Source organism: Taudactylus pleione, unplaced genomic scaffold, assembly GCF_031769625.1.
Source record: "Taudactylus pleione unplaced genomic scaffold, aTauple2 ptg000113l, whole genome shotgun sequence".
NCBI lineage: Eukaryota > Metazoa > Chordata > Amphibia > Anura > Myobatrachidae > Taudactylus > Taudactylus pleione.
Window position 1 is genome coordinate 13,545,562 of NW_028284515.1, and position 72,089 is coordinate 13,617,650.

Below are 72,089 nucleotides of genomic sequence, written 5' to 3' on the forward strand. Positions count from 1 at the left end.
TCTCCCTCCAGCTCCAGCGGTGACTGAGGCTTCACTCTGTGGGGTTCACGATGCTGCAGTGGGCAAGCAGGCACCAGCCTACACACTCAGACACTCCATCCCCCCTAACCCCAGCGGCCAATTTACTCAGTCAGAGCACATCTCCCACCTCTTAGATGCTGCTGCTACTGCTCTTGCACAGTTCATATGCTGGGGTCGAGACCACATGTAAAAAAAAAAAAAGACAGGTGGCCCCACAGGTGTGTCACCCAACGGGAATCCTCCTGATGATCCCTATGACCAATCCACCCCTGATACCAAACAGAATTATACTCATCCTGGTGCCCGCATAATACCAATGTGTGCCGTAGTCCAGCTATGCGGCACTCAGGTCTTGAATGTAAAAAAAAGTTTAATACTAGCAGTATAAACAAAGCAACGTTTCAGTGCGCAGCAGGCATGTGATAAGAAATTGGGGCCACAGTAGAAATGGGGGTAAAGGTAGTTTTATTATTATTAATAACCAGTTATTGATATAGCGCACACACACTTAGGGTGGGTGCACATTAGAACAATGTGTATTGTAGCCGTCCCTCCGCCCAATCTAACGATATAGTGGTCGACCTTACACACTGCACGATGTGGTGTATGACCGCCTGATATATCGTTCCCCTGCTCCACTCACCTGCATGTCGTTGTCACCTGGATCATTCCATCTGATGTGCAGCACGTCAGATGGAACGACATTGATGTCGCCACGCGTGAGCGTGCAATTATGCGTACACACTGTGCGGTCTGCGCGATATGTTGTTCCAATTCGTCTTTAAATCAACATATAGTGCCGATATCGCTCTAGTGTGTACCCACTCTTAGAAGTTGTGGTTCTCACTTTCACCTCGTGGTGGTGATAGGTGAGACCCACAAGCCTCCACTAAAGCTGGGAACACACTTTACAATTATTGTGCCAATCAGCCAAAGATTGTATTATGTTTTAAAAGTTATTTATATAGCGCACAAATATTCTGCAGTGCTGTACAGAGAATATTTAGTCATTCCCATCAGTCCCTGCCTCAGTGCAGCTTACAATCTATGGGCCTGATTCAGAGCCGTTCGCTATTTGCGGTCGTTCGTTCAAAAACAAGGGGTGGCTATTCAAATGATCCGTTCGCAAATTGTAGTCCGTTCACGCCTCTAAGTCTGAACGAGCGAGCAAAACATACGCTCGTTTATTTGTTAAAAACGCCCCCTGGCCGCTCGCATCCTACGTCATGTCCGCTATTTATTAGATTAATCGAGTACATCGACCAGCGTATGAACTGCTCGCTATTCTTGTGGTTGGTGTTTGCTACCACAAATTTGCGAGCAGTTCTGGTTATAAAATAACCCAGTGACGTGGTCAATGACGCTGCTGTATTAATTATGCACACCCATAATACGCCCGTTTTGACCTTTAAGCACGCCTGCGTTCGGATCTCCACTCCCCATTTTCAAACACCTTCCCCTGTTACCACCCACATACGCCTCATTCTGTCACTCAAAATAGCAGGCACTCGCTATATAGCGTACAAACGATTTTTGGCCGCACTGACTGGTTCGCGCATGCGTACTAAAAACCGTACGCATGCGCAGATGTGCAAACATCGCTCGGAACGAGCGTACTGCCGCTAACGAGCGGCTCTGAATGAGGGCCTATATTCTCCCCAGAAAGAAAACGAGAGGGATTCCACAGTGGATCTTTATTGTGTGTATATGTAATTTAGGGATTGGGTATAGTTAATTATTATCTGTGTTTTTAATTTGGAAATAGTAAAGAAATAAAAGCTTTAGAGTACTTGTTTGACACTGGTTTATTTTCTGGTGATCGCAGATAACAAAATTCATTTTAAATCCATGATGTATGAAAGAAATTTTACATTTACCAAACAGAAATTTACCAAACCTTATAACGTAACATGTCAGAAATTTGCAAAAACAAAACAAAAAATATAGACTACAGTAGGTCTTTACTGCCACCTAGTGGTAAAGTGTAAGATAGTAATTTTAAAATGTTCAAGCCAAAATTCCCTGCACAGTAAATAATAATAATAATAATAATAATAATAATAATAATAATAACAATAATAATAATAATACTGTTATTTATATAGCACTTTCCCCTAAAGGACTCAGTGCCAGATTCAGACCCGGTCGCAAGCGCGGTCGATGATGGCCCAGAGCGCATGCGCACGACGGAGCCGGCTCTGTCGTGTGCATGCGCGAGACCCGGATAGCGATGGGCAATCCGTTGCTCCAGGTCTCGCACCAAGGGGGGCGTGCTGTCGATGTTGAGCGACAGCACGCCCCCTTGACCAACGCGACCATCATCCTGGCCGCTCGCATTAGCTGTGGGTGGCAATCCACAACAATGCGAGCGGCCAGGAGGCCGCTCCATAACAAAAAAAAAAAGATGCCCTGATTCAGAGCGAGCGCTCTGTCAGAGCGTCCGGCTCTGAATCAGGGCCTCAAAGTGCTTGACATCTGCCTTTACAGCACAAAATACAAACAATCTTAACAAGGGACATTAGTGAAATCTTGGGTGAACAGGAAAGTCTTGAATCTATTTTTGAAGGATTCTAGAGCGGAGGCTTCTTGAACTGTGCGGGGAAGTGAGTTCCAGAGAGTCGGAGCCACAAAGCTGAAAGCTCAACCCCCAGACGAATTCCGGGAGATTCTAGGTACTGTTAATAGTCCTTTGTTAATGGACCGCAGTAATCGAGTGAGACAGTAAGGACATACATGCCAACTCTCCCGATTTGGCCGGGAGCCTCCAAAAAATCGGGTGCTGCGCCCGGCCCCCCGGAAAAGTAGGCAAGCCTCCCTGCCCCTTCAGTCCCCCCGGAAGGAGGGAGCTGATTTTCGGCCAGTATGGTTTAAGTGTCAGATGCCACTATCCAGGACAACACCAAGATTCTGCACATGTTCAGTGTTTTGTAGTTCTGAACCAACAAGCATAATTTCTAAGAGAACACAACTTCTTCTAAAATAGGCATCTTAAAACTATACGAGTTCATCAGAGGAATTAACAAATGTACAATACTAGCGGGTTTTTTTTAGTTTTGAATTAATTTTGTAATATTATTGTTTTATTAATTACCATGATGTTACTTCAAAATGCTTTTTCCCTGGATATACTTTGTACATTTTCTTTGAACTATATAAGTAAATAAATAAGTAAACCAACATATTACAGTACAGTACATCAAAAGAATTAGTAAGAGGCTTCTCTAAAGATTGTGCTAGTGATAAAGGGCCTGATTAAGAGATGGAAGAAATGTTGATATTTACGCGGATTGAGCGATTGTTAGCCATTGCACATGCATGTAGGCCGCACCGCGAATGCGCAGCGATTGATTTGCAAATACACTCACACAGAGGATTCACTGGCAAAGTGAGTGACAGGTAGTCAGCTTTTTGGGGAGGTTGGTTGGAACTTTTAAACACTACTTTCTGGGCGTCCATAAATTAGCCATTGTGTTCTTGCTCGCAGTAGGAGAGCCCTCTGCATGTCTGGAGATCCTCCATGCAGGGCCGGATTAAGGTCTGTGGGGGCCCCTGGGCAACAAACATGTGGGGGCCCCTATTAAATATGGATGAAATGGGGGTATGCGCAAAGGGGACCGTAACGCTTGTAAGCGGTACATTAACAAACAGCAATAAGCTCAGCACTGTTTGTTAAAAACTGAAAGGAGAACATAACATAGTGAATGCTAAAGGGGTTATGTCTCATTGTGAAATGGGGCCCATGGGGCCCACAGGAAAAAAAATACATATAGGCACCTGCATGAAATATTACTCACCAGTTGCGCAATTTTATCCACATTACACCGCACATAGGGGGTCATTCAGACCCGCTCGTGAGCGGCAGTACGCTCGCAACCGGGTCGATGTTCCCCCACTGCGCATGCGCACGACGGCCCGGCGAGCGACGGGCTCTCCATCGCTCCGGGTCTCGCACCAAAGGGGGCGTGCTGATGATGTTGATTGACAGTACGCCCCCTTTGGTGGGCGTGCCGGGGGCGTGCCTGCCAGACGGAGGCGTTCCCATGGGAACGCCTACCGTCTCAAGCCAGCCCCACTGACATCACTAGTGATGTCAGTGGGAGTGATTTTGGCTCTGATAGAGCCAAAATCACTCCAGGGCTTGCGGCAGCGAGACTTTACCGCAGGGTCTCCGTCGCAAGCCCGATGGTCGCGATCGTCAAGACCATCGCGACCATCATCATGGACGCTCGCTATAGCTGTGGGTTACCACCCACAGCTATGCGAGCGTCCATGAGGACGCTCCAAAAAAAGGTAGGAGGGCCCTGATTCAGAGTGAGCGCTCTGGTCAGAGCGTTCAGCTCTGAATCAGGCCCATAGTGCCCCGGATTCACATTACACTACATAGTAGTGTCCCTAATTCATGTTATGACACACAGCAGTACCCCTTGTACACAATGCCCACAGTAGTGCCCCTGATATACAATGCCCACAGTAGTAGTGCCCCTAATACACATAATGCCCACAATAGTAGTGCCCCTTATACAGTGCCCACAGCATTAGTGTCCCTTATGCAATGCCCATTGCAGCGGTGCCCCTTATGCAGTGCCCACAGTAGTGGTAGTGCCCCTTATGCAGTTCCCCCAGTAGTGGTAGTGCCCCTTATGCAGTTCCCCCAGTAGTGGTAGTGCTCCTTATGCAGTGCCTCCAATAGTGGTGCCCCTTATGCAGTTCCCCCAGTAGTGGTAGTGCCCCTTATGCAGTGCCCACAGTAGTGGTAGTGCCCCTTATGCAGTGCCCCCAGTAGTGGTGCCCCTAGTAGTGGTAGTGCCCCTTATGCAGTGCCCACAGTAGTGGTAGTGCCCCTTATGCAGTGCCTCCAGTAGTGGTGCCCCTTATGCAGTGTTCCCAGTAGTGGTTCCCCCAGTAGTAGTACCCCCTGTAGTAATGCCCCCTGTAGCGGTGCCACCTGTAGTGAAGCCGCTTATACGAAAAAAAAACACAATTCTTACCTTAAGCCCCGCTCCCGTGTCCACCCGGCTGGCCGCTCCTTGGAACTATGGGAGAGACGTCATGACGTCTCTCCCACAGTGCACTGCCGAAGCCGGAAGCCAGAGCTCAGGTGTGAGATCCAGCGTCCGGCTGACGCTGCGGGGAGGGAGCCGGGCGCCCGCTAGTAACAAAATCTCAGTGGGCGCCCGGTTATTGGAGCCTCTCTGCGGCGGCGGGGTTAAGTGGGCCAGAGGAGGCGGAACTGGTTCCATCTCCCGTTCCGGCTCACTTTAACCCCTGGTGGGTGTGGGGGCCCCTTATGTGTGGAGTACCTGGGATGACTGCTCCTGTCACCCCCCTTTAATCCGCCCCTGCCTCTATGTCTGCGACAGGTTAGACTTACTGAGAAGGCTGATGGCCGCCTGACCAACAAGAGCTACTACACTGCACCTTTCTTCTGAAGGTAATGCTGTGTACACGCCTATACAACCGTCGTACATTATTTTGATCCCTGACCCATTCATGTGAGATCTTAAGAGTGTGTACGCACCTTCCATCATGTTTTCTCGGAAGAAAACTGGTCACATAGAAAGATCAGGTTTTATGTGCAGTTTAATTTTATTAAAATTCGATGGTACAATATCAGGCAAAAGTGTGCGCACTTTCCACCATTCTGTCCGCTGTGCCTGCCCCTACTCCTCCAGCAGCAGCAGCGCAACCTTTGTGTCTTTTCAGCAGATAATTTAGATAGATGAGTTTCCTGGATCACAAGTTACAGAAGATTGTAACGGTGTGTACGCATAAATCAGTATTTCGAACGGGATGGGTACGGGATGCTGGCTCTCGGGATCCCAGAGGTCAAAATCCCAACGTTGGCATCCCAACAGGGTTAGTATACCAACACTTGTAGGTAGGTATCCTAACCCTCCCCCTACCCTAATCTTCCCTCCCCGGTGCCTAAACCTAACCTCCTCCTCCCCGCACCCTAAACCTAACCCTCCTCCCTTAGTACTTAGCCCTAACCCTCCCCTTAGTGCTAACCATAAACCATAACCCTCCCCCCAACCCCGCCACTTAACCTTGGGAAGCCAGGGATCGGGATTCCGACGCCGGTATTCTAAGCGCTGGCTTCCCCTGTGTAGGGATAAGGAACGTATCCACGTATCCCCTATGATCAGGACTTCCGAATATAAGTGTAATCGAAAGTAAAATTTAATTGGAAGTATGATTGTATATGTGTGCACCTAGTTTGTGAGATATAAGTGAGAGATATAAATTCAGTATATATATATATATACACTGTACATACTATATATACGGTCATATATATATACAGTATATATATATATATATATATATACACATTTTACATACATATATATACATACAGTATACATATATCAGGGCCTCAACTAGGGTAGTGCGACCAGTGCCATGGCACAGGGCACCGCAGGCAGGTGGCGCTGTTTGGGCCTGTCAATTTTCCTGTTTATTATCATTTTCACTTGTAGCTTCCTCTTATTTTATCCCCTGCATCTCCAGGCCTCCCCTATCTCTTCCCTGGCCTTTCCCCATGAGGCCATGGCCCTTTTTTAGGTGTATTCTTGTGTCCCTATTTAAAAAATGGGGGGGGGGGTGCCAATGCTCTCTATGGCACAGGGCACCAAAAAGTCTAGTTACGGCTCTGACATATACATAATATATAACACACTATATGCAGGTCACTGTGACATCACACATCTGATTTATTTATTATTTATTAACAGTTTACTATATAGCGCAAAATATCAGTGGTGTAAGTTCATCCCAGATGCCCGGAGGCAAGTTATATATTGGTGCCCCCCCTAAAAAAAAAGGGAAAATATATATGGTGCATATCTATCTATATCTATCTATCTATCTTACTGTATCTATTACATAAGCACAAAAACAGTAATATCAAATAGCCTTAAGCAGGGTGAATATATTGTGGGCAATGGAGGAGGTGTCCCTTCAGTGCTGGTACCCGGCGGAAGGCGTCTCCATTGTCTCCCATAGGCTTCCCCTGCAGCATATTCCGTTGCGCTTTACAATTGGAAACAACATTAATAGAACAAAACTGGGTAATAACAGACAGACATAGAGGTAAGAGGGCCCTGCTCGCAAGATTACAATCTATAGGGAAATAGGTGTTGATACACAAGGATAGGTGCTACATATTGCAAATTGGTCCTGCCAGATTGCAGAGGCTCTTAGTGGGCTGTACGACCCTGTCACACAGGAATGTTGGCCTAGGGTTAGGAGGATGTGAAAGTGAAGAAAGAGAAAATATGTGAGGTTATGTGTGGACTGTAAGGGGGGATGTAATTAGATAAGGAAGCTATGAAGGTTATGTGGGCGATACTGGAATCTGATAAGCTTGTCTGAGAGGTGAGTTTTCAGGGAGCGCTTGAATGTTTGGAGACTAGCGGAAAGTCATGTGCACGGGAGGGCATTCCATAGAGTGGGAGCAGCCTGAAAAAAGTCCTGTAACCATGCATGGGTACAAGTAATGCGTCTGGATGAGAGAGAATGATCGTTTGGCGAGGAAGATCAGCCTCGTAGCTGCATTTAAAATGGATTGCAGTGGTGAGAGTCTGTATTTGGAAAGACCAGTAAGGAGACTATTGCAATAGTCAATGTGGGAAATAATGAGTGCATAGATTAGAGTTTTTGCAGTGTCTTGTGTAAGATATGGTAGAATTTTGGATATGTTTTTTTAGGCGTTGGTTATGAGATCCCGACTTGGTCAGAATACCGACAGCAGCATCCCGACAGTGAGAATCCCGACACCCATATGGAAAGAAGGTAAGACCAACCCTAACCCGTCCCCCTCCCTCCCCGGTGCCTAACCCTAACCTCTCCCTAGTGCCTAAACCTACTCCAACTGATATAGATAGCGAAGAGGAGGCAGAATCAGTAAAGCAAACAGTGAAAGAGCAATTAGATAGGTAAGATGAGAACCAAGAAAAGGGTTGTGTCCTTAAGATCTAGGAATTGTAGTTTTTGTATGAGGAGAGTGGTCAACAGTGTCAAAGGCAGCAGAGAGATCTAGAAGAATAAGGAGTGAGTAATGACCCTTAGACTTAGTAGTGACCTGATCATTCACTACCTAAGTCAGTGCTGTCTCTGTGGAGTGTTGGAAACAAAAGCCTAACCGAAGTGGTTGCAATAAGTTGTGTGAGAGGCGAGTGTAGGTAAGTCACTCCAGTAGCTTGGAGGGGAATGGGAGCTGGGAGATGGGACTGTAATTTGAGAGTTAGGATCAGAATTTAGTCTAGCTGGAGCCACTTAATCGAGGGCTATTTCTAGGGTCTGGTTCGTGTGATACAGTTGTCTCAGGAAAAGTGAACGTAGAAATTGGTAAGAGTAGTTGTTGCAGAGAGTTGGCTAGTTGTTGAAAATTAATAGCATTAATATTTCTGCGGTTTTGAGGAGGCTTGGTTGATTAGATTGACATTGTGGTTGACATAATGGAGGAGAGTTTGCAGGTGATAAGGTTATGATCCGAGAGAAGGAAAGGAGTATTAGTGAATTAAAAAACTGAGCAAAATCTGGTGAATACAAGATCAAGGCAGTGACCATCCTGATGAGTAGAGGAGTCAGTCCATTGGGAGAGGCAGAGAGAGAAGTTTGGAGGCATGAGGAAATTGTGGACTGTCAATAGGGATATTTAAATCACCCATGATGATGGTGGATATGTCAGAGGATAGGAAGTGAAGGAGCCAGGCTGAATAATGTTCCAGAAATTGTTGGAATGGCCCAGGTGGAAGATAGATAGCAACAATGCGCAGAGAGAAAGGGGTGAAAATCCTGATAGAATGTACTTCAAAAGATGTAAATGTGAGTGATGGTTCCTGTGGGATAACTGTGTATGTGGAACTGATCCACACTGATCACTATACACAAGACACACTGATATCACACAACTGGTACACATTGATCCTTATATAGAGTTCAAACCAATGTCACACACCTGGAACACACAGACCTGCCCAAGCTGCCCATCAGGTTTTCTCTCATATGCCCCTCTACCTAACATACATTCTCTTACATCCTCTCTGCCTAAAAACTTTTCTCTCACATGCCACCTACTCACCATATTTTCACTCATTTACCTCCTTCCCACCAGCTTTTCTTATACATGCCACCATTGCGCACTAGCTTTTCCCTCACATGCCCTCTGCCCACCAGCTTTTTTCTCACATGCCCCTGCCTACTAGATTTTCTCACACTTGCCCCCTTCCCATCAGCTTTACCCAAACATGCCCACAAGCTTCTTCACACATGCAACCTCCTGTCCATCAGCTTTCCTCTTACATACCCGCTGTTGCCAATCAGCTTTTTCATGCATACCCCCTTCCCACCAACTTGTCTTACACATGCCTCCCTAACCACAAGCTTTTCTTACACGACACCTATCTGTCCACCAGCTTTTCTCACACATACCATTCTACCTGCCAGTGTTTCGCTCATATACCCCACATGCCCTGATTTTCACCAGTGTGCCCAACATTGCCCATTCTTCCCTTATTCTTCTTCATTGCTTTCAACTACAATAATAGAGAAGAGAAGAAAACAAAGTATTCCTATTGAAGGGCACTCATGGACTGATTCCAATTATTCATATACTATGTAGTGACCCACACTGAATATTAAAACATAACTTTTATTGAATCCTTAAAATAAAGTCAGCAAAATATTTATTTTTATTTTGTTATTAATTATATAAAAGTGGGGTGTAAGTGATTTAAAAACCTGTGTTATCCACAAACGTAATTAATATTTACGTCTATTATAAGTGTATTTGTCCCATTCATTAATTAGTATCTTATAATTGGATGCAATCAAAACATAAGGTCTCGGTCCTTATTTGTCATTATTCATAAATATATCCTATGTATTAATCTGCTGCATCTGTTCTATCTATTCCAATTGTAGGCACAGGTGAAATTAAATAAATTCGGTACCGTAAATAATGGTTGTCATAATTAAGATGTAACATGATCAAAAACAATTGTAATATTCACATCCACCAATGCTATACAGTCAAGATTTCTCTAGCCCCCACACATCCATATGTCGTATATAGTACAATAGCTTCCACCTCCGAGGTTAATCCACTCCGCATCTTAATTATAATATTCCAGAATTAGAGTGGATTAAATTGTACAGTGTTTGAGAAGGTTATTCTAAATAACTAGGGGCCTGATTCAGAGGCGCTCGCTATTTGCAAGCGCTCGCTCTGAATCAGGGCGGGCTGTTTTTTTTTTTACCCTTAATAGAGCAGGAAGTTCACTACTGACATCACGTGTGATGTCAGTAGGGCCGCCCACAAACGGCAGGCATTGTGCAGCCCCCCGCCAACCCGCCTACAAAATGGGGCGAGCAGTCGCCCCGTTTTGATGCGAGCCCCATGCGAGTGTTTTCTCTCGCTCCGGGGCTCACGCACGCGCAGTGCGCCCGCCGTGCGAGCACACTGCCCGACCATCGACCCGCTTGCAAGCACTATGCACTCGCGAGCAGGTCTGAATCAGGCCCTAGGTCCCACAGTTAAGATACGGTATCTTGATATCTCTATACTTGACTAGATTGGCAATATACACAGCTGCCCGCGTCTGTGTATCCATCTCTGAATAGTATGCCACTGGGCCTGAATCAAAGAGGGACGGAATTGCACAGCCGCACGCAATCGGTCACGATTGTTGACGATGTTCCTTAGGCCAGGTCACGGGAGCAAAAGCTTCCCGCAGCCTGGCCGGGTCCTGGCAGCTTGTGAGTCCAGGAAGTCTCCATGCACCTACGCAGACCCTGGCCTCATCCCTCCCGGAAAACGGGGGCGGCGCGCCTCCGTATCTTGGAACGCCCACAATCCGCCTCCCAAATGCCGCAGCCGGGAGACACTGCGAGCGAACTCGCAGAAGACGGGCTGCACATGGGCAGTACACCTCCAACGCATGCGCAGTCCTCCCGATTTGGAGATGTGCGCTAACCATCGAGTTAGCGTACATCTCTGCATAAGGCCTACTGCGAGGTACGGGAAGTATTGTTTGGGATATGAATCTATTCTTCTATTAACATATTTATGTTCACGTTTCATTATTTTACTCTTTAAGAAAGTAGTTAATTTGAGTCATTCGGGCTACATGGTTGCTATTATATATAAGCAGCAGAGATATAACTAGACTTTTTGGCGCCCTGTGCCAGAAAGAGCAGTGGCGCCCCCCTCATTTTACAAAGGGACATAATGCACCAAAAATAGGGGAATGGACTCATGGGGAAGGGCCAGGAAGAGATAGGGGAGGCCAGGAGATGCTGGGGATGAAATAAGAGGAAGCTACAAAATGAGAATGATAATAAACAGAAATTTGACAGGCACAAACAGCGCCCCCTGACCTATGGTGCCCTGTCCGATGGCACCGGCCGCACTACCCTAGTGACGGCCCTGATAAGCAGTCTACATTCCATCAATTTCCTCTGGACAGCGGCTCCACCTACTGCGCAGTGACTATTGCCACAATTTAATGCAAAAGTTTTTATGTGCACATTTCAGTAGTTCTCCACCGGATACTATGCCTGATTCAGCAGCGTACCCAGTTACAACGATGTACGCAGATCAGCCAATTGTTCAGTACTGCGCATGCAACACACTGTGATTATGCACGCTCATCGGAATTCATTGGAGAATGAGTCACAGGCTGTGAGCGTTTGGGGGTGGTGACGGGGGAGTTTTCAGAAAACACGCAGGCGTGGCAGTGCATTTGAACGCCGTTGCAGGGGTGTGAATAAATTAGCTACTGCGATGCCATGCTTGCGATGAGGTTAGCAATTTCTGAGTAAGGTCAGACTTTGTGCAAGTGTGTGTGAGGCTGCGATTGTACTCGATGTTACCGATGGTTTAGCTATTTTGCTAAGTATTATGAATGTGAATAATGGCATGTGGGTGCCCTTATGTTGTGCTGAGATTGCATTGCGATCGCAGACATTAGTATTTGATCACAGTGAAACTGCGTGCGTTATCGCAGCAGCAACCGCAGTTGCGATCCGTACTGAGGGCCTGATTCAGACCCGCTCGTTGCCAGAGGCAGCTCGCAGGTCTGATGGGCGTGTTCTTTATTTTTTATTTTTCCCCAGGCCGCTCGCAAAGCTGTGGGTGACCACCCACAGCTTGTGCAAGCGGCCTGGAGTCTGTCGCGATTATCGCGACCATCGGGCTTGCGACGAGACCCTGTAGTAGGGTCTCGACTCCCGCAAGCCTGAGTGGTCTGAAGTCCACTACTAACATCACTAGTGATGTCAGTAGGGCCGCCCACAAACGCCAGGCGTTCCTAAGGGAACGCCTGCATTTGTGCAGCCACCCCCCCCCTCCCCGCCTACAAAATGGGGCGAGCTGTCACGCACCATCGACAGCCGCCCCGTCTTGTAGTGAGACCCGTAGCAACGGAGCTACCGTCGCTGGACGGGTCTCGTGCATGCGCACGCCGGAGGTGGCGCATGCGCAGTGGGGGACCATCGACCCGCTTGCGATCGGGTCTGAATTAGGCCCTATGTTTGAGCTTCTTCAATTTTTTTTTTTTAAATCAATAGCTGGAAGTTTCCATCTATCGAATTTTGCTATTCCCGTCCCTACTGAAGACAGTGAGTGCAGTGAATTCCAGCAGGTGGCGCTGAGGTGTCTCTCTGGCACATTATAGTCACAGACAGAGCAGCAGCCATGTTTTGTACAGCTAGTTAGTGTCGTTTCCTAGTAAGGCGTTTTCTGCAGTCAGGAAACAGGATCCACCATAAAGATGGCGGCGTCAGCTGCAAGCATGGTATGGAAATGTCTGCGGGACTTTGCTGAGGAGGTTAGAGGTGAGAACAGATTAAATCATAGACTGTCTCATGCAAACCAGTGATCTTACAAATGTTGCAGTTTTATTGCTATAAGTAAAAGAGATATGACATTTACCTTTAAGTACATTGCTTTATCTTTCTGATAGTGCCTTTCACTCATGTCTTTATATCATGTGGCAGATTTTTATTATTATTAATGTTGATGTTCTGGAATGAGATACTGCAGCTTTACAATGCTTTCTGTATTAGAAACAACAGTACAGCGTTGGGTTTTACCACATGGTAATAGAAATAACTTTGATTTATTACATAAAACCTGACTGAAAACACAGAAACTTGAAGATAGAATTGCTTTAATCAAAGTTACTGTACAATAAAGTAAACTGAAGGAGGAAAACACCCTCAATACACACTTGCCAACTTTCTAGCTGCCCTTCGGAAGGGGGGAGGGGGCATAGCGCGGCATAGATGGTGGCATTAGTGAGTGTGTAAGGAAGCAAAATCATCCGAATCGCTTGCCTTAATATCCAAGACTAGTGCCCGAAGTCTACTGCTGCTGTTAGTGCGCTGGCGGCCGCCGGGGAGAGAGAGGAGGGGGCCCCAGATGGGGAATGCACACGGGCCCACTTCTCTCTTAGGGCCGTATTCAATTCAGAGATCCGCGAAAAAGTATAGCCGATTGCGACTCTTTGCCAGTCAGAAACTTATCTCTGTATTCAATTGCAAACTCTTTTCGCGTATGCGAAAACTCAATGCAATGTAATAGGCAAAAAAGATTCGCCTCTGAATAGGTGGAGAAGAAAAGTGCAAAATCGCTATTTTGGGGTGCAAAGGTGGGGAAACCACTCGGCACCCTTGGGACAGCACCCCAAAGGATAACTGCGTCAAAAAAACCTAAAAAAAAAAGCGAGGAACGCCCCAAAAAAGCACTTTGACACAGGGAGCGAAAAAGTGCAAAGTGGGGGTACAAGCATAAAAAGTAGCGAAATAGACTTTTGGGGGGTCTGCAAGTATGGGGGAGGTGTGTTTTTGTTTGCAGGTGCTTGCTGCAGGTGCGTTTTTTAAGTTTCATATAACTTCGCTTTTTTTTTCGCAACTTTCAAATATGCTAGCACCCATTTTCAGGTACCCCAATTTTGACAGGACTACTTATTTTCTACTAAAAATACTGCTTTATGCAATTCTTCACCACTTGTGCAAAGACACTAGTTAGAGGCAATTGTGCAAACTTAAGTACCCCCAAACAGTTGTATTAGGGCTAATCGGGCACTACTACATTGATCCCCAATGTTTCTGCATCTTTTTGGAGGGTTCAGGCTGATTTCCCCGATTCAGACACCACTTTTCGCCTGTTCTGACTTTGCATGTCTCCGTTTTCGCGCCTTTTGGAATTGAATAGGGCGAATCGCGGGTACGCACATGATAAGTTTCCGCGGCTATAATACGCGATGTAGGCAAAAACTCCGGCAGGCAAAACTTTATCGTTTACGCAAAACTAATTGAATACAGGCCTTAATACGCCCCTACGTGCAGCACAGCAGATGGGATGGACAACGCATGTGAATGCGTGATTGAGCGCACACATTTGACAATATGTCGTTCCACTTCGCCTTAAATCGGGAAATTGTTCAATATCAATAATAATCTCTGTGTATCCCAAGGCAAGTGATTGGCATGTTTGTGCGTTATGGGAACACCTCCTTATTGAAAGCTTCCCGTTCCTTACAAACTGTTTCACTAACTGCCTAACACAAGCTGCTGCTGCTGACATCTACAGGTATTTGCTGAACTGACTTCAGTTATGCTCTTACTGTGTATGCATCGCGGCAATTAATTGAATGTGGCTAATTTATATAACTTATTTCAAACATTGCAGAGACTTGTGCAAATCTAATATTATCCCCTGTCCATTTTTTTTAAAATATATTGAAGCACATATGCAATATTAATGTAATTGTTTTATTGAATACTAGTAAATAATTACTTATACAGTATCACTATCACGCCTCCTTGTTTTACTTAATAAGAATCAGACACATTGTTGACTGCAGTGGTTTCTTTTTGTTGTGATAGATGCTTCTGTGTCACGATTTATTACTTTCATTGGTTTTTTTTTTCAATAATTCAGTCCTCATGAGTGACATTCATCTAATTTGAATAAATTTGTATGTATACAATCCACCCACATTTGTTTATATTCAGTTCTGCTTCTTTTCCATTTGTTATATTGCTTATAGGAGGCCACTAGCCTCCTCCTATCAGCCAACTGCCATGTTGGGCAACGTACAAGGGTTGGGTACAGGATTCCGGCGCTCGGGATCCCAGTGGTCAAAAAACCCGGAGGCCGGCATCCTGACAGGGTTAGGATCCTGACACCTGTCAGTAGGTATCCTAACCCTCCCCCTATCCCTTGCCCTAACCCTCCCTCCTTGGTGCCTAAACCTCCCCCCCTGTTAGTGCCTAGCCCTAACATTAACCCTCCCCCTAACCCTGCTACTTACCTTTAAGATGCCTGCAGTCGGGATGCCGATGCTGGGATTCTGACTGGTGTCGGTATTCCGGCCCCCGGATTCTAAGCACCAGCTCCCGAATGTCGGGATATTGAACGTATCCCTTCTAGACCAGTGGTTTTCAAAGTCTGTGATCAGGACCGCACACAGTTCACGTTTTCCAGGTCATCCAGCAGGAGCACAGGTGTAATCATTACTCACTGACACATTTTAAAAGATCCACAGGTGAAGCTAATTATTTCGCTTCTGGTTCTGTGAGTAGACATGGAAAACATGATCTGTTTCGGGTTCCTGAGGACTGAGGGGGAGATGTATAGAAGTGAAGTGTGTCAGTGGAGAAGTTGCCCATGGCAACCAATCAGCTTTGAGGTTGCATTTATTTACATTCTATAAAATGATAGGTACAGTAGGAGCTGTTTGGTTGCCATGGGCAAGGCCAGATTAAGGTTTGTGGGGGGCCCTATTAATATAAGAAGAGGGGTGGGCCTCCAGTGCAGAGTGGGCCAGGGTCGAGGTGGACGCGGTGGCTGGCATCCTCCTTTTGGCGGGGGTGGCTACGAGCACTGTGACGTGGCCAATAAGTCGCGCTGCGCTGACGCCAGTGCAGTGCTACTTTCAGCATGGAAATTGTGCCAGATGGACCGCCGATAAATACAGCGTGGGGAGAAAACTTTTTTTTTATATGTGTTACAGTTCTGAGACCTTTTATTTACTCTGTTTATAAGTGTATTACATGATAGAAAATAAATATATCCTAAATAAATATATCCTAGTAGTATCCTACTATATAATACTACAGCAGTTGGACTGTTTTCTACTGAACTCCCTGATTGAAGCTCTAGAATTTATTCAAAGCTTAACCCAAGACAATAGATCAAGCCGTTTTCTGATGTGTATGGCATCTCTAACTGCAAGTTCTTATCACACCTGACTTGTTATCCAAATCAGGCTTAATCCTATACAAAGGATTTAACCCTCTTTTGAATCCTGGTTCCTTTTTAAGTGCAAGTTCACATTACATGAGAATTGTCATTTAAGAACTTGATTACCCCTGAAGAAGTCCTGTGTGACGAAACGCATAGGGGTATATATTCAATGTGATTACCACTATTCAAAATGTGTTCTGGAAAAGCATGAAGAAAGATATACGGCGTCTTCCTATTAGTGGCATCACAACAATATTATATTTTATAGAATATGAATTTTATGGTCTGTGAATTTTATAAAATCATTATTTGATTTCATTTTGGCACTGGTCACTTGTTGGGTGAACATCTTCACAAACTGTGGAGTTTATATATAGATATAGATCGGTACTAAGATCAGTGTATTATATACGATTGTTGTACAAATGATGGTGTTTTAGCGCCCTCGAAGGTAGCCTATTCCCTTTAAATAACTATATGTGTAAAATATATATATATATACATATATATATACATATATATATATATATATATATATATATATATATAATGACCAAGGTGTAGTACACGGCGCTGAGTCTATTCAGTAAGTATAATGAAGGTAGTGTTCATCAAATGACGCACTCCCCAAATATAAAGGGTGGCAGCCCCTTCTCCCGTGTGCTATTGTTCAGACAGCATAAGGTTCTGGAAAACAAAGGTGGAGAGAGAGCGCCTCCTAGTGCAGTACAATTACGTATCTGTAACCTTCACCAGTTGTAATCACTCTCTGTGTGTTTGGGGGTGTACCTTTAAAAGTGGATTACACCACTTCTATATCGGCATGAACTACCAAAGAAATTCTCCAATTTTCAGTTTCTGAAGATCACTCAATATCCCACTTCATTGAAACATGGTACACATGCATAAGAGGAAAAAGAGAAAACCATAGTCTAATACTACACAAATAGATTTATTATAAACTCAAAGCAAATCAAATGCCCGTACATGAAAGATAAAATATCATGGCTTATCTGTAGAGATATGTCACTGGTAGAGGATTCACCTGTCATACCATAAACCATCTAAACGCGATTCGTCCGTTCAATTTGTTATGGACTTTATCAGGAGGATAACTGAAGTTACTGCTCATGGTCTTTATATAACCAAACATTTTAACCTTATTGGTGGGCATGTGTACCGCCAAAAAGGTTCCCTGGTTTGCGTTCCACCACCCAGGAAGTATTCCGGAAGTGCGTTCCAACTCCTGGAAGTAAGTACTCCGTTTTTACCTCTGAACTCCTGCTGGTTTCAGGAGCTCTAGCTCGCGTGTCCCCCGTGGTAGGAATGAGCCGGCGCACTGGATAGGCCTAATCGATCACAATGCCGCCAGCTCCAGACGCCGCATCACCCTCCAACGGCGTTCACGCTAATATATATATTTGTTTTTCTATAGCTCCACCACCCCCCGTATCTCCACTCACAGTTCCTGAACCTATTTATATAACACACACAAATAAGCATGTAATAAGGGGCCAGACACTTTTATGGTTATACTGTACCTGCCTGAACGACTCCTTACCATCTGACTGTGATGTTCAGCTCAGCCACAGGCGCCCTGTTTGTGCCTGCACATAACCAGCACTGCAGCAACAGCGGCCTCGGACGCACACAGTCTAGAGAGATGTCTTCATCGGCCGCTGTATATGGAACAGCTGCAACGCTGAGGAGAACCGGAGCGCAGACAGCGATATGCTGTCCTTCCCTTATGTGTGGGGGCCCGGGGCAACCGCCCCCCTATAATCCGGCCCTGGCCATGGGTAACTTCTCCACTGGCACACTTATCCACTCTTTTCACTGCTTCATACATCAACCCCCCCATGTTTGGGAACCTATGTTCTAGAACTTTAGTACCATGATGCCTGAAGGGTTATTATCTTGGTTTTTGGTAATATGGGTCATGGTATTAACATTTAGGTGGGGCAACAAATTCCTGATTATTGTACGGAAATAATTTACAAATTTCCTTGATGTGTTCAAACAAATTTGCAGTTCTTCTTAATCTAATGAAACATGCTTCAATTACTTTTATTGCTTTTTATTCTGATTTGTTGTCCTCTTCTTTCCCTAGAACTCCAGGGGACACATGAAGTCCCTTATCTAGAAAAGCCTCCATCTCCTCTCCAGTTTCATCGGGATTGGCTATGTCCAAACAGACCCTGCGTTATGCGCAATGCCTTTAACCACTGGCCAGCACTACACAAGTGGACATTAGACTATCTTCGGTACGGGAGCTGTAGCTCTATTGTGTTTCAGGTATATGTGACGGTCTTTCATTGTTTTGTGTAGTAATCATTTTTGCTATATAGGGAAGATATGCAGGTAACCTATTTAGTTAGCTTTGAGTTTATTTAAATCCCACCTCCCCCCACCCATTGCCACAGAACTCCATAAGCATAAAAACATCAACATTAAATAATTTTTGTCAAAATTATTTAATGTTGATGTTTTTTATGCTGACTGACATTTTGGGTCTCTGGTCTGGAACCTTTGTGACCATCTCACAAATCAGTATCTACATTTATTACCAATGTATTCTACAGTTTTGACCTGCTGTGTTCCCTATTGAAACTTTCGGCACACTAGTTGCCATTGGCCCAAAATCTGTCCGTGGAGCCAAAATTTGCTAATTATAGGTCGTGTTGTAATATGTTATGAAAAAAATGTCTATTATTGAGCAGTAAATTTCGGTTCTCTTCTGACCACGGGTTCTAGTGTTCACGCTAGGCCATTTTATCAGGGCATTACGTGGAGCACTCTGCTACTGACACAGTGAGGGAGCCGGCACTGCACACAGAGTGGTCCCCGGGCATTAGTCCGAACCTCTGGGATCCCCCCGGAGTGATTACAATGGGGGTTCGGGACACACCCCTCCCAAATCTAAATCTCTCTGGGCATTTTAAATCTGTCCCACCTGCAGTGCAACATTTTACCAAGGTGCACAGTTACTAGTTCTATTTTGGCTTTACTCCCACCTATGTATTAGTCTCCGGGTGCATTCTCCTATATATGTGTGCACACACATCTAGCCACCTTGCGCGTTAAATGACCCTTCTAGTTTCACTGTGGCGTGACTCTGTAGCGCCGAGCATCTTTTCGTGCGACTTTTGCCCTTAAAATGCATCTTATTTGCAATGCAATGTGAATAGGATGGGATCCACAAGCAGCTTATGCTGATTAAAATGATATGGGGCATGTTTATATTCTGTGTGAAACTGCAGCTGTATCTGCATGTGACATGCTACGTTACAGTGTCACAGCCGCTGATGCTGTAACCTAGCATTTTGCATGCAGATATAACTGCAGATATATTTTCCTCTTTTTTGATCCTGTATCTTATCTAGGTGTGTGACGTTGGCATTCGGGAGGGTGCAGCTGGAACATGGATCTGTTTTTGGTTAAGAGTTTTCATTTGTTTACTCTACAAATTTTGGACTATACCAGTGGTTCCCAAACGCTGTCACTAGGGCGCCGCGGCCGGAGAGAAGCTGCTGTCATTTTTTATTTTATTTTTTTCCAATCATCTAATGCAGGCCTGGCCATAACATCGATCGCGATATACCAGTAGTTTGCGGAGCTCCTGCTGGTAGATTGCGATCAACTTTAATACAGAAACTGGAACGTTGGCCTTTGAAGCGAACTGCATCACGGGGGCGCGGATGACGTCACCTGTGTACCCGTTCCCCGCGCAGCGCATCACTGGGAACTTGTGAGGATCCTGCGCGCCTGTTGGATCCAGCTTGATCCAGTCAGCGCAGCGGGAGTGACAGCAGGAGGAGCAGTCCTCAGTGTGAACTTCAGTCAGGTAAGTTCTGCACAGGGGTTTGGGGGCACTGCCTAAGAGGCATTACTACAAGGGGTACTGTATAATGGGCACAACTACAGGGGACTTTACATAAGGGGCACTACTACAGGGGGCTTTGCATAATGGGCAGTACTACAGGGTGCACTACATAAAGGGCAGAACTACAGGGGACTGTACATAAAGAGCACTACTACTGGGGACATTGAATAAGGGGCACTACTACTGGGGACATTGAATAAGGGGCACTACTACTGGGGACATTGACTAAGGGGCACTACTATAGTGGGCATTGCATAAGGTGCACTACTATAGGGGACATTGCATAAGGGGCACTACTACTGGGGACATTGAATAAGGGGCACTAACTATAGTGGGCATTGCATAAGGGGCATTGAATAAGGGGCACTACTACAGGGGACATTGCATAAGGGGCACTATTACTGGGGGCATTAAATAAGGGGCCCTACTTTAGTGGGCATTGCATAAGGGGCACTACTACTGGGGGAATTGCATAAGGGGCGCTACTACAGGGGGCATCGCATATTGGCCAGTACTACAGGGGGCACTACATAAAGGGCAGTACTACAGGTAATTAATTGGGCTTAGGGGTGCCTTGAAAAAATTAAGGAGACCCTAAGGGTGCCTTGAACTGAAACAGTTTGGGAACCACTGGACTGTACATTGACAGTTTGTTGTTGTTTGTGGTGCTAATCTGAAACGCCTTTTTAGAGTCATTTTCATAACTGATGCGCATCTGTCATCTTTTCTTATGTGCAGGAAATGTGTAGGATCCAAGACTGTGAGCGTGGCGGTCACTCCAAATGGTTACGCAGATGCCGTGTACAAGAACAAATTTGTCATGCCAGAAGAGCGAACTATGAATTTTTCAGATTTTCTGGACATTATAGAGAGGAAAACAAAGCCCCCAGGAGTGTTTTACATCCAAAAACAGTGTTCCAACCTCACAGAAGAGTTTCCTGAATTGATTGGAGATGTGGAGAGTCATATACCATGGATGAGTGAGGCGCTAGGTAAATCGGTATTTCTGATTGTTTGTTTAAGAGTCTGGTGGTAGGCGTGATTAGAGCTTTGCAAGCTTCAGGACCTACAAAAGAGTATATATATATATATATATATATATATATATATATATATATATATATATTCACATTACAGCAGTGGTCAGGGAACAGGGGTAAATTATCCCAAATGGGTTCAAACTGAAATTCCTGGGGGTAATGGATGCAGGGCTGGAGGTGAACCAGGTGCGCCGCTGCACCCCCTGCCAGTGACCTTCAGCCCGGCGCCGCAGGGAAACTCTAAGCCGGATGCCCGCTGAGATGTTATTACCAGCGGGCACCCAGCTCCTTCCCTGCAGCGGTGCGTTAGCAGGAGGCTGGAGTTCTCTTCTTAACTCGAGCTTCCGCCTCTCTCCATGCGCACTATGGGAGAGACGTCATGACGTCTCTCCCATAGTTCCGAGGAGCAGCCAGGTGGACAGGACGGCGGCGGATGCAGGAGCGGGGATTAAGGGAAGTGTTTTTTGTTTTTTTTTGTACAAGCGGCACTACAGGGGCATAACTGTGGAGGCACTGCTACAGGGGCATAACTATGGGGGCACTGCTACAGGGGCATAACTATGGGGGCACTGCTACAGGGGCATAACTATTGGGGCACTGCTACAGGGGCATAACTATGGGGGCACTGCTACAGGGGCATAACTATGGGGGCACTGCTACAGGGGCATTACTATGGGGGCACTGCTACAGGGGCATTACCATGGGGGAACTGCTACAGGGGCATAACTATGGGGGCACTGCTACAGGGACATAACTATGGGGGCACTACTACAGAGGCATAACTATTGGGGCACTGCTACAGTGGTATAACTATGGGGGTTCTACTATAGGATTTCCTTCCTTTTAAAGCAAGGGGGTAACATCGGCATATCTAAATATATTTTGGGACACACTCCACTGTCTGTTGCTCCATCGCATACCTCTCATGGCACCCTATTCTGGTTGGTGCCATATGCGCATGCTTTCTGTGCCTGGAGTAAAATAATAAAGTGTTGGGACTTCCGGTTCTGGTTTGAGGGAGTGAGGCAGCACCATCGTCATGCTCAGATTCCTCCAGCCGGGACTGACTTTTTCAAGGCTGCTTGCAGCCTCCATTGCCACACCGGGCGCTGTTCCATTCGCTACTGTACCTCATGGACTGGTTTTTAATATGTCCATTGCAGCCAGCACCTCAACCTCCCCGCCAAGAGAAAAGCAGCACTGCGGGCAATACGGTGTTGGACATTGAAGCCGACAGGGTGTCTCCCACTTTTAAGAAAGCTGCTGCGGAGGTAGATTCCTCAGGTCTCCAGGTGTGCCGTGCTACTGATGCTCCTGTAACATATGGAGAGGTGGTACAAGCTGTCTCTGACATAGTTGCTCAGCTGCAGAATCTCTCGCAGAGAGTCACTGACACAGAACACTAATTAGAAGTTGCTCTGCATGAGATTTCAGGGCTCAAACACTCAGAGCTCACCACTGACAACTATTCACTATGGAACAAGCTGGATGATTTAGAGAAAAGATCCCATAGGAACAATGTTAGGCTGGTGGGCTTACCGGTATCGGTTAGAGGTGCTGCCCTGGCACATACTTTACCTTCGCTTCATGGTATCGAAGAGGAAAGTCGTGATTTGGTGATAGAAAGGGTACATAGAGTGGCTCCTGCTCCTACCCTGAATAAACCACGCCCGCAGGTCACTCTTTCAGGTGCCTGAATTATTTGCATTCTGGTTGGCATCACGCCATGTGAAGTCCCTGAATGTGGGAGGGCCACAAACTCCATATTTTTCAAGACTATTCCATGGTACTGACTAGGGCCTGCAAGTCCTGCTCCCCCCTTTGCTCTCAGCTCGTTGCAGAGGGGCGCAAGTTCAGCCTGCTTTATCCAGCTAGATTACGTATTTCTACTGGCAATTCCCATTCCCCAGCTGATGCTGCTGCATATCTTCGTGAACTTTGCCAGGCCGCTGCTTCAGATATTAGTGACCCTATACCCGCTGAGGGCTAATGCTAATACATCGGGAACGGTTACTTTAACTCGCCCATGCCTTCAACTATAGTTTACCGACGCAAGTTTTGACTCATGGTCTATTATTTGGGTTATTTGCTGTTTTATTCTCCAGTTTTTCTCTGAGTGTTTGCTAGCCTATTTTATATTCACATGGTTCTCATCTGAGGACAAAGGGCCTGATTCAGAGCCGCTCGTAAGCGGCAGTACGCTCGTTCCGAGCGATGTTCGCCCATCTGCGCATGCGTACAGTTTTTAATACGCATGCGCGAACCAGTCAGTGCGGCCGAAAATCGTTTGTTCGCTATATAGCGAAGGCCTGCTATTTTGAGTGACAGGATGAGGCGTATGTGGGTGGGAACAGGAGAAGGTGCTTGAAAACGGGGAGTGGAGATCAGAACGCAGGCGTGCTTAAAGGTCAAAGCGGGCGTTTTATGGGTGTGCACAATTAAAACAGCAGCGTCATTGACCACGTCACTGGGTTATTTTATAGCCAGAACTGCTCGCAAAATTGTGGTAGCAAAAACCAACCACAAGAATAGCGAGCAGTTCATACGCTGGTCGATGTACTCGATTAATCACATAAATAGCGGACATGACGTATGATGCGAGCGGCCAGGGGGCGTTTTTTTCAAAATAGCAACCGCATGTTTTGTTCGCACGTTCAGACATGGAGGCGGCAACAGACCGCAAAGAGCGAATGGTTCATTTGAATAGCCACCCCCTTTTTTTTGAATGAGCGAGCGCTCATTGCGTCCGGCTTTGAATCAGGCCCAATAGCCACAGTTTCCAGCTGTTATTAATCCCACGGTCCATACAGCTATCTTCTCAAGTTGTGATGAATCACCTGCGGTAATCGGGAAGAATTTATCTCCAGTTCCCAGCACACAGGAGATGGGGGTCTCTTATCTTATTTGCTGGTTGTTTTGTGCTATTGTTTTATGCTTAATTTTTTGCCATTAGTCTTCCGTAAGTTTTGAACCCCTACATATTTGTATTGTTATGTTAGGTAACGCCTGTTGTCTTCTTCGATAATCATTATTACTTTGCAAATTCTGCATGTTAAATTTTGACTCATTTGCACAGATAGTGCTTACCACATTATTTGTTCACTTCCTAATAATTGTCTATATGAGAGGTTCATTTTCACGTTTATTTATGTACATTTGTTTTTACTACATGATGATTATTATTGTTTAGCTTGAAAACTTTTAATAAAACAGATTTAAAAAAGTGTCAAATCTACAACAGGAAAAAAATACATATAAATTAAAGGGATAAATATGTTTTTAATATTTTAGAAATGTGACAATAGACAGGACACACAAATGAGCTGGCTCATATTACATTATATACATAATATTTTAATTATTCAAATTAAGCAATCAGTAAAAACCTTATATTAAATTTTTTTAAAAACAGTCAAATGTTGTGAGCAGAGTATAACAATAGAGGATAGGATAGTTCTAGTATTATCACAACAATAAGTATAATCCAGAGTACGTGTGCCAAGAGAAACTCCACATAAATACATTGTTACACTGTGTTTCTCTGATGCAAGAACTCTTCTTGTCGCACAGATACCAGGTAATCTTTGTTTGTACTATTACTATCTGTAGTACCTGGCTCTGGAAGTCTTTATGATCTGTCTCTCCCTAGGCAGCCGGCTCCCTCCCTCAGTGGGCTGCACTCTGGTGATCTCTGCCACTTGGGCACCAGCTCCCTTGTACTGAGCCTCGTCGCCTACACAGGAACCACCGCTAGGGACTTGTACTGAGCCGGCTCCTCTGTTCTCTTCAGTGACTGCCCTCTGGTATTCTCGTTACTGAGGACAGTGCTGCAGCCTCCCCAGATGACAGGGAGCTCCACAGATCACCGCACATAACGGGTCCCTGAACAGCAGGTACACCAGCGCTAGTGTAATGGGTCTCCTCAGGTGGCAGCTGCCCTCTTTAGGACTCCTTGGACTTATGCTATCTCATGTACATCCGACGAGGAACAACGTAAACATTGATAACATCGACACAGATCGGGCAGCCACGCAGCTTGTAAGTCAAGTCTGACCTGTCTCAAACACTGCGGCTCACAGAGAGCTCTCATGCCGCAAAGGATATGGCAATGCCTAATTTATGCACGCCCATGAAATGGAGGTTAAACAGTGCCGACACTGCTACGTTTGCTTTGCTTCCTTCCCCTCTGTTACCTCCCCCAAATGCTGACTACCTCCCCTGTGCAAGCGTGGTCGCAATACAATCACAGTGGAGCATGAGCAATGGCTAGCAATCGCTCATTCTGTGTAAATATCGGTATTGCGTAAATCTCAGAATCGGGCTCTATGTCTGATTATGTTTGCATTGTACTTTTGTATGCACTATGGACGTCTTGTGGGGACACTATAAATAAAAGATAATGGCAGAACACTTGCTGACAGCCATAGAAACTAATTATATTCCGCTTTCTTTACTGGAATGCTTACAGTGGTGCCTGATTATTTGCTATGGGTGCATGGCGCCATTTATCTTTTCACAGTTAGCAAATACATCCCTTCATGCTTATCCAGTTCATAGTGGAGCGTGAGACATGAATACCTACAGTGCATGACATATCGCAGCTCATTACTATCTATATTTTTTTCATTTTTCTTTCTTGCGGCAGATATATATATATATATATATAAATAATATTATATTAAAAGAATACTTTAGTAGAACGCTGTCTCGGTGTTATTGCTAATAAGGTTGTGCTTAAAATTTACATATTTTATTTATATTGTGTTTTTGATCCCTTTTATAATAATTAATTTTCCACTTGCTATATTAGGAAAGCATCCCGATGCTGTTAATTTCTGGCTGGGAGAGTCGGCGGCAGTAACTTCCTGTGAGTGATCTTTACATAGGTTTTGTTTATAGTTATCTGAAATGTGTTAATTTGCCAGATGGGAATTTGGCTTTATTTACCGTTGATGATTAATTTCCTTGGTTAGCAGGTTTGCTCATCAGTAATTTCTATTGTAGATTTACTATCTCCTACTTGACAAATAAGATATTTTGCCCTGTTAGCTATTATGGGGATTCTGCACTTTTAGCCACGACACTGGTTAATATAACCTGATCCTCCTTCTTACACATATAAAGCTGACCACACACACAGCGATATTTTACCCGATCTGGCCGATTCCGATGCATTGGAACGACAGATCGTGTAAAATATGCCAAAATCGTGAGTCCCAACTCACAATCACGATGCGATGCACATCGTATCGTCAGATCTGCCGTGCAGTATGGCAGACTGACAATCTAGGAGGTGATGCAGTGTGAAAGTCTGGATGCAGGAGAGATCGTTTGAAGATTGGCCACCAAATTGTGTGGAGATCGTGTGCAGAGCTGCCGGGGAGAGTTTCAAGGGAAATCGTACACAAATTGTACACATCGGCTTATCGTGTGCAGATCACCATGTGTGTGGCCACCTTAACCCGTTACTTAAAGCTGGGAGCCAAATCGTGAGTAATTCTCAGAGCAGAGAGTGTTACAAACCGTCTATTCCATGGGGGATCCGGTCTAAAGATCTACAGTAAATAGGTAGACAATGTCTAGATAAACACCAGATGATAGGTCGACAGGGACAAAAGATTTGTTAGGGTTAGGCACTTACAGGAGGGTTAGGCACTAGAAGGGATAACTAGGGTCAGACACCTACCCTGATGGTTAGGGTTAGACACAGGGAGTGAGGGTTAGGCACCAAAGGGAGGGTTAAGGGAAAGATTAGGGTTATAAATATAAAATGTCCATTTTCGTGTTGATCTTTTGACCATGTCGACCTTTTGACCCGGCGACCTATTGACTGTCTTACATCTGGTGTCTATCTAGACATTGTATACCTTTTTACTGTAGATCTTTCAATCCACACCCATCCATGGAACTGAGCTCTACTCAATAAGACTGCACTAAATAACTTCTCCAGTGCTATAATTTAATGTGGTGTGGTGTGTGCGGCAAGTTGCAGACCTTTATGACCGCTAGGAGGTGCAATCGCCCTGCAGTTGGCCCATTCTGCCTCTGCTTTTGCAGGAGTGTTTGGATAATAGTTTGAGACTTAGGGGTGTATATATTCAGATCCCTCCGATAGAAAATCTTCTTTAACGTATTGTATCAGAAAGTCACAGGGACATCTGAGGGATGTTGCAGGAAAGCGCTCTCCCAGAGAATTCTTTGGAGTCAGACAGGTCTCCCCCTTAATTTTGGAGTCTCAGCCATTCTGGTAGAGTGAGCAACTACTAATTTAGTCAGTCAGTCTCGGGTGGTTCTAAAATGCTAGATTATAATATATAGAGCAGACAGTCAGAAAGTCAACACTGAATGGACAGCAGAAAGCCAAACACAGAATGTCGACACGGTAGTAATGTGATTTTAAAGCATTTTTACCGTGTTGACATTAGTGCTTTAAACACAATGCTTTACCATGATCTTTAAAGTTCTAATGCCAACACTGTTGACATCCTTTAATTACCACTGTGTCGGCATTCTGTGTTTGACATTACGCTGTCTGCATTTTCAGTGTCAACATTCTGACAGTCCTCTAACTCCATCTCAATGACAGGAGGCTAAACCTTAAAATTTACTCCTTTCAATAAAGTGCCTCTTTTTCTGCATCCCTGTAAAACACACAGTACATTTCTAATTTCCAGCAATGTCGCCTAAGAGCATAGGGTTGACCTGCACTTAGAAGTGAATAGGACAGACCATCTATGTGCATGGGTGCGGTCACACTTTGTAAATGAGATATATGTAGTTTTGTGTTCTTCTCTGATGTTTACATATGATCATGACAATTCAAAGCAAGCAGAGATTCACAGTGAGATTTATTATAAAATTTAAAATTTCTTAATTTAGAACTTTGGAGCTCATTCAGACCCACTCGCTAGATTAGTTCTTTCGCACCCAACGTATGCAAATCCAGCACACACCCAGCAAGGCAGGTGATCGCAAGGCATAAGCACGACCACTATGTCTTGGCGTGCGATCACTTTGAGTATGCAGACTCCCACCAGCCTGTAATACGATTCCCACTTGCGCACGTCATCTCCAGGAAGTGTATGAAACCATCGGTACATCGAGGACCATTGGATGTGATCGCAGCGCTTGAGGTTGACTATACCCTTCCGCAAGCACTGCGATCACTTCAGTGTGAAATACAACCAGGCGACGTGTACTATGACACTGCTTGTTAATTATGCACGCCTCTGAAACGGCGTTATGATGCACAGGCACGCCTGCGTTCGCACCTCCACTCCCCCATTAATGGCCAGCCCCACCCACAAATGACTTCTCCTGTCACTCACTCTACTGGGCTGTCTATGCGCAGCGAGCGAACGCTTCCCGATCTCTCGCACTGGTTCGCGCATGTGCACTGCGATGCTTACGCATGCGCAGATTGCGAAAATCGGCCAGCTACGGGCGAACGCATCCTAGTGAGCTGGTCTGAATCAGGTACTTTGGCTTTAATGAAAGTGTAATACATTGTTTTGCTATTCTGGAAGATTTGGAAGTGCAGTTCATTTTGTACCAGAAGGGGACGGTAGACTCTACAAATGTTGGTTAATGCAATACATCCAATTCCATGTATGTTTTATTCTTACAGTACATAAAGACCACTATGAGAACCTGTACTACGTAATTTCAGGAGAGAAGCATTTCATTCTTCACCCGCCAACTGACCGACCTTTTATCCCATATGGTATGTCAGACCTAAATATGTAATTTAGGTGATCTATTAATGTCTGTGTTTACCTAATTTATTAAAATAATATCACTATTTTTTATAGACCATATTTACTGGACCATATAACCAGCAACCATAGTCAGCAACCAGTAAAGCAGTGTCTGGTGTATTACACCCTCAGTTGGCTGCACTGATGAATATCTCCATGTTTTTCACCCTCCCTGAGACCAGTCTATGCATTGAATAGGTTGCCATATAGGCCTCTGGGTGTGTTGTGTCATCCAGACTGTGGTTGTATACGCAAGATCAAATCTCAGTTTTGACTACACAGAGCCATTCCCATATTAGTAGTCCACACCCAGCTCCCTCCAATATGGTGACCCTAATGGACAATTTTACCATCTGCAAAATTTCCCGGGTGCTGCCACTTGGAGACTGGTTGAGCTGCAGTTTGAAATGGAATATACTAATAATGATCATTGAAGGGCATATGCAGGAATTATTACATGATTATGTCGTCTTCAGTGGATCAAGCTGTGGATGTTGCATACCCAAGTGTTATACACTCATTTCACACTTTAATTACATGTATGTTGGTCTATGTGTACAGTCTCCTGCCAGGTACCTTTTTATCTGGAACAAACCATGCTGCAATACAAGGGGAACCAATACATGTTTTTTTTTTGGGGGGGGGGTTTGCAGGGTAAATATTGGCTGCCTTTTGCATGCAGCCCACAAATGCTGGGCAGCTTTGTTATTAAACTGCAATATACTGTAGATTTGAGTTTGGACACATCCCTCCCGAGTTGTAATTTCTCTGCACAATGTAAATCTGCCCCACCTGCAGTGTAACATGGCATTGTCAACGGGCAGTTACTTGCTCTTTTTTGCTTTACTCACAAATAGGAAAATTCAGTGTATAGTCACAACCACAGTGCCATAGTGCACCAGTGACTACATTTCAGCAAATTAATTTGTACCTTAAAATCACAGTTGTACTTCTCTGAATGTATGATCGTCCCACCACCCCAGTCTGCTACCCACCAGATAGACATACAGGGATGCTTGCCATATTCAATCTACAAGCAAAAAGTACTCAACAGTGCATTACCCTTAAAAAACTTATTTTCTACTTCAGGGTCCATAGGGTATCCACAGGATACCTTGGGGTATAGGTGTGACGTCAGTCGCAGGGCACCAAAGAGTTAAGCTTTCAGCCTCCCAGGATGCACTAGGTCCCCCTCCTATACCCCGCCCCCGGGCCAAGGCACCTCAGTTTAGTTTGGTGCCCGGCCGGAGTCGGGTGCACCTGTTGGAGTGGGGGCTAGAAGAGCCCCTGAAGCTTATTCTTCATGCAGCTGTGGCTGCACATCTGGATGAACAGCATGGACAGTCAGTCCTGACGTCCATGCTGTCTTCCCTACACCCCGCCGGTACCAGAACGCCGGTACTGATCCGGGGATGCTGGTGGGCGTCTGGGGTCACAGCTAGCGGTGACCCCAGATGCTCCGGACCATGGCCGGATTCAAGGGGGACAGAGGTAAGCAGCGGGGTCCCGCGGTGGGTCCCCGCTGATCACATGGTCCTTAGTCCCCAGGCAGGGGGCTCCCTGGGGACTGGCTGCAGCGTGGAGCCAGGCGTCCAACCTGCGCTTCCACTACCCCCTGGGACAGCGGACCGCAGCAGAGCGGTAGCGCTGCGGCGTCCCAGGGGTTAAATGCATGCCAGGGGAGCGCGCCTTCCCTGTCTCACAGCCGGCGCCTCCCCCGCTGCACACAGCCCTCTCTGCATGCTGCCGACTGGTCCTGTGGCAGCGCTCCTCCCCCAGGCCAGCCTCCTCTCTGCTCCTCGGCGGCCATCTTCTCCAGAACGCATGGTGAACGCTGCTGGAAGCGCTGGACGGAAGCATCGTGGTCTGGGTCCCCCCGCATACCTCTCCTCCGCTGTGGTCAGGTCTGTGTATGCAGCGCTGTGTCCTACCAGGCCCTGTGTCTGTGTAGTTGAGTGATCAGCGCTGTTAGTGCAGGAATTGTTATTTCTCTGCATTGTATGTGACTGTGCTAGCGCTGCTGCCTGTAACTTTTCTTCTCTAAACTGTCAGCTTTATTTCTGTCCCTGTTCTTCTGCTAAAGCCCTTGCGGTGCGGTGCTGCAGGGTGGTCTCTCGCCTATTTAAATACTTAATTGGTGAGAGAGGTCACATACGTGGTGCCATCATGTCTGAAAGTGATTTTCCCCTCCGGCTACAGTGTACCACGTGCAAAGTACCGTTAGCGGACGGGGAGGGTAGCGCGGAGGGCCTTTGCCGGCAGTGTTTGTCCATGGCGCGGCCTATTATGGTTACAGCACCGGTACAGGAGCCGCCCTGGGCTTGTTTCGCTCAGGCGTTAACAGCTTTAGTGGGCCAGTTAGCTCCGCAGCCCGCGTTTACTCCGAGGGGTTTTTCCCAGCAGTCTGTGGTGTCGTCACCCATGCAGGGGTTCCCACGACAATTGGTGGTACCCCACAGTCTCCCTATTTCCCCGCTCCCGGGTTCTCAGGAGCCAGCGTGGGTTAACTCCCTGACGAGTTCTGTACAGCACTTGTCGGATGTGTTGCAAGGGGAGTCTGTGATGCGGCCTCATAAAAGGCCGGTGGCGTCTCTGTCCGCTCCTTATGAGGATGACGAAGGGACGTCTGATGATGGGGAGATTCTTGATCCTTACGATCAGGAACCTCTCCATACTAAGGACGCTGATGCTAAGTCCAAAGTATATATTCCTGGACTTATTCGGGCGGTCCGCACAGCCTTGGTGATTGAGGACGAAGTTCCCCCAGCGGCTAAATCTAAGTATGCCTTTTTCAAAGATGTGAAGGGCGATGCCACAGTCTTTCCTCTTTCGGGTCAGTTGGTGGACCATTTAGAGGAGGCGTGGAAACAACCTGGCAAAAGATACCAGCCGCAGAGACGCCTGGCGGTGGCTTATCCGTTCGCGGATAATTATTTTGCTAAGTGGGAATCCCCTCCACAGGTGGATTCTCACGTGACCCGTCTTGTCCGTAGTGCCACATTGCCGATGCCATCCATGTCCTCCCTTAAGGATGCTACGGACCGCAAGGTAGAAATCTGCCTGAAGTCCGCTTATTCCCTTGCAGGGGGGGCAGCACGGCCGGCTATGGCCATTTGCTGGGTTGCCAGAGCGATGGAGCGCTGGGCGGATTCATTAGAGGCTTCTTTTGAATCCGACTGTCCGGCCGAACAGGCGGAGTTGATTGGCAATCTCCGTGATTCGGCCACCTACATCAACGAGGCGGCTCTAGACATTAGTACTCTGGTGTCTAGAATTTCTTCAGCAGCGGTAGCTGCTCGTCGCACCTTGTGGCTGCGATCCTGGAAGGCGGACGCAGATTCCAAGAAAGGTCTGGAAGCGTTGCGGTTTACCGGAGAAGTTCTCTTCGGTCCGGATCTGGATAAGATTGTGGCCACGCTGGCGGCAGCCAAATCTGCTTGTCTCCCGTCGGCTGCTGCTCCTTCTGGTTCGGGACCATCGTCCTTTCGGTCATCTAGGGCCCAGGGCAGGCCCAAACCACAGTCGTTTCCTCGACAGGCTGGCCCTAAGAAATCGGTCAAGCCCCGGAAGCAGGCATGGAGTACCAGACGTCCGGCCCCCAAGCCAGATGACAAGCCTGCGGCCTGACGGTCCGGGCCTCCCTTTGGGGGATCCCAGGGTGGGAGGCCGCCTGCTACAGTTCGCCCAGTGTTGGTCGACCACTACGACAGACACTTGGGTTCTGGAGGTGGTTTCCCACGGATACGCCCTCTCCTTCCGGCACAGACCCCCGGCTCGCTTCTTCACCACGGGTCTCCCATCAGACCGGAACAAGGCTACGGAGCTGCGGAAGGTATTGCACACTATGCTCCAGGCTGGAGTTATAGTGGCGGTTCCATTCTCCCAGAGGGGCCAGGGTTTCTATTCAAATCTATTTTTGGTACAGAAACCCAATGGGTCATATCGTCCGATTCTCAACCTCAAAGCACTCAACAAGTCTTTGCGGGTCCCGAAGTTTCGGATGGAGACCCTACGGTCCATCATTCTGGCGCTGGAACCTGGGGACTACTTGGTGTCATTGGACATACAGGACGCTTACCTGCATGTCCCTATTCTTTGGCGCCATCAACAGTTCCTCAGGTTTGCAATCCGCAGCGACCACTTCCAGTTTCGGGCGTTACCTTTTGGCCTGGCAACAGCACCACGTGTTTTCACCAAGGTGATGGCGGTCATGGCGGCTTCTCTGCGGCTGCAGGGAGTCCGCATGTTGCCGTATTTGGACGACCTGTTATTGGTGGCAGGATCTCCAGAGCTCCTGTTACGCCACTTGGACCTGACCATTGCACTGCTGCAACGGCACGGCTGGCTAATCAACTGGCAGAAGTCCACTCTAATCCCGTCTCGGAGGATTCTGCATCTTGGAGCCTTATTGGACTCGGGACAGCAAAGGATCTTCGTGACGGAGGACAAGATCTCTGCTTTACAGTCAAGGGTGCGCAGTTGTCTGCACAGCCGCCGGGTGTCCTTACACTCGGCGATGAGGTTACTGGGCTCCATGGTGTCGGTGTTCGACATGGTGGAATACGCCCAGTTTCACTCCAGACCTCTGCAGCACCTGATCCTGTCCAAGTGGAACGGGCTGACTCAGTCTCTGAAGTCCCAGACGATTGTGCTCACCCAGGAGGTTCGCCTGTCCCTTGCGTGGTGGTTACAGACGACCCACCTCAACAAGGGACGTCCGTTCTGGGTTCCAAATTGGGTCCTGTTGACAACGGACGCCAGTCTTCGGGGCTGGGGAGCAGTTTCGGGTCCACACTTGTTCCAGGGCAGGTGGACGCCGACAGAAGCGGAGCTTCCAATAAATATCTTGGAACTCCGTGCGGTCTTCAATGCTCTCCAGCAGGCACAGCGGTTTCTCCAGGGTCGCCCGGTGCAGGTCCAGTCGGACAACGCTACCACCGTGGCCTACATAAACAGGCAAGGAGGAACTCGCAGTCGGGCGGCTCTCGTAGAGGTCTCTCGGATCCTGGTTTGGGCGGAGCGCAATCTTCCGGCCATATCAGCGGTCTTCATCCCGGGAGTGCTCAATTGGGAGGCGGACTTTCTAAGTCGCCAGGACGTTCATCCGGGGGAATGGTCCCTGCACCCGGACGTTTTTCAACTACTGGTGGACAGGTGGGGTCTTCCAGAAATCGACCTCATGGCGTCCCGGCACAACAACAAGTTGCCGGTGTACGGGTCTCGCACAAGAGACGAAGGGGCGTCTCTGGTGGATGCTCTGTCCGTCCGGTGGACGTTCCGGTTCGCATACCTGTTCCCTCCGGTCTCCCTTCTTCCACGGGTAATCCGGAAATTCAAACAGGAAGGAGGGACGCTCCTGTTGATAGCTCCCGCGTGGCCCAGACGGCACTGGTTCTCAGACCTTCAGGGTCTGTCCGTGGACATTCCTCTGCGGTTGCCGCTACGACCGGACCTTCTGTCTCAGGGTCCTTGCCTTCACCCGGACCTGACTCGGCTGTCTTTGACGGCGTGGCTGTTGAGACGGCCATGCTGAGGTCCCGGGGGTTTTCCAGCTCTGTGGTGCGTACCATGTTACGAGCTCGGAAACCGTCTTCCGCGAGGATATACCATCGCGTGTGGCATACGTTCTTCCAGTGGTGTCGACCGAGAGGTTATGCACCGCGGGAGTTTCGTCTGTCTCGGATTCTCGCCTTCCTGCAAGCGGGACTAGATCATGGGCTTCGCCTTGCTTCTTTGAAGGTACAGGTTTCGGCCCTATCTGTCTGGTTTCACCGTAGGATTGCTACAATCCCGGATGTGCGCACCTTTATGCAGGGTGTTCTCCGCATTCAGCCGCCCTTTGTTCCACCTGTGGCGCCTTGGGATTTGGCTGTGGTCCTGAGGGCTCTCCAAGGACCGCCGTTTGAACCACTGGGCTCAGTGGATCTTAAATGGCTAACAGCTAAGACTGTTTTCCTTCTGGCCATTGCTTCGGCCAGACGTGTTTCTGAGTTAGGGGCTCTTTCTTGTAGACCCCCTTTCTTGGTTTTTTATGGGAACAGGGCAGTGCTCCGCACTCGGCCCGAGTTTCTTCCCAAAGTTGTTTCCCAGTTTCATATTAACGAGGAAATAGTTGTTCCGGCCTTTAACTCACCGGGTCTTTCCGTGGGTGAGGCCTCTTTGGATGTTGTGCGGGCCTTAAGGACTTATGTTGACCGCACTTCTTCGTTTAGGAAGTCGGACGCTTTGTTTGTCCTCTATGGCTTCCGTAAAAAGGGTTGGCCTGCTTCAAAGCAAACTTTGGCAGCCTGGATCCGTATGGCTATTTCTGAAGCTTATCTTCATGAAGGCCTACCGGTCCCTCCTTCTCTGAAGGCTCATTCCACTAGGTCTGTGGGTCCTTCGTGGGCAGCTCGACGTGGTGCCTCGGCAGTTCAGATCTGCAAGGCTGCTACGTGGTCTTCTGTCCATACCTTCGTGAGGTATTACAGGTTTGACACCTTCGCCTCTCAGGATGCTTCCTTCGGGCGGCGGATTCTCCTTTCTGCACAGGAGCGTCCCCACCCTTAAAGGATACTGCTTTGGGACATCCCCAAGGTATCCTGTGGATACCCTATGGACCCTGAAGTAGAAAATATGAGATATGGTAAGAACTTACCCTTGTTATCTCTATTTCTACGAAGTCCATAGGGTTCCACAGGACTCCCGCCCTGTCGCACCTGTGCTGCAGATGGGCTTTGCTCTGGTCACCGGTTTTCCGTCTCCCTCTGGTGAGAATGTGATTCTTGTATGTGTCCAGATCTTTGTTCTCTCTCTTCCTTCTCCTCCTCCGGCCTATGGCTTGGTAACTAACTGAGGTGCCTTGGCCCGGGGGCGGGGTATAGGAGGGGGACCTAGTGCATCCTGGGAGGCTGAAAGCTTAACTCTTTGGTGCCCTGCGACTGACGTCACACCTATACCCCAAGGTATCCTGTGGAACCCTATGGACTTCGTAGAAATAGAGATAACAAGGGTAAGTTCTTACCATATCTCATATTTTATGTTGACCGCAGTATTAATAAATCATGATCACAAGATTAAAATCACAAAATCGCTCATCTGAACATCCTTCAAGCACTGCAATGGATACACAGCTAGATTGACGTCCCTCCACTGCATCAATGCGCAGCTCTAGAAGACAGCAGCTAGCTGGTACTCCAACTAACACACCGTGGGGGTCCATGCATCAGTGGGTACATTTTACTTGTAGATTGAATATTCCAAGTATATCTGTATCTTCTGGTGGAAGGCAGATTGGTGGAACAATCATGTTTCAAGCCCAATCTTTGTGAATAACTTGCAGTATCAATAAAACGTTAGATAGTGTGACAGTAGGCAAAAGAATAAAGCTTTAAAACAAAAATAAAGCATCATATAAAGGTATATCACTGTGGGACAAGTGGAAATAACTTTTCTAGCTTGTTCTACCCCACCTGGTGTCAGATGAGGGAGAATAATCTCTAAAAGCTTTGTACTGTACATCACATAACTTTATATAAGGTACTGTATAATTCCATATACTATACATTGTGATCCTTATTCCCAAAATGCTTGGCCAATGTTTGTAACTGATTATATTTCAGAAATGTACCAACCTGCAACTTACCAAATTAATGAAGATGGATCATTTGGGCTTGTGGACCAGGAGACTGCAGACCAGGTAAGTAACCTCTTCATCATGTGAAAGAAGAACTGGAGTGTGAATAACTGGCCATACACAGGTTTTAAGAAACATACAAGAAGGTTTAGAGATTATTATTTTTAATTTTTTTTTAATCCATCCTTTTTATTGATTCTTCAAGTGTCAATACTCAATACCATTTTTTTATATTTTCCCCCCGTTTGTGTTTTGAACCTTTTTATATTGTAATGTTTGTATTGTCATTTTTCCTGTCTGGTGCTACAGATACTTGCATAACTATTTATTTAGAATACACAGCTACTTCAGAGATGGACACTGCTGCATCCGCTCTTGCGTCTATGGCCGGAGTCGCAGTTGCCTTAATATACAAATGCTAGTATCAGCCTTCCCCTGGTGTAGTAGCCTGCATATGAATTAGCAAGCACTGAGACGCCCACTTTCTGCGTCTCACCACGCTGTAACACTGCCGGTGAGTCTTTAGATGCCACTATCTGTGCACCATGTACACTTGTACCTGCCCCATGACGGGTGCATTTTCTCTGTCTGATTATGGCCTCTGTGGCTGTGCATTTGGGAAAGCAGCAACTTTTACTGACCCACCCTCGACACCCCCATAACACGCTCATGAGACAGACTTCACCTCCCAGTCACCACCCAGGAATGCTCATCATTTATTATTCCAAACACCGTTCCAACATTATTGTTAATCTATTTACTTATTTTAAATGTACCTGTTTGTCGTGTACTGAGGACTGGGGCACCTATAGCTCTCCACTTGTGGTGGAACTACAAGTACTAGCATGCACTATGGTCGTTGACGAGGAAACTTAGTCACTTTAATGTTAGCCCTCTAGTGTACTAAAAACGATCTGTGATGATAATTGCTGATTTATCTTTGATAATGCCTCTTTGAATATTGTAACCTTAATTGTGATCATCTAGCATTTACTTCCTTATTGTTAAGTGTCCATAAAAGGCCCATTTACAGATGTAGCCATCTACATCGTTGCCAGCAATCGGCAGGCAGCGAGCACTCGCAGCCGGCGATTACCCTATTTCTATGGTGTGCGGGCTCACTAGTGGCGCCATCCATGCACGCAATGCGTAGATGAGCGTGGCTACATCTAAATATACGTTCTGTTATTTTTAATTTCTAATCTTATCTATATATTTAAATGTGGTACTAAATAATAAATAAATAAATGTTATGTTTTGTAATTTATTGAAAAATTCAACAAACAGAATAAAAATAAAAATAAAAATCTGTGCATGCACACGTTACATATTTAATGTTACTAGCCAGCCAGAGAAGATCATTTGGGGGTGCAGTGTGGGAGAAATGGGGCTGCAATTCAATACAAGACAGACGCAGATAAACTTAAATAAAAATGGAATATAGATCATAATGTGTTTATAAACATTAGTTAGCACCTATTAAGTGATTCATTTGTCTGAAGCACTTTTAGGGGTAAAGTTACTAAAGTGAGAGTTTTTACTTCAGGGTCCATAGGGGGTCCACAGGGTTGACCTTGGGGTATAGCTGGATCTGGATCCACGGGCACCACGCAGTTAAAGCTTTCACTGCTCCCAGGATGCAATTGGGTCCGTCCTCCTCTATACCCCGCCCCCGAGCCACAGGCACCTCAGTTTTAGTTGGTGCCCGGCCGGAGTCGGGTCACCCTGTCGCAGTGGGGCTGCCCCTAAGCTTTATTTTAAAGAGAAATTTTTTTATTTTTTTACACTATCAGAGCGGCAGCATCAGACTGTCCTTTAGGACGTCCACGCTGCCGCTCCTTCTCCCCGCTGGCGCCGCGACGCCAGTACAGATCTGGGGATTGCGGCGGGACCCCAGAGTCTGTACTAGCCGGGCTCTGGGGACTCCCTGTGACTGCTGCCGGACGCGACGGGGATCAGGTAAGCCGCGGGTCGCCGCGTGCGGCGGCCTGCGGATACTTCAATGCAGTCAGGAGCCTCCGGTCTCTAGGGACAGACCGGAGGCGCTAGCAGCGGCGGCGGGCTCCCCCTCTAAGTAGAGGAATACCCCGCGTGTCCGCTAGACCACCAGGGTAACAGGCTGGAAGCGGGACTGGCAACCCGGGGGTTAATTGCTAGCCAGGGGAGGCAGCCTTCCCTGTCTAGCGGCTCCTCCCCTCAGCTCAGCGCGCCTTTCTACTAGCAGTCTGGCGTCGCTGAGCTGCTCTTATCTCTCGGCCACTCCTCCTCTGAGGTCTCCGGCGGCCATCTTCTCTGGCAGGCATCGCAGACTCCCAGGCGGTATCAAGTGGACCGGTCCCCCTGTGTACCTCTCCCCTGCTAAAGGACAGTGTACACAGCGCTATAGCCCTCCCAGACACTGAATCTGGGCGGTTGATTGTAGCGGAAGGTGCAGTGAGTACTAACTTTTCTGCATTGTATGTGACTATTGCTAGTGCTGCCTGTCTGTGACTTATTCTCCATTACTGTCAGCTTATACCTATCCCTTTCCTTCTCCTACGGCCCGGCAGGTGTGTGGGGGAAGGACGTTTTCTGATACCCTCACTTATATAAATCACGTATTTGTGGGGTCAGTCACATACTGTTGTGTGCTACACAGTACCATATCTGGGCTGTTGTGTCGCATACTGGTGAGTGCGAGGGTGTTAAGACCGTAATTCCTCTGGTGATACGTATTTTTTGTGTATTTACTGTATCATGTCTGATGAGGAGACTGAGCGCTCTGTGGCTTCTGTGCTATTTTCCTGCAGACACTGTGCTGCTGGAGTTGATGGGAAGGACTTATCTCAGGATGGTCTGTGCAGGCGGTGCCAGCTGGTACCGGGCCCCTCCAACCCCCCTGTGTCACAGGACCCTCCTTGGGTGATGTTTTCACAGGTGCTGGCGTCTATTGCGGACCGGTTATCGGTTCCATCAGCGGTCCCCTCTAGGGCGTTACCCCAGCCCTCCATCCCCCATTCCCCGGGTATTCCGCAAATATTGCAGTCTCCCCCCGGGGCCCAGACTGTGGGTCCTTATTCGGGACTGCCAGTGTATGTGCAGTCTCCTCCAGTGACGCGACAGTCTGTGGTGCCTTTGCAGAGTTTTGCTCCGACGGCTCCTCCGCCTTGGGTGGATGTTCTCTCCAGCTCTGTACAGAGTCTGGCGGCTTCATCTTCGGCGTTTCAGTCGATGTTGCAAAGTGATGTGCCACCAAGGGCGTCCAAACGTCCTGTTGTGAGTTCACTAGCTGCGCAGTTGTCGGACTCGGAAGTGTCCTCAGATGATGGAGAAATCCATGAGGACTCTGATGCCATGGGGCAGGAGGTGGAAGCTAAGTCCTCCATTAATGTTCCAGCCTTAGTTAGGGCGGTGCGGGCCATCCTACATGTAGAGGATGATGCGCCGGCTCCTAGGTCGAAGCTTCCTAATTTTAAAAAAGCCAAGGTAACTTCGAATGTGTTTCCCCTGTCTGATCAATTAACGGATCATATGGCGTCGACCTGGCAATTACCCAGTAAGAGGTTCCATCCACAGAAGAGGTTGGCGTCCAATTATCCTTTTCCTGAAGCTCATTGCAGGAAATGGGAGACTCCGCCAGCGGTGGATTCCCACGTCACCCGCTTGATCAAAAGCGTGACGCTACCATTGCCGTCTATCTCCTCTTTGAAGGATCCCACGGACAGGAAGGTGGAGACTTGTTTAAAGTCCGTTTACTCTCTTTCCGGGGCGGTGGCTCGCCCGTCCATGGCCATCTCCTGGGTGGCTAAAGCCATTGAGGCCTGGGCCAATGCCTTGGAGGATACCTTTGCTGACGATGCTCCGGATATCCAGAGAGCGTTAGTGGGACAGATGCGGGATGCAGCTTCCTATATCAGGGAAGCGTCTTTGGATGCCAGCCTGCTCACTTCTAGGGTGTCGGCAGCAGCGGTGTCTGCTCGGCGATCCCTGTGGCTGAGGTCCTGGAGGGCTGATGCAGACTCTAAAAAGGGTCTGGAGGCCTTGCCTTTTAATGGAGAGTTACTATTTGGTCCGGATTTGGACAAAATAGTGGATACTTTGGCTAAGTCTAAGTCGGCTTTCCTCCCTTCGGCCTCTGCGCCGGCTAAAGTGAGGAGCTCTGCCTTTCGGTCCTTTCGGGTTCAGGGTAAGGCCAAGGGTCAGTCCTTCCCGAGACATTCGGCGTCCAAGGCCGCACCCAAGCCCTAGAAGCAGGCATGGAGTGCTCGGCGCCCTTCTTCCAAGCAGGAGGATAAACCTGCTGCCTGATGGGATGGGCCTCTCTCTGGGGGACCCCAGAGTGGGAGGCCGACTTCTCCAATTCGCCCAGTGTTGGCACAATACCACCACGGATGCCTGGGTTCGAGAAGTAGTCTCTCAGGGGTACGCCCTGTCTTTTCGGTTCAGGCCGCCCCGCCAGTTTTTCTGTACGAGTCATTCTCTGGACAAGACCAAAGCTGTCCAGATTCAGGTAGCTATAGAATCCTTGCTACAAGCGGGGGTCATTGTTCCCGTTCCGCTGTCTCAGCGCGGGACGGGGTACTATTCTACTCTGTTTCTGGTGCAGAAACCCAATGGTTCTCATCGCCCTATCCTGAATTTGAAGTCTCTGAACAAATACCTCAGAGTTCCCAAGTTCAGGATGGAAACGTTACGTTCCATCATTTTGGCGATGGAACCCGGGGATTACATGGTCTCCCTCGATATCCAGGACGCCTATCTCCATGTGCCCATAGCACCGGCACATCAGCGGTATCTGAGGTTTGCTACCCTGAACCATCACTACCAGTTTCGGGCGTTGCCTTTCGGCCTTTCCACGGCTCCGAGGGTGTTCACCAAGGTGATGGCAGTTATGGCTGCCCACCTTCAGGGTCAGGGTATACGGCTGTTGCCGTACCTGGACGATCTTCTGCTGTTGGCAAGCTCCCCGGAGGTGCTTCTTCGACATCTCCACCTGACCATTGCTTGTCTTCAGGCACACGGGTGGTTGATAAATTGGAAGAAGTGCTCTCTGATCCCATCACAACGGATGGTCCATCTGGGAGCACTTCTGGATTCTTGTCAAGCAAAGGATTTTCTTGACTCCGGAAAAGGTGTCCTCCCTACAACTGAGGATACACAGTTGCCTGAGCAGTGGCAGAGTGTCGTTCCATTCTGCAATGAGAGTCCTGGGGTCCATGGTGTCGGCATTCGACATGGTGGAATTTGCCCAGTTCCATTCCAGGCCCCTGCAGGGGCAGATTCTTTCGGAGTGGAACGGGTTACCTCACCGGATCCGATCCCAGATGCTGGTTTTGTCCCCGGAAGTGCGCTGGTCGCTGGCGTGGTGGCTTCAGTCAGCTCATCTCGTCCAGGGTCGCCCCTTTTGGATCCCGGACTGGGTTCTGCTTACAACAGATGCCAGTCTCCGGGGTTGAGGTTCAGTGACCGGCTCGTTGTCTCTTCAGGGCCGTTGGTCGGCGGAGGAAGCCGCCCTTCCCATAAACGTTCTAGAGCTGCGGGCGGTGTACCGTGCTCTACTGTCGTCAGGCACCGTTCACAGAAGAGCAGTTCAGGTGCAATCGGACAACGCTACCACGGTAGCGTACATAAATCACCAGGGAGGGACTCGCAGTCGAGCTGCGATGTCGGAGGTGTCTCAGATCCTGGCTTGGGCGGAGTGCCACCTTCCGGCAATCTCGGCAGTCTTCATCCCGGGAGTCCTCAACTGGGAGGCAGACTTCCTCAGCCGTCACGACGTGCATCCCGGGGAATGGTCGCTTCACCCAGACGTGTTTCAACTTCTCGTGGACAAATGGGGACTGCCGGAGTTGGACCTGATGGCCTCCCGTCACAACTGCAAGTTGCCTGTGTACGGCTCAAGGACGAGATGCAGGCGCAAGCCTAGTGGACGCACTGTCGGTGAAATGGACGTTTCACCTAGCGTACCTGTTCCCTCCGATCTCCCTGCTACCTCGGGTACTCAGAAAAATCAAACAGGACGGGGGCTCGTTTCTGCTGGTGGCTCCAGCGTGGCCCAGACATCCTTGGTACTCCGATCTTAGAAGCTTGTCTGTAGACGTTCCGTTCCTTCTGCCTCAGCGTCGGGACCTGCTGTCTCAGGGGCCCTGCCTTTACCCGGATCTGGGTCGGCTGTCTTTGACGGCGTGGCTCTTGAGACAGCCGTCTTAAGGTCCAGGGGTTTTTCAACTTCTGTCATCGGTACCATGCTGAGGGCACGCAAGCCGGCCTCTGCACACTTACTTTCAGTGTTGTGAGTCCAGAAACTTTGATCCTCAGGTGTTCAGGGTTTCTAGGATTTTGGCATTTCTACAGTCAGGTCTTGACCTGGGCTTACGTCTTGCTTCCCTGAAGGTTCACGTATCGGCTCTGTCTGTTTGGTTCCAACAACGGATTGCTACCCTGCCTGATGTTCACACCTTTTTCCAAGGTGTGCTTAGGATTCAGCCTCCCTTTGTGCCTCCAGTGGCTCCATGGGACTTGGCGGTGGTTCGTCTGGTCCTGCAGGGACCTCCCTTTGAGCCTCTTGAGTCCGTTGACCTCAAGAGGTTAACACTGAAAACTGTGTTTTCTCCTGGCTATTGCTTCAGCCAGGAGGGTATCCGAGTTGGGGGCACTTTCCTGTAGTCCCCCCTTCCTAATTTTTCACCAGGACAGGGCAGTGCTGCGTACTCGTCCTGAGTTTTTGCCTAAAGTAGTCTCTAAGTTCCACATCAATCAGGAACTTGTGGTACCAGCTTTTCAATCTCCTGATCTTACGGCTGGTGAGGCTTCGTTGGACGTTGTCCGTGCTCTCAGAGTTTATGTTGATCGGACTGCTTCTGTAAGAAAGTCCCATTCCTTGTTTGTCCTCTTTGGTTTTCATAAGAGGGGTTGGCCTGCCAACAAACAAATATTAGCCCGTTGGCTTTGTTCTGTTATTATGGAGGCTTATATACAGGAACGTTTACCTGTTCCGGCCTCTGTTAAGGCTCATTCCACTCGGTCTGTGGGTCCTTCTTGGGCTGCTAGACGAGGTGCCTCCGCTGCTCAGCTGTGCAAGGCAGCCACTTGGTCTTCTATTCAGACATTTTTGAGGTTTTATGCGTTTGACACCTTTGCCTCTCAGGATGCATCCTTAGGGCGCAGGATTCTCCTTTCTGCTCAGGAGCGTCCCCGCCCTTAGTTGAACTGCTTTGGGACATCCCCAAGGTCAACCCTGTGGACCCCCTATGGACCCTGAAGTAGAAAACAAGAGATATGGTAAGAACTTACCTTTGTTATCTCTGTTTCTACGAAGTCCATAGAGTCCACAGGGCGCCCGCCCTGACGCACCTGGCTTCTAATGGGCTTTGTGGCTGGTCACCGGTTTTCCGTCTCCCATTTCTGTGAGTATGGTTTCTTGTGTGTTCCAGTCTTCCTTCTCTCTGTTTAGTCTCCTCCTCCGGCCTTGGCTGCTTACCAACTGAGGTGCCTGTGGCTCGGGGGCGGGGTATAGAGGAGGACGGACCCAAGTGCATCCTGGGAGCAGTGAAAGCTTTAACTGCATGGTGCCCGTGGATCCAGATCCAGCTTATACCCCAAGGTCAACCCTGTGGACCCTATGGACTTCGTAGAAACAGAGATAACAAAGGTAAGTTCTTACCATATCTCTTGTTTTTTAGAAGTGAGTTTTAGAAGAGATGTTGCCCATAGCAACCAATAAGATTATAGCTATTATCTTCTAGAAGGTGCTAGTTAAATGTTAAGTAGAATCTGATTAGTTGCTATGGGCAACATCTCTTCTAAAACTCACTTCTAAAAATTCACTTTAGTAACTTTACTCCTTAGACTTAGAGGTAGATTTACTAATGCTTCTAAAACAAACACATGGTGGTGTTGTCCATAGCAACCAATCGGATTATGTCTATCATTTTCTAGGATTGGTGGCTATGGCCAACACCACCACTTTTTATACGCTTTAATAAATTACCCCTTAGAAATGGTTTGGCTGGTGCTCCCACCAGGCTATACTGAAATGTCATCACTGCAGCTGCAAAGGGACCACAGTGACATAGAATTAATATTGTTATATAAAAGCTTTAAACTGAAATTACAGAATATGAAGATTTTCATTTTATTTTATGAAGGCTAGTAATGGAAAGCTGCAGTATGTGATTATAGAAGAAAGACATTATGAGATACATCTGCTTCCATTTTATAAAATAGTTTTCCTTGACAAGTGTATGGCCGAGATCTTATGTTTTATATGTATTCCTATAATTGGGTTTATCTGAGACCTGGCAGCTACATGTGGTCTCCTAGGCAGACAGGAGGGAGACTGTTTGCTGCGTGGGAAGTTATGAATTGAACTCCACCTTGTTGAGATGTTTATTTACTTGCTAAGCCATCATTGCTGCTGATGATGATAAAGTTCATGAGTAATGGAATATCTATGCTTTTATACTTCAGTGAGCATGTAAAGAAAGCACTGAAGCTCAGGAGCACTGCAGGAAAGGGAAATTGGCTGATCTAATATCTAAGATGGGCATATCCAACTTTCTAATAGGTTGTGATCTACTTTCACAAGTCAAAACTAACCGTGATATACCCCACCTTCCCACCACCATTCATAATTTGAAACAAAATTGGTTATTTGTTGCATAAAAATGCCACATAGTGTCTCGCCACATAGTGTTTCCATATGTCACAGAAATTGCCACATCATGTATCCATATTCCACAGAAAATGCCACATAGTGCCTCCATGTCACAGAAAATGCCACATAGTGCCTCCATGTCACAGAAAATGCCATAGAGCTCCATGTCACAGAAAATGCCACATAATGTCTCCATATGTCACAGAAAATGCCACATAGTGCCTCCATGTCACAGAAAATGCCACATAGTGCCTCCATGTCGCAGAAAATGCCATAGTGCTCCATGTCGCAGAAAATGTCACATAGTGCCTCCATGTATCGCAGAAAATGCCATAGTGCCTCCATATGTCACACAAAATCCCACATCGTGCCTCCATATGCCACATAGTGCATCCATGTCACAGAAAATGCCACATAGTGCCTCCATATGCCACAGAAAATGTCACATAGTGCATCCATGTCACAGAAAATGCCACATAGTGCCTCCATACGGCACAGAATATGCCACATAGTGCCTCCATACGGCACAGAAAATGCCACATAGTGCCTCCATATGCCACAGAAAATGTCACATAGTGCATCCATGTCACAGAAAATGCCACATAGTGCCTCCATACGCCACAGAAAATGTCACATAGTGCATCTATGTCACAGAAAATGCCATAGTGCCTCCATACGGCACAGAAAATGCCACATAGTGCCTCCATACAGCACAGAAAATGCCAGATCGTGCCTCCATACAGCACAGAAAATGCCACATAGTGCCTCCATACAGCACAGAAAATGCCAGATAGTGCCTCCATACGGCACAGAAAATGCCACATAGTGCCCTTGTCAGTGTCACATGTTTACCAGTCAGAGCCCGATCATACCCCCTGCCATGCCCTTATTATGCCAGGCTCTGAGCCTCCTTTAGTATGCTAGCCTCACAGACCCCCTCAAGTCTTACCTACCTTCATCAATCACTTCAGTCACCACTCATGCCGTTAGGAAGCGGGCAGGTGGAGCAGCAGAGAGGACTGTTTCGCAGTGCCAGTGACGTCACTGCCAGTGTGTCACCGGCACTGCATCCCGCTTTGCTGTGCATTTCCCGGACACCACCCATCCGTGATTAGACAGCTTCTGGACTCTGTACTGTCTGAAGGCATCCCAGACGGGATAGTGATCTATAGCCAAGTCCCCACAATCGAACAGTCGATAGCATCAACACATTATACACTCCTGGTCTAGAACAACTTAAATTATGTGGGATAACTCCCCTTCGTTGCAGTGTACGTGAGCTCCGTAGCTTGTTTTATTTATTAGCATCTATGATTAGGAAGTGTTTCTGGGTAGCTGGTTGTTCATTTCCTTTTTTGTTGTTTTTTGTAGGTGCCTTGGATTCCTGTTGACCCACTGGAGCCAGACCTAAATCTGTACCCAGCGTACGCTCAGACACAACCTCTGCATGTGACTGTAAGAGCTGGGGAAATGCTGTATTTGCCTTCTCTATGGTTTCACCATGTACGTCAGTCCCACGGATGCATTGCAGGTAAGTTAATGTGTATGAAAACATATACTGTATGTGCTAATTACATATTGAAAATGATTATATATACTAAGCTAAAACTACTTGGATGCCAGTCTAAAAATCTTCATGGGAGTGCAATGTTCCTCACACATTTCTAACAGTGTGAGCCCTTAACACCCGCCTCTCATTTGTTTCTACAACAATTATATTACTGATTAACTGCCTAAATCTTTCAGTATGCAGATTTGCGGATGTCGTTTAATCCAAATGCAGTACCTTCTAACATCATCTAGGATAAACTTTGCTGTCTAAGACAACGTTGTTCATAGAAATACCAGGTCTCGGCATGCATTCCAGATCCATTTAGTAACATTTATTTATGTCAGCATACGTCACAGCACTTTAAAACTAGGAACAAAAGCAATAACAAAGAAAGGTTGGGTATCAACAGACTGACAAAGTGGTAAGAGGGCACTGCTCATAAACTTAACATGTATATGAAAATAGCAGTTTTATACATTTGGTTAAGTGCCACAGATGTTGCTCCAGTCAGTTTGCAGTGTGAAAAAGTGCTTAACAGTAGTTGTGATATACGATGCAGTCACATAGCAATGTTTGTTTGGAGGTCAGGGGGTTGTTTTGGCATAAATGGCGAAGTTTTGAGTATCTGGGTAATAGGGTAGTAATTGGATGGAATAGATTAGGATGGTTATAAAGGCGGATTGGGAATTGCTTGGAGAGGTGAGTTTTCAGAGAACACTTGGGAGGCAAGGTGAAAAGTCTTGGTTAAGCATATACCTAGATTCTACATTAATAGACAGTGTACACTATATTTTGTCATATTTATCTCTTCTGGGGGACCATCATAGATTTTGAGGACTCATACTCCTTCAGAGGTCATAGAGGCATCAGTACCACCAACGAAGTATCTATAGTCAGATGCTTAGGTGCGGCACTTAATCCTGGCGTGTGCCAAAGGGGGCGTGGCCTCATGTTCTCGCCCCCTGATGTGTGCTGTTTAGGGGTTACGCCCCCCCCTCATCACACTGGGGGCTCGCCCAGAGCTCCAGGAGCTGCTGGGAAGCCCACAGGCTCTGCAGGTCGGCTTGGTGACACCATAAGAGGGGGTGACCCCAAAATAGCAGAGCAGCTCAGCTATTTTGGTGTCACCTGGCTTGGCCTGCACCCCCTAGTGATGCCACTGTTTATATTACAAATCCACGCTAAAAAATGTTGTCTCTTTTTTGCAGTTAATTACTGGTATGATATGGACTATGACGTCAAATACCACTATTTTCAGCTGCTTGATTCTCTCTCTAAAATTGGAAACTCATGAATGGACTAAACATGAAGCTGGATGGGAAATAAAAAATGAGTCTACTGCAAGACGACCAAGTGCTGCTATACTACACATTGCAAAACACATGCTGATGTAAGGGACAAAGCTAAATAGGACACTTAAAGCAAAAAGTGCGGAATAACAACTGCAGAGATAAATACAATGATATGCCAGAGCACTTTAAAATCACATTTCAGCCATCTGTCGCTAGATCTGCATTCTCTTCTGGAACTACTTCCTCATCATCAACATCAGAAGAGCGTAGTTGAATGTACTTTTAGAACTGGTTTAATTTTCCTTTTTAATATGTATACCTTTTTAAAATGGCAATTTGGTAATCCTTTATTGGCAAGAACATAGACTGTAAACTCCATTTACAAAGCAAGGTTCTGTAATATTATTCATACATTTAAATATTTAAATTAAAAAAATACCTGTCATCCCAAAATAAATATGCATTCTTGGATTTAAGACCTCTTTAACAGTTTTGTACAGGTGATCGTGTGGTGTAGGCGGTAAGGGTTTTGTTACAATTATCTATATTAGCTGGAGTGGATTTAGGACCTGATTCTGGGCCTGATTCAGAGCCGGACGCTATTTGCGCTCGCTCGTCCAGAAAAAGGGGCTGGCTATTTAAATTGACCGTTCGCTCTTTGCGGTCTGACGCCTCTATGTCTGAACGAGCGAACAAAACATACGGACGTTTTTTTGTAAAAAACGCCCCCTGGCCGCTCGCATCATACGTCATCTGCGCTATTTATTAGATTAATCGAGTACATCAAAAGGCGAATGAACTGCTCGCTATTCATGTGGTAGCATTTTCCTACCGCAATCATGCGAACAGTTCTGGCTAAAAGACAACCAAGTGACGTGGTTAATGACGCTGCTTTGTTAATTATGCACGCCCTTAAAACGCCCGTTTTGACCTTTTGGCACGCCTGCGTTCAGATCTCCACTCCCCGTTTTCAAGCACCTTCCCCTGTTACCACCCACAAACAACTCATCCTGTCACTCAAATTAGCAGGCATTCGCTATTTTGCGAGCACACGATTTTCAGCCGCACTGACTGGTTCGCGCATGCGTACTAAAACCCATACGCATGCGCAGATGTGCGAACATCGCTCGGAGCGAACGAGCGGCCGCTTACGAGCGGTTCTGAATCAGGCCCTCAGTACGGATCGCAATAGTGATTACGTACGCAGTCTCACTGTGCTAGAATGCTAATCCACTTTGATCGCTATGTCATACGCAGCCTAACATAAGGACGCCCACCATAAGTGTAATACTTAGCAAAACTGCAAAACCATTGGTAACATCGAGTACAATCGCAGCCTCACACACACTTGTACAAGGTCTGACCTTACCCAGGAATTGCTAACCTCACGCAGTGCAAGCCCAAGCTGCAACCAGCAACGGCGTTCAAACGCATTGGCATGTCTGCGTTTCGCCAACCCCCCCCCTTCACCACCTCCAAACGGTACTTCCTGTCAATCACTCTGTGATGCATCTGTGTAGTCACTGTGATCAGTGGAGTGTTCACGCATGCGCACTGTGATGCATGCGCAGAACGCAACAATTGGCCGATTGCTTGTGCAATCGCAGTTGCGATTGCTGCTGAATCAGGTCCTTAAAACATAGGTAAGGTTATGTCCAAGTGCGTTCGCATATTGGTAGTGTTTCACTTGTATGTAAATATAGACATGAATGATTGCCCTTTGTTGTAATGTCAACATGCTTGACATGTCAACAATGATGACCGTTTGAAAAAAAAGTTCCTGGTGGCCCAGCGGTGACTTACCTTATTCGGCAGGTCCAGCAGTAACACCACGATGACTTCCGGCTCATCTTGCAGCGGTTAGGGTGGTGAGTAACTCCCCTAAACCTACCCACCCACGTCCTAACCCTCAGCTCCCTGCAGAATGTCAGTACTTCAATAGTGTCAACATCATAACTGTTAACATTGTGATGTCGACATTTTGAATGTGAACATGTTGACTGCATACCTAGTGTTAGTGCTCTTGTTCCTACAGTAGGTACTGTGTATGTGATTTACTTTCAGAACAGCAGCTCTTTGGCTGTTACCCATGATACTTCTCAAGAAAGATTGCACCCTTCAGCTCATCTCTCAATGCTTACGTTCCTACTTTCAGTGCTTTTGTATTATTGAGGCCTTCACTCATCTCTTCCTTCTAAACCTGTCCTCCACACCTTTCCCAGTGCTTGTCTGCACTATAGCTCAGCTCTTCAACTTGTTCACTCCATCTGCCATCAAACATGCACCCATCTCTCCTGTACTCAAGAAACCATCTATCTACCCTATCTCTCCTCAAAGCTTCCCACCCCATTTCTCTTATCCCTTGTATCCAAATTAATTGAGCGGCTTGTCTACAACCACTTGACTCAATTTTGCCTCAACCCACTGCAAACAGGTATCTGTCCCTTTACTCTCCACCTAAACTGCCCTCAGTAAAGTGACCAATTATCTATATATGGCTACATTGAAAGGTCATTTGTTCATACCCATACTTCTAGACCTCTCTGCCACTTTCATTACAGATGACCACTCTCTTCTCCTAGACAACCTTCACTCCCTTTGCCTTTGTTACACGTTTGTTTCCTGGGTTACCGCCTAGCTTTTTGATTGCTCCTTCAGTATTTCTACTATAGACTCATGCTCAACCAGTCACATCTACTTTATATTATGGTCTCTCGAATATCTCTGTTCTTGGTGAACTTACATACTCTCTGGCCTCCACTACCACCTCCAAGCAGATGACTCACAAATCTACTGCTCCTCCCGACATCTCTCCTTTCCTTTTATCCCATGTGTCCAACTGCCTCTCGAGGGACACCACTCTGATGTACCAACGTAGCCTAAAACTCAACATGTCCGAAATGAAACTTATGATCTTTCCCCTTACTAATGTCAATTCCCTGCGTTAGTCTCTCACCTCACAGTTGACCACATAACACTGTCCCGTTCTCCAAGCACGTTTACTCTGTCACATCCTTGATTCTGCCCTACGTTTCACTCCACATTCATTTGCACTGTTTTCCCCTTTCAAAACATTGGCAGAATAAGCCCCTTTATTACTTAGGACATTCTCAAAACCCTCATTCATTCTCATTTTATAACCCCTCTATTACTGCAAACTCCTGCTATCTGAACTTCCCCTTACCCATCATTTGCTCCCTAAAAACCATCCTAAATCTAGTTTCAAGAAAGCTCTTCAAGTTTTCCTGCTCCATATCTGCTTTGCCACGTACACTGGCTCCACGTTACTTCCAGAATTCAATTCAGACTGCTCACCTTCAAAGCCTCACCTATTCCTTCTCTCTGATCTTATCACTCCTGCTCAGCCTCCTTGGTCTGGGTTTGATCTATTCACTCCTGCCTACAAGACATTTCCTGTGCCGCTCCCCAGTTTTGGAACTCCATGACTAGACTCGCCCCCAACCTTCAATCTTTAAAGGGCTCTCAAAAGCCATCTGATTCTACTCCCTCCATATGTCCTATTTCCACTTAGTCCCACATCCACTCCACGTCTCACTATATCCTCCTGTTCTGGCTTTGTTGTCCATATCAAGACTATAGTTTCTCAAAAGCAAAGGCCCTCTCTAACGTCTAACTTATGCCTGACTCGACTGTCGTATGTTCTGTTTGGATGAGTTGCTCTTCTGACTGTCCAGAGCTGCAGAAATTCGCAGTCTCTTTATAATTAAATGATGATTATCTGCTTTTATAATAATACACCAATCCATTAATGGGCTAAACAGTGTGAAAGGTATAGTTCATGTAGTTAAGTAGTAAGTTCAGATAATGAAGACATCTGCTTTAAAAAAATGACACCACTGTTCCTAATATTATGTAGGAATAATTCCTATTCCCTCAGAACCAATAGCGGAGCTCCAATGTACAGCACTTTAGCAATGGTTAGTGTTACTGCAAGATATTCTTCAGATGTTTTCACACCTTCCATGCACTTTTGTGTTATGACACTGAATGGCAGCAGGCAGAAGTAGTGTAGGGCTGGGATGTATTGTGTGCCTCATAGACTAGACCTTATTAATTATTACTGGTAGCTAGAGTTTTCTTTAACCGTAGTAATCTGTTACTACATTCCCACATGAGATAACTAATGCAAGTTCATAGATTTTGCCCATTTATCTAGTATCCATTTCTGAGGACCTCATTCAGAGGCGGTCGTTAGATGCAAGCGGTCGCTCTGAATGAGGGCGGCTGCTTGCATCTTGTAGTGTCACCTCTTGGTCGATCGCTAAGCTGTGGGTTACCACCCACAGCTCTAGCGACCGACCAGGGTGATGGTCAAGACCATCGGTGCTTGCAACAAGACCCTAAGGGTTGGGTCTCAGCACTCGCAAGCCCCAGGGAGCTTCCTGCTCTGATCGAGCAGGAGGCTCCCCACGGACATCACTGCTGTCAGTGGGGCCGCCCCCAAACGGCAAGCGTTCCTTCGGGAACGCCTCCGTTTGGCCGGCCATGCCCCCTGCCTGCCTCCCAAACGGGGAGAGCTGTCACTCACCATCGGCAGCTCACCCCCTTTGGTGCGAGACCCCTAGCGACGGAGCGCCCGTCGCTAAGCCGGGTCTCGCGCATGCGTACGTCGGAGCCGCCTGACGTGCGCATGCCCAGTGGGGGAACATCGACCCGGTTGCGAGCGCTCAGCGCTTGCGACCGTGTCTGAATGACCCCCTAGGTCTGCTATAAATGTCTTTGAAAGTGGTCAGTACTGATGCATTACAGATAACAGGGTCGTACTATATACCCAAGTTGTTGATTATAGTGTTTTAGAATGGGCTTTAACTTCCAAACTTTTCAGAAATGTCAATTATTTTCTGAATATACCACTGATTTGACGAACACTCAAAGTAAGATACCAGCGAGAGTAGAGTCAACCCCATTTCTCCACTTTATTAGCTATCTTGATTTGTACATGTTAGGGATGGCCATCGACAAGACTCCCATTTGTGGTGCCTTTAATGGTTTACATTGACTGCCGGAAACCATTGATGGTTTATGGCAGGGCCGGCTCCAGGGGTCTGAGCACCCTGTGTCGGCCCGTTACGATGCGCCCTGTAATCGCTCGTGGCTTCTTGACCTCATTACCATAAGCCATGCCCCCTAAGTGACGTTATTAGGAGGCGTGCCCGCATGGCACGCCTCCAAATAGCGTCAGGCTGGGGGTAAAGGCCAGCCCTCCGTCACTGGCTGGGCTTCCCCCAGCCCTCTCCCGTCAGTGGATGGATGCCGCGCATGCGCGCGCTGCATTCATTCACACTCCGTGGGTCCGGCACTGCTGCGGTGGTGGGGGTCCCCAACCTGCCTATTTGACCACCCGCGGGCCACTTCGGCCCACGGGTGGAACAGCGGGACAGTACTGTCCCGCTGAAATCGGGATGTTGGGGAGGGGTGCGCCCTCTATGGGTGGCGTCCCTGTGCGACTGCATCGGACGAACACCCCGAGAGCCGGCCCTGGTTTATGGCCATCAGTAGAGCTGGTATGGAGTGGGCCAAGCAAGAAAGGGCTTTTGGGGCATGTTAAAGGGTGCTCCCTGGCGCTGGGGGTAGAGAAAAAAAACAGTCCAAGGCTCTCTGCCATCGATGGCAAAACTATTGACCATTGGTGGCAAACCATCAATAGTCATTAACATTTGATGGTTGCCGGCCATCCCTAATACAGAGTGGGGGAGGCTAGATCAGAACGCAGTGCACCTGCGGCCGGCTTATAAAAAATATCACAAATTTACCAACTGCCAGCAGCTGCAGCGGGGCGGGCCCCTACAAGCTTTGGGCCCTTAGGCAACTGCCCAATGGAAAAGATGGCCCTGACTACATGATAGGATTGTTGAACTAATAATCCATAATAATAATCAGAGTTTGCTCAGAGAGAGTGAGCTGGTGTATGCAGAATAAGATACACTGCAGCTGGAACTCGCACATATAATAAGGACTTTGGACACTTCTAGTACTGTTTGTGACATGAGAGCCTTCAGCAGGGTCAGATGCAGCAGTTTATGGCCGGAGTTCGCCCTGCAGCTCAGGGTTCTCTCCTCCCACTCTGTACCCATGATCAGGGCCCTGGTTCCCGCTGCGTCTAAGCTGTGTGTGTCCCGCTGCTGCAGCCGCCCCATGTCTGCCGTCTCCCTGCAACTCTCCCCAGATCGCTGCCTCTTTGATGCCCCCCTGAGGCTCCGGGCTTCCGGTCTGATCCCCGGGCAGGACGTCACCCTCCAGACCGCTGTGACCGATGAAGGAGGGGAGATCTTCTCATCCCTCGCCCGCTATAAAGCTGGGAGCAGCGGGGAGCTGGACCTTACCCGCAGTCCGGCTCTGGAGGGCGGGAGCTTCACCGGCATAGAGCCCGAGGGCCCCCTGTGGACCCTGGAGCCCCGCACTGCCTTTAGGAGACTGGTGAAGAAAGATGTGGAGACCCCGTTCCAGCTGCGCTTCTCCCTGCACCAGGACCACGGAGCGCCCGGGCCCCTCCTGGCGTCAGCCGCCCAGGAGAGGAGCTTCATGGGGGAAGGGGTTACCCGGGTCCCTGTGCGGGAGGGGAGAGTACGGGGCAGCCTGTTCCTCCCACCCGGTGAGTATGAGATGGGCCAACAGAAATGCAGCGGTGACTGTTCCTATAGTATCATCATCATACTGTACTACTACAGCTATAGGGGACCTGGAAGTGGAAAGATCCCCCTTCAGTTTCTGTACCCTGACGTCATCAGTTACTGTCTAACGTCATTCCCTACCATCCACATGGGCACAGGGGGAATATAATCTTGTGGCGAGCGAAGCGAACCACCGTGGCCGAAGAGTGGTGAGCAAAGCGAGCCCACGAGGGGACACACTTTTTCTTTTTTTGGTGGACTGTATGGGCAGGAAACCGCACTTCCGCCCTGTCTGACGTCACTTTCAGGTACACCGTAACTGATGACGTCAGGGTACAGAACCTAGAGGGAATCTAGGAGATCAATGCAGATATTACAGGCAGGGGGCGGGGCCAAAATGATGACCCCAATCTGCGGGAGTTTCTCAGGTTATCACGGGGGGGTCGGAGGCATGTCTGCCTTTCCGGGGGGCAATCGGGAGGGTAGGCAAGTATGCCTTTACAGGAAGCACTTGATACCCCATATCCACCAAAATCCTGGGTCAAACCTGGGATTTGAAACACTGTTCCAAGCCGGGTCAGACTTTGGATTTACCCCATTTCCATTGCGGCGCCGACCCGGGAATATCACCGGACGGCGCCGTTCACACTGCACACAGGTGCAGTGCCGGCGCTTACATACCTCCCAACATGACTCCAGGAGGGACACAATGCTCTGGTCCTGGACTTCCCTGGTAAGAGGTGGGGCTGCAGCGCAGTTCAAAATTCAAATAGGAGACACACACCAACTGTCATTTCACACACTGCCAAACATCACTGGCTGGGACTCACTGGCAGTTGGTGTGACTCCCCTATTTGAGTTTTGGACAGCACCACCTCTGGAGCCGAATCATAAATTACCAGGGAAGTCCAGGACCAGAGGGGAGGGGGTCCTTTCCAGGGGGGGTGTCATACGGGAAGCAGCTGCATCGGGGAGACAGGCAGGGAGATGCACACACTAAATCGCTGTCTTTACCGGCAACTCCTGCAATTCAGTCGACCCTTCTGAATGCAACAAGCTGGGACGATGTATCAGTGCATTTGCACACCTTGCTTATGAATGTGGTGTACATGTACAGTAAAATTAATATTTCACCAGAATACGTACATAAGAATATGCTATTCTCCCATATTTATACATCCATTTAGTGGAAAATCCTTATGCTTTACATAAAAATCATATTTATTTTTGGAATATGCGCACACCAAATGCCTTTTAGAATCAGCCAGAGAACTGCAGACAATTTTCAGTGAATCTACCTGTGTTATTATTCCTGTCTCCCTTATTCCCCACCGGTAACTCTGATGCTGTCTATTTACGTACAGACACATTGAGTGCTGTTTTGCATCATATTCTCCTCTCCTGACTCCTCATTGCTGCTGCTTCTTCTTACCCTAGCGAGTCCCTCTGCACCAAAGGATTGTATTAATCTGAAGGGCATCATCTATCTGTACAGTAACATGAGTGAATGAAATCCTCAAACTGGAAAATAATAATCAGGAGAGGAGTTTTGACCTTGGCTTAGTATGAGATAATATACAGTAAACCTTAGGAGAGTAACGTGATGTGTTTGGTCTCCTATGTAGGGCTTGGCCCATTTCCTGCCATTATGGACCTTTATGGAACAGGTGGAGGTCTCGTAGAACACAGAGCCAGCCTGTTGGCCAGCCATGGCTTCCTAACTATGGCTCTGGCATATTTTGATTATGACGACCTCCCAAACAACCTTGGTGGGCTTCACTTGAATTACTTCAGAGACGCATTGGAGTTCCTAATGCATCACCCAAAGGTATTTTTGTACTTAAGGTTCATAGATTTGATCATCTGTCCTCCATCTCATAGGTTTCATTTGTATTAACTAGTTTTCTAAATTAGAGTCCTAGGTGTTTGTATTACAGAACTTTTAATAAAGAAGCTGAACTGGGTACATAATGCTCTGCATTTAAAAAAAACCTAAACTGTAGTTTTACCGTTGTCACAACAAAACAGCAAGCATCTTGGTATATACCTAGCATACTGTATTCACGTCTATTGATGTAATACAGTGATCACAATAATAACTGCCTCCTTACATGTTCACCTATTGTCCCTCTTAATCTGAGTACACACTTAAGCGACCCAGGTGTCGTCCGGCCAACTGTGCGGGCGATCTGGTAAGCTATACACACTTACCAATTGGCGCTCAATGTTTCTTACAATTAAGTGTTGCTAAGAGGCAAAATAACAAAATACTCTTTGTGGGGCACTCTTAAATGAAATAGAAAAAGATACAAAAAAATATATAATTGATGATATAAATATTAAAACTTTTAATTGAAAAACCATATATAAAAAGCGTTAGCTAGTGCCACTGTAGTTTAAAAAATATAATTAAATTATCACATAATAATTTTTATTTTTTTAAATATAGTCAATAATGACAGCATATAAATATATACGGCGAAAATTGTAGCATTCCCTACTAATAATAAGCTGATTAATGGGTGTCTAGCTTATTCCATATTCGCTATTAATCTGTCTCAATAATGTTAAATTACAAATAGACTTAATGCTATAGCAATCAGAGACAGCAATATCAAATGTACACTTACATATGTATATCTGCCTTGTTATATCATTCAAATGTCCAAATACTACTGTAATTCTGGAGGTAGTGATCAAAGAGTAAGTATCTTATCCACATGATAATAATCAAAGTACATGCATAATTAGTCCATCAGGAACGTTTCCCAAGAGCAGGAAAATGTTTGGAATTAACACTTGAGGTAATTTAGTTTCAATCTAGGGGTACTTTTATGATCTTAGTCAAGTCAGTTCATATTCAGCATTATGATTAGAAAATTGTACTTCTGATAAAGACTCAAAACATTTTATATAGGGTCAATCCACATAGAGGTTGAGTCTCCCATATCCAAATATTCCAAAATACGGAATATTCCGAAATACGGAATTATTTTGGCATGACAGATAGTGAAACCTTTGTTTTCTGTTCAATGTACACAAACTTTGTTTAAGGCACAAAATTATTAAAATAATTGTATAAAATAAACTTCAGGCTGTGTGAATAAGGTGTACATGAAACATAAATTAATTTCATGTATGTACACAAAATTTATTTGAGCCACAAAATTAATAAACATATTGTATAAAATTACCTGCAGACTGTGTGTATAAGGTGTATATAATACATAAAATCATTCTGTGTTTAGATTAGGGTCCTATTAACAAGATATCTCATTATAGTATGAAATTATTATTAATAATTATAGTATGGAATTATTATATTATATATAATATTATATTATTATAGTATGGAATTATTCCAAAATAAGGAATATTCCGATATCCAAATTACCCCTGGTCCCAAGCATTTTGGATATGGGAGACTCAACCTGTATAATCAACATATCTTTGTTCTGCAGCATTTAAAAATCTACATGCATCTCATAGAGATTCTCAAAACATTTTGTATAGGGTCAATCCACTGTGCATATAGCCAACATGTCTTTATTTCTGCAGTATTTGAGGCGATAAATTTCATATCCAACAAAGAACATATGAAAGCCTATAGTGAGATTGAGTCTCCATGAGAAGGATAGGGGAATATAGGAAAGCCCAGGGAGCAAGCTGCATCTCACCACTTCTACTTTCCCTTGTCTATGAATATCGAACAAGGGATGAGAGAGTGGTGCATGCAAACCCTAGGGAAACAACAGATAGACGCTTCTGCGACGAGGCAAAACGCGCGTCCACCCGATGGGTTTGCCCGTCACTAGCGACCGAGCAGACACTCCACTTGCAGCCTGACCAGGAGATCCATGTGTCCGGAGGTATCTTTTCTATTCTTCTCAACACGCGCTCTCATCTCAGCAGAAGCCAGCGCTCACCTCTGCAATGCTGGCTGGTAACAGGTCAGACGCGGCTGTGAGCCGAGACAGCAGAAGCGTCTATCTGTGGTTTCCCTAGAGTTTACATGCACCGCCTGGTACTTTGGGGTCTATTTACTAAGCCTTGGATGGAGATAAAGTACCAACCAACCAGCTTCCAACTGTCAGTTTTCAAACCAGGCCTGTGGCATGGCAGTTAGGATCTGATTGGCTGGTACTTAGTAAATAGACCCCTTTATCTCTCTCCAACATTTGATAATCCTCCCCCCATAGCCCTGGTTGATAGCAGCCAAGACCACATTAGGCAAAATATTTTGAAACAGAAAACAAATATGTCCGCGCTCGTTTTGGCCCATATTATACACTAGCAGCTGCGTGGAATTATTATTGCCATACGTGTATGCAAACTGAAAGACAATTGTTTTTGTTCAGCTGCATAGAAGATTGATCTGTATCATCTTCATCGGTGTCTTATACACTGTCCATGCAGTTGGACTAATTTACTAATTTCATGTTAAAAATCACCTGTTTGGAAGTGAGAACAGACAATGATTAGGTTGGTAAGGGCGCTGTTAATTGTGCACCAGTTTTCAAAAATATCTTCCATTGTTCGAAGCTTGTTTGTTCTAAACAACATTATTATATGAGTGTGGTGTAGTAGACTTCAAATAAAACATAGGAAGCAAAGACAAAAGGGTAACTATTATTTTTAAGCTGGGGGTGAATCTAATTCACGAATGAAATGCTATTCCTCTCATCTAATCCATTTACTTCATCTCTCAGGGAAATTATGTAAGAGACTTGTGTGGTAGAAGAAAATAAGAATTTGTAGAGGATGACTGACGCTCTCCATAATGTTGTTCTAGGTAAACAAACAAGGACGTATTGGGGTCATAGGCCTTTCTAAAGGTGCTGAACTGGCCATCACCCTGGCAGCCTTCTTTCCAGAGATCAAGGCAGTTGTCAGTGTCTCTGGCTGCAATGCCAACACTTTTGCCCCTTTGCCATGTGATGGTTTTGTGCTTCCAAGCCTGGGGTTCAACGGTGAGAAGGTCAAGTTCACAGAAGCTGGTGAATTGGATTTTTCAGAGTCCATGGATGATCCTATGGACCCAGCAAACAGAGAGTGCCTCATTCCAGCCGAGAGATCCTCTGCTGCCTTCCTGCTGTTTTCTGGGCTGGACGACAAGAACTGGCCCAGTGCATCGTATAGCAAACAGCTGGTTGCACGTCTCGTTGAGCACAAGAAGGATGTGGAAGCTTATTACTATCCAGGAGCTGGCCACATCTTGGAACCTCCTTATTTTCCTCTATGCAAAGCTTCCAACCACAAGTTATTGGGTATGCCAATGTTGTGGGGAGGCCAGCTGAAAGCACATGCCAAAGCTCAGGATGATGTATGGAAAAAGATCCAAGCATTTTTCTCCAAGCACCTGAAAGATAATGCCATCCAGAGCCACCTGTAGGCTCTTCCTTGGTTTTATGGAAATTGCATACCTTGCTATAGAGCTATATTTCCATCTAAAGTCAGTGTAAAGTCCAGGACTTAAGAGAAATGAAAATCCAATGTTGACACTCTAAAAAGGAGTGGGAAAAAATTACTAGTAATATAGGTAATATACTTTCAAATTGTAGTGGTACTTGATACCAAAAATCACCGGGGTATTCAATGGTGAACGCCTAACTACTCAGATGTGACCTGGGGTAATCGGAAGTCTTCAACAGTGGGAATTGTGGTCTAATATTTTGTGCTCCGACTGATATTTCAGGACGTTATTTCCTATAATAAAATAGACCAATAGTGCCTTTACATTGTATGTGGCCTTTCCCTTGGATGGTCAGAAATAGATAAATTTACCTTTAAAAATGTTTCTATTTATGTATTGATTTAAGGATAATTGTGTAATGTTGAAAGTCACCGTCTGTAATGTGTTTTAATAGTGCTAATGCATATGTCGGCAAAATATACCGGTATTAAAATGTATGCAACAATGATGACATAGTGGAAGCTAGTGTATAACAGCACTGCTTAGATTTTATTACACAGGAAGATGGATTTCATGTTTCCACAAGCTCTGGGGATTCTTAGTAGAGACAAAAGTGAGTACAGTCCCCATTTATACGTTACAAAAATGGCTCACATCAGGAAGCCTTATCAAGAAAGCAAGTTTTGTAATTCTCTTCTACGTTAATTTAAATATATTATCTAGGTGTATATATAACTGGTAGGATAATTGTCTTCTGAAAAAACTGTCCCTGGTGTGTGTCTGTGTATCGTATCTGTGGTAGGGTAAGTGTCACTGGGGACAGAGGGCTCGATCCAGGCCCGCTCTCTAGATGCGTACGCTCGCTACCAGTATATCCAAAGTGACGGCAAGGCAGGCGATCGCACGGCAAGGCATAAGCACCCCCACTATGTCTTGGCGTGCGATCACCCTGTGTATGCAGACGCCCACCAGCCTGTCTTAAGACGCCACTAGCGTACGTCATCTCCAGGAAGTGTATGCAACCATCAGGACATCGGGTACCATCAGAAGCAAACACAGCGCTTGAGTTTGACTATACCCTACGGCAAGCACTGCGAGCGCTTCTGTGTAAAATTCAACCAGGTGACATGTACTATGACGCTGCCTGTTATTTATGCACGCCTCTGAAATGGCGTTAAGACTCTCAGGCACTCCTGCGTTCGCACCTCCACTCCGCCATTTCTAGTGGCCTGCCCATGTTACCAACTACAAACTGCTTGACCTGTCCCTCATTCAGCTGGACTGTATGCTGGGCGAGAGTACGCTTCCCGATCGCTCGGACTAGTTTGCGCACTGCTATGCATACGCATGCGCACATTGCAAAACTTCGAACGCTTGCTAGCGAACGGGTCTGAATCGAGCCCAGAGGCCGATGTGTCTGAATAGAATTTTCTGATTATTGGTGCTATTTAGATTGAGGGGAAGATGTACTAAGCCTTGGAGAGAGAGAAAGTGTGAACCAATCAGCTCCTAAAGGCCATTACACTGGTTTTATTAATCTTGATGCCTTTTGTACTTTAGATTAAAATTAGATAAAGTGAATACAATATCTCTGACTTATAATGGGATATGCCAAAAAATAGCTGCAAAATCACTTTTCTCAAATGTGCACACAAACTGATTCCATTACCTGTTCTGATTTTATATTTATCATTAAACTAGAACTTAATCTAGAATAGAATAAAAAGGCATCATGCAACATTCAGACATGTTCATTATATATAAACGGGAAGTAGGTCTACATTTGACATTGTTTGATTTTTACCTCACGGCAAGTCTGTTATGTCAGCCATTTTAGGCTTCAAGAGGCTTCCTGTTTGCCTACCTATTCGAGAACACTGCTAGCAGCTCTTTTAAATAAGGCATTTATATGCAGTGCTCTTTAAATGAACTAGACTGTCAGGTGTTATTTTTTCTGTTTTTGGATGTGGATTAATAAACCTACAATATGTATAAATATTTGGGACCATTCAGATAGCAAACAGTGATGGAATGTGATGGGACATGTATATTTACTACTATGTAAAAACGCTTTAGAAATCTATTTTACTTGTGTTACTCTTTGATGAATCTAGAATAGTGGGTTGAAATTTTAAATACAATCGGGTGCATACATTTTGGGACATTAACAGAATTTTCATATTTTGGCCTCTATTCACCACCACAATGGCTTTGAAATGAAACAAACAAGATGTGCTTTAACTGCAGACTTTCAGATTTAATTTGAGGGTAATTACATCCAAATCAGGTGAACAGTGTATAGTGTTCCCTCTAGCTCCAGCGGCAGGCAGGGCGCGGCCAAAAAGGGGGTGTGGTTATGAAAAGAGGGCGTGTCTATAAGACGCGTCCCCTTTTCGTCATACTTGGGGGCGTGCCCGGCGCTTACGGACATGCCGGGCAGCCCCCAAGCACTGCAGAAAGGGAGAATAGATGCCGGGCGCATGCGCCCGGCTTCTATTCTCCGGCGGTGACCGGGTCACCGCATGTTTGTCCACCCACAGGACACTTCGTCCCGCGGGTGAGAACGGCTCCCGCAGGCTGTTAGGGAAGGGCGCTTTTTGCCCTCCTCCTGGAGGGCAGGGTGCCTTTTGCCCTCCAGAAGGAGGGCAGGGCGCCGCGCCCTGCTAAAACAGCCTAGCGGGAACGCTAAGTGTAGGAATTACAAAATTGTTTCTATATGTGCCTCCCACTTTTTAAGGGGCCAAAAGTAATGGGACTATCAACTCAAAAGCTATTTCATGGACAGGTGTGGGCTATGCTCTCGTTATTTCATTATCAATTAAGCAGGTAAAAGGTCTGGAGTTGATTCTAGGTGTGACATTTGCATTTGGAATCAGTTGCTGTCGACTGTCAATATGAGATCCAAAGAGCTGTCACTATCAGTGAAGCAAGCCATCATTAGGCTGAAAAATCAAACCATACCCATCAGAGAGATAGCAAAAACATTAGGTGTGGCCAAATCAACTGTTTGGAACATTCTTAAAAAGAAAGAACACACCGGAGAGCTCAGCAACACCAAAAGACCCGGAAGACCACGGAAAACAACTGTGGTGGATGACAGAAGAATTATTTCCCTGGTGAAGAAAAACCCCTTCACAACAGTTGGCCAAATCAAGAACACTCTCCAGGAGGTAGGTGTATATTTGTCAAAGTCAACAATCAAGAGAAGACTTCACAAGAGTGAATATAGAGGGTTCACCACAAGATGTAAACCATGTATGAGCCACAAAAACAGGAAGACCAGATTAGAGTTTGCCAAACAACATCTAAAAAGCCATTACAGTTCTGGAACAACATCCTATGGACAGATGAGACAAACATCAACTTGTACCAGAGTGATGAGAAGAGAAGAGTATGGAGAAGGAAAGGAACTGCTCATGATCCAAAACATACCACCTCATCAGTGAAGCATGGTGGTGGTAGTGTCATGGCGTGGGCATGTATGGCTGCCAATTGAACTGGTTCCCTTGTATTTATTGATGATGTGACTGCTGACAAAAGCAGCAGAATGAATTCTGAAGTGTTTAGGGCAATATTATATGCTCATATTCAGTCAAATGCTTCAGAACTCATTGGACGGTGCTTCACAGTGCAAATGGACAATGACCCGAAGCATACTGCAAAAGCAACCAAAGAGTTTTTTAAGGCTAAAAAGTGGAATGTTATGCAATGGCCAAGTCTATCCCCTGACCTGAATCCGATTGAGCATGCATTTCACTTGATGAAGACAAAACTGAAGGGAAAATGCCCCAAGAACAAGCAGGAACTGAAGACATTTGCAATAGAGGCCTGGCAGAGCATCACCAGGGATGAAACCCAGCGTGTGGTGATGTCTATGCGTTCCAGACTTCAGGCTGTAATTGCCTGCAAAGGATTTGCTACAAAGTATTAAAAAGTGAAAGTTAGATTTAGGATTATTTAGTTTGTCCCATTACTTTTGGCCCCTTTAAAAAGTGGGAGGCACATATAGAAACCGTTGTATTCCTACACCGTTCACCTGATTTGGATGTAATTACCGTCAAATTAAATCTGAAAATTCTGTCAATGTCCCAATATTTATGCACCTGACTGTATGTCCTATATGTTTGTTTTTCCACTAAAAAAAAGGTTATTTCTACTTCAGGGTCCATAGGGGGTCCACAGGGTTGACCTTGGGGGTATAGGTTGGGAACCAAATCCGGGCACCACGCAGTTAAAGCTTTTAGCTCCCAGGATGCACTTGGGTCCACTCTCCCTATAACCCCACCCCCCAGCCAGAGGCACCTCAGTTTAAGTTGGTGCCCGGCCGGAGTTGGGTCACCGTTACTGCAGGGGGCTGCTTAGCAGCCCCTAAGCTTAAAAGAGTTTTATTTTATTATTTTTTACTACTCTTCAGAGCGGCAGCATCAGACTGTCCAATGGACGTCTGAGCTGCCGCTCCTACACCCCGCCGGCGCTGCGACGCCAGTACAGATCTGGGGATCGCAGCGGGACCCCAGAGTCTGTACTAGCCGGGCTCTGGAGGAATCCCTGGGCTGCTGCCGGATCGACAGGGACAGGTAAGTCGCGTGGTCACCGCTTGCGGTGATCCACGTGTGAATATGCAGCCTAATGCCTCCGGTCTCTGGGGACAGACCGGAGGCGCTAGCGGTGGCGGCGGGCTCCCCCTCCATGGAGGCATACCCCGCGTGTCCACAGCCCACCAGGGATTATAGCGGCAGCGGGAGCCGGCATCCCGGGGGGTTAATTGCTAGCCAGGGGAGGAAGCCTTCCCTGTCTAGCGGCTCCTCCCCTCAGCTCAGCGCGCCTTTCAATACTACAGTCTGGCGTCGCTGAGCTGCTTTCTCCGCGAGCCACGCTTCTTCTGAGGTCTCCAGTGGCCATTTTCTCTCTGTGGTGCTGCAGAACTCTTAGGATGTCAGTGAGCCCAGTCCCCCTGCGTACCTGGCCATTTTGGGTGAGTGTACACAGCGCTATAGCCTTCCCAGACACTGAATCTAGGCAGTTGAATGTAGCGACATTGTGCAGTATATTATATGTCATGCTTATGTATGTATATATATTTTTCTGCATTGTATGTGACTTATTCTAGTGCTGACTGTCTGCTTTTTCTCTCACCTGTCAGTGTATATCTATCCCTTTTCTTTATCTGCCCTAATACAGGTGTACCTGGGGTGGTTCTGAGACCTCACATATATATATTTGTTAATATCTGTGAGGTTTGTCACATACTGTTGCGTGCTGCACGTTGCCATATTTTAGATGGAACTGTGAGTTGCATACGCTTATAATGGGTCCCTGCAGCTAATCTTAGCGTCAATCAGGACCGGTATGGCGCTGCTTAATATTTCCGTCAAGATAGTCAGATATATCTGACCAGGAGATTGCACACGATACTGCACCCATTATTGCTATCCTGCAAGTCATAGCCTGCAGGAATTAGTGCAGAGGATTTTAACTCAGAAAGGTTTATGTATGCAGCACCATCTGGTGCGGGGCCCCTTGCATGACCCCCTTAAAGGGCGGTTTATTTCTCAGGATCCTCTCCTTTGAGGATCGCCGGGCGGGCCCCATTGTCGTCACTCGCTTGGAGTTACTTCACCATACTGCCCTTTTGAACTCGGGGTATCTCGCAATTTCTTGCAATTTACCCCTGTGCAACAGACTGTCGCTCCCCGCCGGGGTTTTTCACAGTACATGAATTACCTCCGATATCACATCGGTCTGTCATTCCCCTTGCAGGGATTACCACAACGGCCACCCTGGTGGATGTCGTTTTATACGAAATACTAATTGGCGTGATATACGCTCTGTGGTTACTGACCAGTGGCTCTGCCGTGAACTGGATGGTATATTCGGCTCTTTCCCTCTCACATGGGGGGAGCCGATTTCAAGTATTATTATCCCTGCTTTGGGGCTGGTAGCCAGGTTCATTCTGGATATAGAGAATGTCGATCCTGCACCTGTATCATACATCTCCCGTTTTCTGCCCAGCGGGTGGATCTCATAGCGGGAGTCTGGCTGTCGCCACATACGAGGAGTCACAAAGGCCTCCTGTTTCCCATTCGCTGAGGGTCCTCACAAGTAATGGAAATCCCCTTCTGGGATGGATTTGTATGTTAATCATCGGGTTACAGGCATTAATACGCCTCCCATCCCGGCCTGGACGGATTTTACGGATCCGTAGGTGGTAACTTTGCCTGAAATCAATGTACTCGTTTTCAGGGCCTGTTGCCCGTCCTACCATGGCCATCGCATGGTGATGCTTTTGTGACGTTTTTCCCCTCCAACACGTCTGAGGTTCAAATATCTTTTGCCGCTCACATAAAATATGCAGTGGTCATATGTGGGATTACCTCATGGGATGCCGGTCTTCTAACTTTCAGGGTTTCGGCGGCGTCTGTATCCGCCGCAGTACCCTATGGCTGCGTTATGGGAAAGCAGAGGTGCACACTCCTTCCATGGGGAAGATCTTGTTTGGTCCTGACCTTGACAAGATCGTTGCATCATTGGCAGTATCACTAATGGGGAGATACCGTCTTTAGCTACTCCCACTACATTCGGACTAACTCTGTTAAGTCTTTTTGTCCTCAGGGTCAGCCTAAAGGCCTGTTTTTTCCTAGGCTGTCGGCCTCCATGGGGGCCACCATATCCAGTACCGAGCAGTCCTGGACTTCCGGACGACCCTGTTTCTACACCTGAGGATATACCCTCAGCCTGACGGGACAGGTCTACATCTGGGGAATTTCCAGAGTGAGGTACTGATTCTCAACGGCCTCTCATTGCTCAGGCAGCCTCCTCACAGGCATTGTTACACGGGCCCTTCTTCAGACCTGATCAGGGCCTTACAATCCCAGAAAGCTATACAGTCTTTGTGGTAAGCAGAGCTATTTCGGCCAACCTCACTATCTCAGTGAGGGACTGGTTGTTCTACTTTCTTTCTGGGGCGGTGACCGACTGGTCCTCATTTGCCTATACTCTGTCTGAAATCCCTGAATCAGATTCCAACGGTGCCTGGACTCAGGTGGAATCGTCCATGCTCCATCATCCGACGTTTGGAACCTGGGGATTTTAGGGTATATCTGAGTATTCAGGATACGTACCTACGGGTACGTACAGAGCCCTCTCATCAGCATGGGTTCAGGTTTGCTGTGCCACAGCAACACTTGTAAGTTTCGGGCTCTGCCTTTTGGGACTGTCCTCAACTCCACCGGGGTTTACCAGCCTTATGGATTTTCTGACAGTTCACCTGTTCAGGGTATCCGAATGTTCCTTTCTCTGGACGGTCTCCTGCTTTTAGCAGGATCACCAAGGTACTTTACCGCCAGGTCAGGATAACCGTGGCTTCTTCTCGGCACAGATAATTAGTCAACGGAGAAAAAGTCCTCCCTACATCCCTCACAGGGTTTTCCCTCCAGATGGATCGAGTTTTTCCCATCGGATCGCTGTTCGAACGATGATACTTTCTCCGGAGGCGAGTTGGTCTCTGTCCGGGTGGCTATGGCCATCTCGTCCAGGGTGTTCTTTGCTACAGACAGTGTCTGGTCCGCATTCGTTTCGGGGGAAGTTGGACGTCTGTCGTTTCTGCCCTGCCACTTAACTTGTTGATACTTTAGGCTGTCTTGGACCTTCACTCTGGCCTAACCCGTATGTCACGGTAAACCTGAATAGGTTCAGTCCAACAGTGTCACAACAGTGACTTCCATCTAGGCAACACTGGTAGTTGGGTGGCAATGTCAGGTATGTCATCCATTCTGACATAGTCCAAGGGTCTTCTCCTGGCCAACTCTGCAGTGTTTATTCCCGGAGCTCTCCATTGGGAAGCGGGCTTCCTCAGCCGTCGCGACGTGCATCCCGGGGACTAGTCTCTTCTCCAAGAGAGGTTTCAACTCCTGGTGAGCAGAGGGGGTTGATCCTCATGGCCTTCTGACTTGATCACACATTACCGGTGTTACAGTCCAGCTCCAGGAGTACTGAAGCTACCTTCAGTGACTCTGTCAGTGAAGTGGTCCTTCCACTTTGTGTACCTGTGTCCTCCGGTCTCCCTTCTTCCTCGAGGTCTTCGGAAGTTTAATTCGAGACGGAGGGGCTTTCCTTCTGGGGGCTCCAGTTCGTCCCAGACATCACTGGTACTAAGATTTTCGGAGTCTCCTCATCGATACTCCGTTCCTACTGCTTCACTATCTGGACCTGTTGTCTCAGGGTCCTTGTTTTTCCCTGGACCTGGATCGTTTGTCTTTGACTGCGCCCCTACTGTGGTCCTAGGGCTTCCCTGGCTCTGTCTTCATTGAGATGTTTAGAGCAGATAGGCCAGACTTTGCTGGGATCTGCCACGGACTGTGGCATACATAATTCTTATGGTATCGTACCTGTCGATACGATCCTCCGGTGTCCAGGATTTTCAGATATTCTGGCATTCCTTCCGGCTGGCTTGGGTTTCACCCTTGGCCTGGCCTTCCTGACAGTGCGGATCTCTACACTGTCGGTATGGTTAAGATATGGAATTGCTCCGCTCTGGTATCCAGTTCATCCTTTGGAGTGTTTTCTGGATTATGCCTCCACTTGTCCTCCCTAGGGTCTCCTGGGGAGTTAGTAGTGGTTCTTTGTTCCCTCCGGGGACAGTCAATGGAACCGCTGGTTGTGATAGCCATTACATGGTCTATTGTTTAAGCTCTCTCTCTCTCTCAGGGTGTTTAAATCAACCAGGAGAGTGTCTGAATTGGGAGCGTTCTCATGTGGCTCCCTCTTCTGGAGGGCATCATGTCAGGGTGTGAGTTGCTCTCGCCCTGTATTTCTTCTTAGAGTGGTTTTTAGGTTCCATATTATTCTAGAACTTATGGTACGGCCATTCAGTCCCCAGTCTTCTCGGCTGGTGTGGCCTCATTGACTGTGGTCCGGCCTCTTTGGCTTTATATGATCCGTTCAAGTTCCTTATGGTAATCGGACTCCTTATTGGTGGTCTGCGGTTTCTGGTTTTCACAGGAAACGATGGCCAGCCTATAATGAAATGTTGGCTGGATGGCCTCGTATGTCTTCCTCAGGGGCCTACCCATGGGTAGGCATTTCTGTCGTTGAGGCTTGTTTTTTCTCGGTCCATGTAACCCTCGTGGGCGGCTCGTTGTGGCGCCTCGGCTGTTTTGCCTTACTAGGTGTCCACGTGGTCTTCTGTCCATACCTTTTTAAGGTTCTAGGCATTGGTTTCCTTTGCCTCTCAGGATGCTTCCTTTTTGGCGACGGATTCTCCTCTCAGCACAGGAGCGTCCCCACCCTTGGTTGAACTGCTTTGGGACATCCCCAAGGTCAACCCTGTGGACCCCCTATGGACCCTGAAGTAGAAAACAAGAGATATGGTAAGAACTTACCTTTGTTATCTCTGTTTCTACGAAGTCCATAGGGTCCACAGGGCGCCCACCCTGACGCACCTGGCTTCATATGGGCTGTGTTACTGGTCACCGGTTTCCCATCTCCTTTTCTGTGAGTATGGTTCTAGAGTGTTCCAGTTTTCTCTCTCTTTTTCTCTCCTCCTCCGGCCTTTGGCTACTTACAAACTGAGGTGCCTCTGGCTGGGGGGTGGGGTTATAGGGAGAGTGGACCTAAGTGCATCCTGGGAGCTAAAAGCTTTAACTGCGTGGTGTCCGGATTTGGTTCCCAACCTATACCCCCAAGGTCAACCCTGTGGACCCTATGGACTTCGTAGAAACAGAGATAACAAAGGTAAGTTCTTACCATATCTCTTGTTTTTCACTTCAGGGGATCGGGGTGGTCGCCTTTAAAGACTTATAGTCAAGTGAATCCATGTCGTAAACACCATTAATCCAAATGGGCTGAATGAGAAGATCCACTGGAGTGTGTTCAACTAATGCCCTTTTCACCCAGCCAATGTCGGACATGTAGCTCCACAGATTCTTGGTGTTATCTTTTATAGTGTCTCCTCTGTTCCAACGTTTCAGATTCTTTAACCTTTTATCAAAGGTACAGCACATGCTGTATCCTTGATAGAAGATTAAAGAATGTGAAACGTTGGAACATATTCTGGAGATGTGCAGTGGTTGAAATTTTCATATGAAGTCCCATGAGTACCGCCGTGGTGGTGATGTGTGTGTGTGTGTGTGTATATGTATATATTATATTATAGATCCACAAATACAGCTGCACTCATAGGACTTGGTACTTGTTAAATCATCCACTGCTCATCACAAGTGATTTCCAATGTTTCGGATTATATTTAATCTTTTGTCAAGGATACAGCTGTGAGTGCCGCCGTTCTTGTGGATCTGTCTAATACACTGGAAGTGTGTGGAGGGCACCTGGGCAAGTATTTTTACTTAAGGGAGTGCCGGTCATTAGGAACGCCATCATGGGGGGGACTGTCGGTGACTGGAGTCCCGGGCCCAGACTCTTGGCAAGAAGGGGGGGGCAGCTCCAACCTACCGGCCGCTCCAACCTATGTAGTTTCTGAATTTTTTTTACGTAGAGCAGTGTACTGCTGCTGTCTCCGGTAGATTAGAATGAGCTGGAAGGCACTAAGACCCGCCGTGGCTCTAACAGGCCAGGTCCGTCCGGCAACGTGACTGTGCATGCATAGGCGCGTCAATGCCCTGGACTCAGCAGAGGAGACAGCAGTGGGCGGCATGCGAAACCGGTAAGTTTAAACTCGCTGTGCTGTATGAGGCTGACTGCTATACCTGTGATGGGGGAGGGGGCTCGACACACAGAAGGAGGGCTGGCCGGACACATAAGGGGGCATGGCAGACACACAGAGAAGGGGGGCTGGCTGGACAAATAAGGGGGTTAGGCTGGACACAAAGGGGCCTGACTTGACACACACAGAAGAGGGACTGCCTGGACACATAATTGGGGCTGGCTGGACAAAGAAGAGGGCAGGCTTGATATTTTTGGGGCCAATTTTTTTTTTTGTAGGAATAAGGTAGCGGGTGAAGGGGGGTGCTGCCGATTTTGTCAGTACTGGGCCCGACAATTTTTGATGGCAGCCCTGCCGGTCATTTCGATAGTAGTGTGTCTATATATAATATATATATAATCCCGGCACTCTGCCAAATATCGCTGCTTGCCCCCACAAAACAAGTCATACAAATGTCAAGTCGGCACTCCACAGATAGATGTAGTAAAATGCCCAGGTGCCCTCAGAAGGGTATTATGAAATAACAAAACATATGCAAAACAAAAACTGCGGCACTCGCAGGTCCTTTAAATGCAGACTCCAGACAGTACAGTACAATGATACCTGTGAGTGCCGCAGTTTTTATTTTGTGTATATATATATATATATGTGTGTGTGTGTGTGTATATATATATATATATATATATATATCTTGGTCTATTGGATTTCATTTATTACACAGTTTAATTATATATAATAATTCTGACTATATTGTTTTATCATTTAATTGCAAGTAGAATTTATACTGTTAGATACCTACTTAGATATATACATTTACACTTTATATTTTTGTGGTGTTTTATATTCTCACTACATTGGTTTAATACCTGTTGTCACAAACTCTCAGATGGATAGTGGATGCTTGACTATATTTTGGGATTGACTAAGACCCAGTACAGAGGCACGGAGTCTAAAATACCGGCGGTATTCACCAGGAACTTCCATAAGGAGGTTTGGACTTCGCGGTCCTCTGACTTGGTTCCCTAGTACAGGTGCCGTTGTACACTGGAGCATAGTAGGGTACGTCGTAAGCGTACTCATAGTCAACAAGCTGGGTCAGAAACAGATGGACGAAGCAGTACCAAGGATAATACAGAAACAAGTCACGGAGAATAGCCTAGTTCAAAACCGAAATACCAAGCACAGTACCAGGGAGGAGACGGATTCAGGTCACTTAGAGGTGCGCCTGGCCCTTTAAGACATGCTGAACGGCCCTATGGGTGCCGGAAGCCGCCAAAGAATAGCTGCAAGGGAACGCACAGCGTAAGTAGACGCCATGATCCGGAATGCTG

At 46.8% G+C, this 72,089-nt stretch overlaps 2 protein-coding genes across 2 annotated transcripts; both read left to right on the top strand.

Annotated features, from left to right (window-relative positions):
* Positions 1–12,742: 12,742 nt before the first annotated feature.
* JMJD7 (jumonji domain containing 7) lies at positions 12,743–48,510 on the top strand. Its single transcript, XM_088471252.1, has 8 exons — positions 12,743–12,861; positions 18,390–18,543; positions 20,901–21,154; positions 26,013–26,069; positions 28,830–28,925; positions 36,561–36,637; positions 46,581–46,740; positions 47,970–48,510. The coding sequence occupies exons 1-8, from the start codon at positions 12,798–12,800 to the stop codon at positions 48,053–48,055; spliced, it is 948 nt and encodes a 315-aa protein (XP_088327378.1). The 5' UTR covers positions 12,743–12,797; the 3' UTR covers positions 48,056–48,510.
* A 5,575-nt stretch (positions 48,511–54,085) lies between these two features.
* On the top strand, positions 54,086–60,604 carry LOC148525106 (acyl-coenzyme A thioesterase 1-like). Its single transcript, XM_088471329.1, has 3 exons — positions 54,086–54,666; positions 56,311–56,513; positions 59,478–60,604. Exons 1-3 carry the CDS (start codon positions 54,147–54,149, stop codon positions 60,075–60,077), a joined length of 1,323 nt encoding a protein of 440 aa, XP_088327455.1. The 5' UTR covers positions 54,086–54,146; the 3' UTR covers positions 60,078–60,604.
* Positions 60,605–72,089: the final 11,485 nt, after the last annotated feature.

Excerpts from the sequence above, each read along its gene's own strand:
- JMJD7 (XM_088471252.1), top strand. The coding sequence starts at position 12,798 with ATGGCGGCGTCAGCTGCAAGCATGGTATGGAAATGTCTGCGGGACTTT. Across the intron at positions 21,155-26,012 it reads ATGGATGAGTGAGGCGCTAG|GAAAGCATCCCGATGCTGTT; the intron begins GTAAATCGGTAT and ends TTGCTATATTAG. Across the intron at positions 36,638-46,580 it reads ACCAGGAGACTGCAGACCAG|GTGCCTTGGATTCCTGTTGA; the intron begins GTAAGTAACCTC and ends TGTTTTTTGTAG.
- LOC148525106 (XM_088471329.1), top strand. The coding sequence starts at position 54,147 with ATGATCAGGGCCCTGGTTCCCGCTGCGTCTAAGCTGTGTGTGTCCCGC. Across the intron at positions 54,667-56,310 it reads CAGCCTGTTCCTCCCACCCG|GGCTTGGCCCATTTCCTGCC; the intron begins GTGAGTATGAGA and ends TCTCCTATGTAG. Across the intron at positions 56,514-59,477 it reads TCCTAATGCATCACCCAAAG|GTAAACAAACAAGGACGTAT; the intron begins GTATTTTTGTAC and ends ATGTTGTTCTAG.